General features: G+C 41.4%; 2 protein-coding genes and 2 long non-coding RNA genes across 13 annotated transcripts; 2 read left to right on the top strand and 2 right to left on the bottom strand.

Annotated features, from left to right (window-relative positions):
* Nucleotides 1-16,897: 16,897 nt before the first annotated feature.
* Nucleotides 16,898-19,659, bottom strand: LOC129160153 (uncharacterized). The gene is made up of 9 exons (XM_070554695.1): nt 19,526-19,659; nt 19,362-19,412; nt 19,249-19,293; nt 19,103-19,167; nt 18,801-18,924; nt 18,632-18,661; nt 18,249-18,414; nt 18,035-18,145; nt 16,898-17,878 (listed from the first exon to the last, which is right to left on the bottom strand). The coding sequence occupies exons 1-9, from the start codon at nt 19,607-19,609 to the stop codon at nt 17,778-17,780; spliced, it is 777 nt and encodes a 258-aa protein (XP_070410796.1). The 5' UTR covers nt 19,610-19,659; the 3' UTR covers nt 16,898-17,777.
* A 4,435-nt stretch (nt 19,660-24,094) lies between these two features.
* Nucleotides 24,095-25,633, top strand: LOC139071727 (uncharacterized). Its single transcript, XR_011521544.1, has 3 exons — nt 24,095-24,393; nt 25,298-25,361; nt 25,448-25,633. It is a non-coding gene; the product is annotated as an uncharacterized lncRNA (long non-coding RNA).
* A 1,475-nt stretch (nt 25,634-27,108) lies between these two features.
* Nucleotides 27,109-46,723, bottom strand: LOC129156226 (uncharacterized). 10 transcript variants are annotated; one of them, XM_070554671.1, is made up of 20 exons: nt 46,524-46,717; nt 46,246-46,339; nt 44,712-46,125; nt 42,669-44,247; nt 41,999-42,065; nt 40,981-41,096; nt 38,089-38,175; nt 37,799-37,941; nt 37,476-37,560; nt 35,608-35,755; nt 34,686-34,879; nt 34,459-34,606; nt 32,392-32,516; nt 30,397-30,535; nt 28,969-29,091; nt 28,681-28,898; nt 28,492-28,568; nt 28,303-28,407; nt 28,195-28,227; nt 27,109-28,122 (listed from the first exon to the last, which is right to left on the bottom strand). In XM_070554671.1, the coding sequence occupies exons 4-18, from the start codon at nt 42,756-42,758 to the stop codon at nt 28,401-28,403; spliced, it is 1,767 nt and encodes a 588-aa protein (XP_070410772.1). In that variant the 5' UTR covers nt 42,759-44,247; nt 44,712-46,125; nt 46,246-46,339; nt 46,524-46,717; the 3' UTR covers nt 27,109-28,122; nt 28,195-28,227; nt 28,303-28,400. The 10 variants fall into 10 exon arrangements, with proteins under 10 accessions (XP_070410772.1, XP_070410773.1, XP_070410775.1 ...); XM_070554672.1 differs by having other exon boundaries at nt 27,109-27,262; nt 27,371-28,122; nt 28,492-28,898; nt 46,524-46,716; XM_070554674.1 differs by having other exon boundaries at nt 28,492-28,596; nt 46,524-46,715.
* An 806-nt stretch (nt 46,724-47,529) lies between these two features.
* Nucleotides 47,530-62,596, top strand: LOC139071732 (uncharacterized). The gene is made up of 3 exons (XR_011521552.1): nt 47,530-47,692; nt 61,703-61,850; nt 62,154-62,596. It is a non-coding gene; the product is annotated as an uncharacterized lncRNA (long non-coding RNA).
* The last annotated feature ends 9,493 nt before the right edge of the window (nt 62,597-72,089 follow it).

The following is a 72,089-nucleotide window of genomic DNA, read 5'->3' as shown; positions in this document are numbered from 1 at the left end:
GTTAGTTTTACGGGTATAGGGTGGGTTTGTTGGTTGGTTGGTTGGTTTTATGTGTATGGAGCTGGTTACTTTTATGTGTATAGAGCTGGTTGGTTTGTTGGTAAGTTTTACGTGTATAGAGCTGGTAAGTTTTACGTGTATAGAGCTGGTTAGTTTTACGTGTATAGAGCTGGTTAGTTTTACGTGTATAAAGCTGGTCAGTTTTACGTGTATAGGGCTGGTCAGTTTTACGTGTATAGGGCTGGTCAGTTTTACGTGTATAGGGCTGGTCAGTTTTACGTGTATAGGGCTGGTCAGTTTTACGTGTATAGGGCTGGTCAGTTTTACGTGTATAGGGCTGGTCAGTTTAACGTGTATAGGGCTGGTCAGTTTTACATGTATAGGGCTGGTCAGTTTTACGTGTATAGGGCTGGTCAGTTTTACGTGTATAGGGCTGGTCAGTTTTACGTGTATAGGGCTGGTCAGTTTTACGTGTATAGGGCTGGTCAGTTTTACGTGTATAGGGCTGGTTAGTTTTGCGTGTATAGGGCTGGTTAGTTTTACGGGTATAGGGCTGGTTAGTTTTACGGGTATAGGGTGGGTTTGTTGGTTGGTTGGTTTTATGTGTATGGAGCTGGTTAGTTTTATGTGTATAGAGCTGGTTGGTTGGTTGGTAAGTTTTACGTGTATAGAGCTGGTTAGTTTTACGTGTATAGGGCTGGTCAGTTTTACGTGTATAGGGCTGGTCAGTTTTACGTGTATAGGGCTGGTCAGTTTTACGTGTATAGGGCTGGTCAGGTTTACCTGTATAGGGCTGGTCAGTTTTACGTGTATAGGGCTGGTCAGTTTTACGTGTATAGGGCTGGTTAGTTTTACGTGTATAGGGCTGGTCAGTTTTACGTGTATAGGGCTGGTCAGTTTTACGTGTATAGGGCTGGTCAGTTTTACATGTATAGGGCTGGTCAGTTTTACGTGTACAGGGCTGGTCAGTTTTACGTGTATAGGGCTGGTCAGTTTTACGTGTATAGGGCTGGTTAGTTTTGCGTGTATAGGGCTGGTGAGTTTTACGGGTATAGGGCTGGTTAGTTTTACGGGTATAGGGTGGGTTTGTTGGTTGGTTGGTTGGTTTTATGTGTATGGAGCTGGTTACTTTTATGTGTATAGAGCTGGTTGGTTGGTTGGTCAGTTTTACGTGTATAGGGCTGGTCAGTTTTACGTGTATAGGGCTGGTCAGTTTTACGTGTATAGGGCTGGTCAGTTTTACGTGTGTAGGGCTGGTTACTTTTACGTGTATAGGGCTGGTTAAGTTTGCGTGTATAGGGCTGGTTAGTGTTACGTGTATAGGGTGGGTTTGTTGGTTGGTTGGTTTTACGTGTATAGAGCTGGTTAGTTTTACGTGTATAGAGCTGGTTGATTGGTTGATTAGTTTTATGTGTATAGAGCTGGTTAGTTTTACGTGTATAGGGCTCGTTAGTTTTACGTGTATAGGGCTCGTTAGTTTTCCGTGTATAGGGCTGGTCAGTTTTACGTGTATAGGGCTGGTAACTTTTACGTGTATAGGGCTGGTCACTTTCAGGTGTATAGGGCTGGTCAGTTTCACGTGTATAGGGCTGGTCAGTTTTACGTGTATAGGGCTGATTAGTTTTACGTGTATAGGGCTGGTCAGTTTTACGTGTATAGGGCTGGTCAGTTTTACGTGTATAGGGCTGGTCAGTTTTACGTGTATAGGGCTGGTCAGTTTTACGTGTGTAGGGCTGGTCAGTTTTACGTGTATAGGGCTGGTCAGTTTTACATGTACAGGGCTGGTCAGTTTTACATGTACAGGGCTGGTCAGTTTTACATGTACAGGGCTGGTCAGTTTTACATGTACAGGGCTGGTCAGTTTTACATGTACAGGGCTGGTCAGTTTTACGTGTATAGGGCTGGTCAGTTTTACGTGTATAGGGCTGGTTAGTTTTGCGTGTATAGGGCTGGTGAGTTTTACGGGTATAGGGCTGGTTACTTTTACGTGTATAAGGCTGGTTAGTTTTACCTGTATAGAACTGGTTAGTTTTACGGGTATAGGGCTGGTTAGTTTTACGGGTATAGGGTGGGTTTGTTGGTTGGTTAGTTTTATGTGTATAGAGCTGGTTGGTTGGTTGGTAAGTTTTACGTGTATAGAGCTGGTTAGTTTTACGTGTATAGAGCTGGTTAGTTTTACGTGTATAGAGCTGGTTAGTTTTACGTGTATAGAGCTGGTTAGTTTTACGTGTATAGAGCTGGTTAGTTTTACGTGTATAGAGCTGGTTAGTTTTACGTGTATAGGGCTGGTCAGTTTTACGTGTATAGGGCTGGTCAGTTTTACGTGTATAGGGATGGTCAGTTTTACGTGTATAGGGCTGGTCAGGTTTACGTGTATAGAGCTGGTTAGTTTTACGTGTATAGGGCTGGTCAGTTTTACGTGTATAGGGCTGGTCAGTTTTACGTGTATAGGACTGGTCAGTTTTACGTGTATAGGACTGGTCAGTTTTACGTGTACAGGGCTGGTTAGTTTTACGTGTATAGGGCTGGTTAGTTTTACAGGTATAGGGTGGGTTTGTTGGTTGGTTTTATGTGTATGGAGCTGGTTAGTTTTACGAGTATAGAGCTGGTTAGTTTTACGTGTATAGGGCTGGTCAGTTTTACGTGTATAGGGCTGGTTACTTTTACGTGTATAGGGCTGGTCACTTTCAGGTGTATAGGGCTGGTCAGTTTCACGTGTATAGGGCTTGTCAGTTTTACGTGTATAGGGCTGATAAGTTTTACGTGTATAGGGCTGGTCAGTTTTACGTGTATAGGGCTGGTCAGTTTTACGTGTATAGGGCTGGTCAGTTTTACGTGTATAGGGCTGGTCAGTGTTACGTGTATAGGGCTGGTCAGTTTTACATGTACAGGGCTGGTCAGTTTTACATGTACAGGGCTGGTCAGTTTTACATGTACAGGGCTGGTCAGTTTTACATGTACAGGGCTGGTCAGTTTTACGTGTATAGGGCTGGTCAGTTTTACGTGTATAGGGCTGGTTAGTTTTGCGTGTATAGGGCTGGTGAGTTTTACGGGTATAGGGCTGGTTACTTTTACGTGTATAAGGCTGGTTAGTTTTACCTGTATAGAACTGGTTAGATTTACGGGTATAGGACTGGTTAGTTTTACGGGTATAGGGTGGGTTTGTTGGTTGGTTAGTTTTATGTGTATGGAGCTGGTTGGTTGGTTGGTAAGTTTTACGTGTATTGAGCTGGTTAGTTTAACGTGTATAGAGCTGGTTAGTTTTACGTGTATAGAGCTGGTTAGTTTTACGTGTATAGAGCTGGTTAGTTTTATGTGTATAGAGCTGGTTAGTTTTACGTGTATAGAATTGGTCAGTTTTACGTGTATAGGGATGGTCAGTTTTACGTGTATAGGGATGGTCAGTTTTACGTGTATAGGGCTGGTCAGGTTTACGTGTATAGAGCTGGTCAGTTTTACGTGTATAGGGCTGGTCAGTTTTACGTGTATAGGGATGGACAGTTTTACGTGTATAGGGCTGGTCAGGTTTACGTGTATAGAGCTGGTTAGTTTTACGTGTATAGGGCTGGTTAGTTTTACGTGTATAGGGCTGGTCAGTTTTACGTGTATAGGGCTGGTCAGTTTTACGTGTATAGGGCTGGTCAGTTTTACGTGTATAGGGCTGGTTAGTTTTACGTGTATAGGGCTGGTTAGTTTTACAGGTATAGGGTGGGTTTGTTGGTTGGTTGGTTTTATGTGTATGGAGCTGGTTAGTTTTACGAGTATAGAGCTGGTTACTTTTACGTGTATAGAGCTGGTCAGTTTTACGTGTATAGGGCTGGTCAGTTTTACGTGTATAGGGCTGGTCAGTTTTATGTGTATAGGGCTGATCAGTTTTACGTGTATAGGGCTGGTCAGTTTTACGTGTATAGGGCTGGTCAGTTTTACGTGTATAGGGCTGGTCAGTTTTACGTGTATAGGGCTGGTCAGTTTTACGTGTATAGGGCTGGTCAGTTTTACGTGTATAGGGCTGGTTACTTTTACGTGTATAGGGCTGGTTACTTTTACGTGTATAGGGCTGGTTAGTTTTACGTGTATAGGGCTGGTTAGTTTTACGTGTATAGGGCTGGTTAGTTTTACGTGTATAGGGCTGGTCAGTTTTACGTGTATAGGGCTGGTCAGTTTTACGTGTATAGGGCTGGTCAGTTTTACGTGTATAGGGCTGGTCAGTTTTACGTGTGTAGGCCTGGTTACTTTTACGTGTATAGGGCTGGTTAAGTTTGCGTGTATAGGGCTGGTTAGTGTTCATGTATAGAGCTGGTTGGTTGGTTGGTTGTACATGTATAGAGCTGGTTGGTTGGTTGGTTAGTTTTACGTGTATAGGGCTCGTTAGTTTTGCGTGTATAGGGCTGGTTAGTTTTACGGGTATAGGGTGGGTTTGTTGGCTGGTTTTATGTGTATGGAGCTGGTTAGTTTTACGTGTATAGAGCTGGTTGGTTGGTTGGTTAGTTTTACGTGTATAGGGCTGGTTACTTTTACGTGTATGGGGCTGGTTAGTTTTACGTGTATGGGGCTGGTTAGTTTTACGTGTATGGGGCTGGTTAGTTTTACGTGTATGGGGCTGGTTAGTTTTACGTGTATGGGGCTGGTTAGTTTTACGTGTATGGGGCTGGTTAGTTTTACGTGTATGGGGCTGGTTAGTTTTACGTGTATAGGGCTGGTCAGTTTTACGTGTATAGGGCTGGTCAGTTTTACGTGTATAGGGCTGGTCAGTTTTACGTGTATAGGGCTGGTCAGTTTTACGTGTATAGGGCTGGTGAGTTTTACGTGTATAGAGCTGGTTGGTTGGTTGGTTAGTTTTACGTGTATAGAGCTGGTTAGTTTTACGTGTATAGGGCTGGTTAGTTTTAGTGTATAGGGTGGGTTGGTTGGTTGGTTGGTTTTACGTGTATAGAGCTGGTTGGTTGGTTTTACGTGTATAGAGCTGGTTGGTTGGTTGGTTTTACGTGTATAGAGCTGGTTGGTTGGTTTTACGTGTATAGAGCTGGTTGGTTGGTTGGTTTTACGTGTATCGAGCTGGTTGGTTGGTTGGTTAGTTTCACGTGTATAGAGCTGGTTGGTTGGTTGGTTAGTTTTACGTGTTTAGAGCTGGTTGGTTGGTTGGTTAGTTGTACGTGTATAGAGCTGGTTGGTTGGTTTTACATGTATAGAGCTGGTTGGTTAGTTGTACGTGTATAGAGCCGGTTGGTTGGTTAGTTTTATGTGTATAGAACTGGTTAGTTTTACGTGTATAGAGCTGGTTGGTTGGTTGGTTGGTTGGTTAGTTTGACGTGTATAGAGCTGGTTAGTTTTACGTGTATAGAGCTGGTTAGTTTTGCGTGTATAGAGCTGGTTAGTTTTACGTGTATAGAGCTGGTTGGTTGGTTAGTTTTACGTGTATAGGGTGGGTTGGTTGGTTGGACGTGTATAGAGCTGGTTGGTTGGTTGGTTAGTTTTATGTGTATAGAGCTGGTTAGTTGATTGGTTGGTTAGTTTTACGTGTATAGAGCTGGTTAGTTGTACGTGTATAGAGCTGGTTGGTTGTTTTGTTGGTTGGTTGGTTATTTTTACGTGTATAGAGCTGGTTAGTTTTACGTGTATAGAGCTGGTTAGTTTTACGTGTATAGAGCTGGTTGGTTGTTTGGTTGTTTGGCATGTGAATAGTGCTAATCAGTTCTGAACTCACTCAAAATCAGACGAGGGCTGGCAAACTTAGGCTGGTTTCGACGTCCGCTGCCGTTGCAAACTCCTGTAAAACATGGACAAGTGTACATTAACAAGACAGTATGCATATACATACAAAAATGGACGAAGCTCATAATATTTATGTGCAATAAGCCTACATCAGTAGTCAGAATCAGCCCATCAGGGGACTCCTTGAAGTCATTTATTGTCATTTCTACCACATGTGCAAGACATACAGAGAAACGAAATTCAGAGATCAGACATACATGAGCAAGACACATGACAAGAATTGGTGTCTGCGGTCATTCGCAACATGAGTCGCGCTACCTTAATAGATGAAAAGGAATTACATGAGGATAGGTTGGTGGAGGGGAAAAAAAGCATACCAGAGTTACTCCCGACAGGGTGTAGCTGTAATGTGCAGAAAAAAACACCTCAAACTTATAAGCACTGACAAGGACAAAAAGAGCCTAGGGAAAAAAAGATAAGGGAGCAAAGCAGAAGCGACTATGCTCTGTGAGTGCCAGGAGAAAAAAAAAATAATATACAAAAAAAAGTGAAGTGAGCCATCAAAAGCTGGACAACAAGGAATGTTAGATCATCAGTTTCTTCTTGTGCCAGGATTGTCTGGACATTAGCAGTCTTGACTTTAGTGCGGAAGTACTCCACAATGGCATTACCAAACTCCTCAATTGACAGTTCCAAGGCATGGAGGACGGCAACATCAGTCAGCAACTCAAAGTGAGAAAAAATTCCACGTTGTGTAAACAGGTAAGGCCAGCTGGTTTGCAAATCAGTTAAGGAGGGAGCAGGGATCCTGTTTATATGTTTGCGCTGAAGGCTAAATGTGGTGTTCATCAAATCAGCCGCTTCGGGCCTATCCTCTCCGTTAATGCCATGGTTGCTGTAAGTGCTCTGTAATCTTTGACGTTTCTCTTCCACTGTGTCATCAGTTTCCTCTGGAGGAAGTTCTGGCTGGAATCTTGTACATCCATACATATCAGTTGGTCCCCGTTTGCAAGTGATTCGGACACAATCACGGTGCCATCTTTTTATCAGAGGTGGAAAGATTACTAAAATTTCCTACTTAAGTACGAGTACCAGTACTTTGATAGTTTTTTACTCAAATACATGTAAAAGTACTTGCCTAAATTTTTACTCAAGTAAAAGTAAAAATTATCGTAAATAAAATGTACTCAAAGTAAAAGTTACTTAGTTACATTTTTGTCAGCGTAAAAACGGTTACATCAGTGCAAAACCACAACACCAGTTCACAACACGCTCGTGTGTGCACGCACACACACTGACACACACAAACAGTTTGATGGAAGGATTTCTATCCAATCAGTGAGAACAGGACGTGCACATTGATTGGACGAGGTTTTTCTAGGATTGTACGTTTCAATTGTGATTAAAATTATTCTTTATTTTGAAAATAAAAATGTTAATTTTTAGATGCCATCAGTATGTGAGGTATCTCAATGTTCTCATGACAAAACTCTAACATGAGACTGTGCTCTAACCTGTCACATAACAAGCTAAATGAAAGTCAAACATTTCAAATGGACTGTATGACAGCTGTTAACATTGGCCCTGCCCTACTTTACCTCTACATTACAGTTCCTTTATCCATGTCCATCCTAGAGCTCCCCTCTGACCTTCATGCTTATTTAGAGCAGCTGATTTTTGAAGTTAGCAGAGTTCATCCTTGGTAGTGGGTTCACTCACTCATTTAAAGATATCAGCCAGAGGCAAATTTCGTTTGAACAGCATGTGCAAATGGGTATTAAAATCTCAGATGAAAAAGATTTTTGGATTTTGACGGCTGGAATTGTAAGAAAATCTGATGTTTGTGACCGGCGCGGGAAAAACAAACTAACTTCCAGTCTAAGCCTTGGGCAGCTGGTGACGTTTCACAAGGAGCTCTGCTGAAACCGCTGTAGTAAATGCCTGACTCCGCTGTTTCTGCGTTAGCATTATAGCAGAGAACAATGTGTCATCAATCAGATGTAGCTTCTGAAGCCTCTACTAGTCGGTCAGATATGTTTTTTCTCTGGGATACGGTGACAAGGACGAATATTGGATTACCGGAGTTCAACCGAACTCAGACCCCGCCGGCTGGATATCACTACCAGAGGTGCAGACATGTTTTAGACCGTTTGACTCAGAAGACCTGCGACCCGATTTGGACATAGGAGGATTCTGTTCATCTTCAGAACCAAAATTGGTACAGTTTGCTTACTTTTCTTTAATATGTCATTTCTGTGCTCCACTGGGAGCTCTAAGCTGACAAGTTCTCAGCTGGTCTTAGTTCCATCACGTGTCCCAATATATTTCAGTAATCTACAGTTTTACTGCTGTGTGTATTTATTGATATAACTCTGGAAAATATTTAACCAACAATTTACCAGAATAAATCTTCCTGATGCTGGAGTAACTCCTTAGCTCAATTCGTTGTTTGCACTAATCCAGGATGTCACGGAGGTTCTAATGTTGAAATATAGAGATCATCTTTTAGATTATATCTGTGTGTGTGTGTGTGTGTGTGTGTGTGTGTGTGTGTGTGTGTGTGTGTGTGTGTGTGTGTGTGTGTGTGTGTGTGTGTGTGTGTGTGTGTGTGTGTGTGTGTGTGTGTGTGTCGTAGCTTTCCCAAAGAACTTGTTCTTTCCTTACCAGAGCTAACACGGTTAGCAGTTTTGCTGCAGTCATGCTAACGGGACTCGTCTGGAGTCCAGAAGTAGCGGTGCGGTTCTAGATGGATTTATAGATGTAGTTTATTATTTTAGATCAGACCTGTTATTTAAAATGCATGTAGGACACAGACACATGGCTCAGACCTTTTGCTGCAGCTGTAAACGCAATTTTACGTAATAATTAGGAGCATGAAAGTAAACAAATAACGGTGATTCACAATACTAGCATCAGCAGCTACCTTGTTTTACGTGCTGGAATGACGTATGCGAAACACAGTTCTTCAATGTCTGGAGGAGAGGATTTGGATTTTCTGTCATGATTTATGACAAAAGTCATTAACAAAATAAAAAACTGAACCCAGTACATGTTTATATAGATGGTAAAGTGTAGTTATTTTGCATATCTACAATTTTAATGCCAAGCCAATACCTTTAACCCTTCACCACTGAAATCACTTTGCTCCTTCCAATCCTCCTAAATAATCCTCCAATCATCCAACTGGAATCCTTAAGGGTCCCGTAACGTCCATCCTGTCAGAATAGGCCTTGGGAGCCCAGGTGTTACTAGAACTAATGGTGTCTCCACACCAGCGTGAGCCTCCAAACTGTGAAGGTTGGTCTCCAAACATGAACTTTAAATTCATGCATTTATCTCCTCTTGTAACACTTTAACATTTTTTAAAAGGCTTGCATCATGATATGTTACACCTCCCAGACCAAAGATAGGTCCAATATAAGATAAAACATTATCATAAACACTGCAGAGACATCATTATTTATGAAATATGAGTTATTTTCCTGAGCCATTACTTCAGCCAAGAAATAAGATGCATGGATTTGATGAAACCATGCTGTCTCATACAGTCCTATATGTGTAACTAACTAACACACACACACACACACACACACACACACACACACACACACACACACACACACACCAGCAGCAGCAGCAGCATGTTAGAATCATCTGAATGACTAATTTAACTACATTGAACTGCTTTTGTAATAATGTAATCTCTTATTCTGGAGTAAAACAAGCTAAATCATCACATATCTGTGGCATCAAGGAGCATCTTGAGTTCAAACACAGGGATGGAGCACAATGTTTACACCTGAAAAAGTATCAGGATGTTTTAACTCACAGAGGCCTGCAGGTCTTCTGTTTAATTAGCAAAGTACTGAGAATCCGCTTGTTATGAGCGCTAAACGTTATTTTGCCGATGCCGTGCGGAATGGTAGGGAAACACATCTCAAACACGGAACCGAGTCTGGTTACCGAACCGAGCAGAATTCTGATGACGTCACACCGATGCGCGAAGGTGCGGGATCCAAGCCACAGGAGGAGGGAGAGAGTAGGTAAAAAGCGAGTGGATTACAGGGACTGAACTGATGTTTGAGCAAAACTGCGGTAAAATGGCTGTTTGTCCTCATTATCTAAAGTGTACCCCCCCTGCTAATTCGTTACTTTCCACCTCTGCTTTTTATTATTTTTGCAAAATGCAGGACCAGAGCGAATACGGTTTGGTTAGAAAAATGAGACAGTCCAAATGTTAATAGGGCCACTAATAGCTTACTGCTATTATGGACCAGTCCGAAGTCGGCATAAAAAGCGTCGGTACTGTTGGCCCAAAAAGAATGTCCACCAACCACTGTACGCCTGATAGAGAGCCCAGCGGTGGCACGGATGCACATTAATAGTTATTAATGAAATATCGCAATAAAGAGCCTCCAGTTCAGATGCTAACGCTAGCATGAATGTACAAAGATGAAAAACAAAAACGTGGTCCTACATGACAAATCTATAATTCCAGTCATTAAAAATAAATATTTAACTTTCCACCATAAAACTCCCAAAATTACTATGGTGCAAGTGATGTTTCATTTCGTGTCATGTTTTGTAAGCTAAACTTTGACAAGTGGGTTTCTGGTGATCTATAGATTGACTTAACACTAACCAAAACCACAATTTACATTCTTAAGAGTGATAAACTTACCTTTTAGAAGCTTTCAAGTTGGAGGATGAACAGTGATTGTCTTCTTTTTCTTCTTCAACGTAGCTGACTGCTGACTGTTCAAGAACAGAACTTCAAAAATGTGCTTCAAAAGAAATACTGTATTAGACAGTTTTTTGGCCGTAATTTTCCGGCTGTCATAATTCAACAAAAAAACATCAGATTTAACATTATCCCACCGTAATTTGGAAAAACTGTATGTTACTGTTGGAATTCTGCCGTAAATTTACAGAAATTTCTGAGTGTTGATAAGAGATACCCGAATGCACTCACCCTTCCAGCTAACCTTAGCTCGACTGACTGACGAAGCGGGTTCTAGAGCCCTATTTATAGGCTGGCAAGATGACGTCACAAAGCGACGTAATAACGTCGAAACCTCTCAGACCAAAGATAGGTCCAATATAAGATAAAACATTATCATAAACACTGCAGAGACGTCATTATTCATGAAATATAAGTTATTTTCCTGAGCCATTACTTCAGCCAAGAAATAAGATGCATGGATTTGATGAAACCATGCTGTCTCATGCAGTCCTATATGTGTAACTAACTAACACACACACACACACACACACACACACACACACACACACACACACACACACACACACACACACACACACACACACACACACACACACCAGCAGCAGCAGCAGCATGTTAGAATCATCTGAATGACTAATTTAACTACATTGAACTGCTTTTGTAATAATGTAATCTCTTATTCTGGAGTAAAACAAGCTAAATCATCACATATCTGTGGCATCAAGGAGCATCTTGAGTTCAAACACAGGGATGGAGCACAATGTTTACACCTGAAAAAGTATCAGGATGTTTTAACTCACAGAGGCCTGCAGGTCTTCTGTTTAATTAGCAAAGTACTGAGAATCCGCTTGTTATGAGCGCTAAACGTTATTTTGCCGATGCCGTGCGGAATGGTAGGGAAACACATCTCAAACACGGAACCGAGTCTGGTTACCGAACCGAGCAGAATTCTGATGACGTCACACCGATGCGCGAAGGTGCGGGATCCAAGCCACAGGAGGAGGGAGAGAGTAGGTAAAAAGCGAGTGGATTACAGGGACTGAACTGATGTTTGAGCAAAACTGCGGTAAAATGGCTGTTTGTCCTCATTATCTAAAGTGTACCCCCCCTGCTAATTCGTTACTTTCCACCTCTGCTTTTTATTATTTTTGCAAAATGCAGGACCAGAGCGAATACGGTTTGGTTAGAAAAATGAGACAGTCCAAATGTTAATAGGGCCACTAATAGCTTACTGCTATTATGGACCAGTCCGAAGTCGGCATAAAAAGCGTCGGTACTGTTGGCCCAAAAAGAATGTCCACCAACCACTGTACGCCTGATAGAGAGCCCGGCGGTGGCACGGATGCACATTAATAGTTATTAATGAAATATCGCAATAAAGAGCCTCCAGTTCAGATGCTAACGCTAGCAAGAATGTACAAAGTTGAAAAACAAAAACGTGGTCCTACATGACAAATCTATAATTCCAGTCATTAAAAATAAATATTTAACTTTCCACCATAAAACTCCCAAAATTACTATGGTGCAAGTGATGTTTCATTTCGTGTCATGTTTTGTAAGCTAAACTTTGACAAGTGGGTTTCTGGTGATCTATAGATTGACTTAACACTAACCAAAACCACAATTTACATTCTTAAGAGTGATAAACTTACCTTTTAGAAGCTTTCAAGTTGGAGGATGAACAGTGATTGTCTTCTTTTTCTTCTTCAACGTAGCTGACTGCTGACTGTTCAAGAACAGAACTTCAAAAATGTGCTTCAAAAGAAATACTGTATTAGACAGTTTTTTGGCCGTAATTTTCCGGCTGTCATAATTCAACAAAAAAACATCAGATTTAACATTATCCCACCGTAATTTGGAAAAACTGTATGTTACTGTTGGAATTCTGCCGTAAATTTACAGAAATTTCTGAGTGTTGATAAGAGATACCCGAATGCACTCACCCTTCCAGCTAACCTTAGCTCGACTGACTGACGAAGCGGGTTCTAGAGCCCTATTTATAGGCTGGCAAGATGACGTCACAAAGCGACGTAATAACGTCGAAACCTCTCAGACCAAAGATAGGTCCAATATAAGATAAAACATTATCATAAACACTGCAGAGACGTCATTATTCATGAAATATAAGTTATTTTCCTGAGCCATTACTTCAGCCAAGAAATAAGATGCATGGATTTGATGAAACCATGCTGTCTCATGCAGTCCTATATGTGTAACTAACTAACACACACACACACACACACACACACACACACACACACACACACACACACACACACACACACACACACACACACACACACACACACACCAGCAGCAGCAGCAGCATGTTAGAATCATCTGAATGACTAATTTAACTACATTGAACTGCTTTTGTAATAATGTAATCTCTTATTCTGGAGTAAAACAAGCTAAATCATCACATATCTGTGGCATCAAGGAGCATCTTGAGTTCAAACACAGGGATGGAGCACAATGTTTACACCTGAAAAAGTATCAGGATGTTTTAACTCACAGAGGCCTGCAGGTCTTCTGTTTAATTAGCAAAGTACTGAGAATCCGCTTGTTATGAGCGCTAAACGTTATTTTGCCGATGCCGTGCGGAATGGTAGGGAAACACATCTCAAACACGGAACCGAGTCTGGTTACCGAACCGAGCAGAATTCTGATGACGTCACACCGATGCGCGAAGGTGCGGGATCCAAGCCACAGGAGGAGGGAGAGAGTAGGTAAAAAGCGAGTGGATTACAGGGACTGAACTGATGTTTGAGCAAAACTGCGGTAAAATGGCTGTTTGTCCTCATTATCTAAAGTGTACCCCCCCTGCTAATTCGTTACTTTCCACCTCTGCTTTTTATTATTTTTGCAAAATGCAGGACCAGAGCGAATACGGTTTGGTTAGAAAAATGAGACAGTCCAAATGTTAATAGGGCCACTAATAGCTTACTGCTATTATGGACCAGTCCGAAGTCGGCATAAAAAGCGTCGGTACTGTTGGCCCAAAAAGAATGTCCACCAACCACTGTACGCCTGATAGAGAGCCCGGCGGTGGCACGGATGCACATTAATAGTTATTAATGAAATATCGCAATAAAGAGCCTCCAGTTCAGATGCTAACGCTAGCAAGAATGTACAAAGTTGAAAAACAAAAACGTGGTCCTACATGACAAATCTATAATTCCAGTCATTAAAAATAAATATTTAACTTTCCACCATAAAACTCCCAAAATTACTATGGTGCAAGTGATGTTTCATTTCGTGTCATGTTTTGTAAGCTAAACTTTGACAAGTGGGTTTCTGGTGATCTATAGATTGACTTAACACTAACCAAAACCACAATTTACATTCTTAAGAGTGATAAACTTACCTTTTAGAAGCTTTCAAGTTGGAGGATGAACAGTGATTGTCTTCTTTTTCTTCTTCAACGTAGCTGACTGCTGACTGTTCAAGAACAGAACTTCAAAAATGTGCTTCAAAAGAAATACTGTATTAGACAGTTTTTTGGCCGTAATTTTCCGGCTGTCATAATTCAACAAAAAAACATCAGATTTAACATTATCCCACCGTAATTTGGAAAAACTGTATGTTACTGTTGGAATTCTGCCGTAAATTTACAGAAATTTCTGAGTGTTGATAAGAGATACCCGAATGCACTCACCCTTCCAGCTAACCTTAGCTCGACTGACTGACGAAGCGGGTTCTAGAGCCCTATTTATAGGCTGGCAAGATGACGTCACAAAGCGACGTAATAACGTCGAAACCTCTCAGACCAAAGATAGGTCCAATATAAGATAAAACATTATCATAAACACTGCAGAGACGTCATTATTCATGAAATATAAGTTATTTTCCTGAGCCATTACTTCAGCCAAGAAATAAGATGCATGGATTTGATGAAACCATGCTGTCTCATGCAGTCCTATATGTGTAACTAACTAACACACACACACACACACACACACACACACACACACACACACACACACACACACACACACACACACACACACACACACACACACACCAGCAGCAGCAGCAGCATGTTAGAATCATCTGAATGACTAATTTAACTACATTGAACTGCTTTTGTAATAATGTAATCTCTTATTCTGGAGTAAAACAAGCTAAATCATCACATATCTGTGGCATCAAGGAGCATCTTGAGTTCAAACACAGGGATGGAGCACAATGTTTACACCTGAAAAAGTATCAGGATGTTTTAACTCACAGAGGCCTGCAGGTCTTCTGTTTAATTAGCAAAGTACTGAGAATCCGCTTGTTATGAGCGCTAAACGTTATTTTGCCGATGCCGTGCGGAATGGTAGGGAAACACATCTCAAACACGGAACCGAGTCTGGTTACCGAACCGAGCAGAATTCTGATGACGTCACACCGATGCGCGAAGGTGCGGGATCCAAGCCACAGGAGGAGGGAGAGAGTAGGTAAAAAGCGAGTGGATTACAGGGACTGAACTGATGTTTGAGCAAAACTGCGGTAAAATGGCTGTTTGTCCTCATTATCTAAAGTGTACCCCCCCTGCTAATTCGTTACTTTCCACCTCTGCTTTTTATTATTTTTGCAAAATGCAGGACCAGAGCGAATACGGTTTGGTTAGAAAAATGAGACAGTCCAAATGTTAATAGGGCCACTAATAGCTTACTGCTATTATGGACCAGTCCGAAGTCGGCATAAAAAGCGTCGGTACTGTTGGCCCAAAAAGAATGTCCACCAACCACTGTACGCCTGATAGAGAGCCCGGCGGTGGCACGGATGCACATTAATAGTTATTAATGAAATATCGCAATAAAGAGCCTCCAGTTCAGATGCTAACGCTAGCAAGAATGTACAAAGTTGAAAAACAAAAACGTGGTCCTACATGACAAATCTATAATTCCAGTCATTAAAAATAAATATTTAACTTTCCACCATAAAACTCCCAAAATTACTATGGTGCAAGTGATGTTTCATTTCGTGTCATGTTTTGTAAGCTAAACTTTGACAAGTGGGTTTCTGGTGATCTATAGATTGACTTAACACTAACCAAAACCACAATTTACATTCTTAAGAGTGATAAACTTACCTTTTAGAAGCTTTCAAGTTGGAGGATGAACAGTGATTGTCTTCTTTTTCTTCTTCTTCAACGTAGCTGACTGTTCAAGAACTGAACTTCAAAAATGTGCTTCAAAAGAAATACTGTATTAGACGTTTTTTGGCCGTAATTTTCCGGCTGTCATAATTCAACAAAAAAAAACATCGGATTTAACATTATCCCACCATAATTTGGAAAATCGGTATGTTACTGTTGGAATTCTGCCGTAAATTTACAGAAATTTCTGAGTGTTGATAAGAGATACCCGAATGCACTCACCCTTCCAGCTAACCTTAGCTCGACTGACTGACTAAGCCGGTTCTAGAGCCCTATTTATAGGCTGGCAGTATGACGTCACAAAGCGACGTAATAACGTCGAAACGTAGAGTGAGAGGAGGACGCAAACGCAGACAACGGCTGGACAAACGGATTCCATTGGCTTTGTCGCTACCCGATCCGTACCGGAAACCCGATCGGTACCACGCATGCGCGAAAGGCGTCTACTTCCGCTCGAAGCATTTTACGGTAGTTACGGGTCAGAGTATCTGTTAAGATGTTAAAAAATAATAAGTATCTATTAAAATGTTTGCAATAGTGAAACCTTTCAATATAATGTAGATAAAAAAGAAAAAAAAAAAAGAAAACGTCGGACCATGGACCATACAGATCGGGTCTACCCGATCCGTACCGCGCATGTGCAGATGTTCTATTCTTCTTGTGATCCATTCAATTGCAGTTTAATCCGCAGTGTACGAGGATACTGCCATTTGCTGACCGAGCGAATTAGCCCGATTGTAAACTAAATTTGCGTTGTTACAAATCGTGTTTTAAATGCGTGTTAAATTTGATTTAGTGTGTTTATGCTTGTATGTGTGGAGACGATTGATTTGAACTATCTTGATGTTCTGTTGATAATGTCCACTGTAAATTGTCAGTAAACACTGGCTGATTAATCTTCAGGTAACCTATTACATGTTTGTTTTTTCTCCACACAATAGGTTATATTTTCATTTAAAAGCTGAAAATGTGTCACTGTGATACAGCAGATATTCTTAATTTGCACTACATGTCCTATGAATGTTTTCCAATATGAAATGTAATATATTCTTGCACAAAAGCCAATTTGGCTCATCACCTAAAATTTGTTTACTTTCTACTTTTGTGTTAGATTTCTTAGTTTTCCACTTTGTCTTGAAATAACTTAATTCTTTGTAATACCATAGTGATCATTTTCACAATGTTGCAAAATTAATGTTTGAAAATAGTTTCTCAAGGTATTCATAGGTTAAACATCTTAAATACAGATTTAACTACACTCATGTTTATATCCATATAAAATAACACAGGACCACTTTATAATTTCCACACGTTTACTGTAATAATGCGGAACACAAACAACAGATTACAAGAGCATGAACAACAGAAAAAGGATTGAGAGGATGGTTACAACTCAGATTATTTGAATAAGGAGACACATATTGATGGAAATAAAGCTTTTTATTTTCAGCCTGTCCTTTCTGGCAGTGTGGTACTCTGAGTACCAGGTACAAGCCCAACAGATTCACTTTCTCAAACAGAGTGTGACAGTGTGTGTCCTGTCACAGTGTCCCGATTGATCATGCGCCCTGGCTACTTGGCCAAGGGGATGTCCCTTTGGCTGACTGGTTAGAGCGTATGACTCTCACCCGGGAGTCTGGGGGTCGAATACCGCCCGGGCCCTCGTTTATCCACCTTGCCACAAGAGCATTACAGTTTTTGCTCTAGAACTCCAAGAAGAATGATCAAAAACTCTCACAAAGAAAAACAGGCATCAAAACACAATCCAAGATGTGGGAGAACCACTGATGGGGAACCTGGTCACTACAACCAGGTTGGTGTGTGTGTGTTCTTGTACATACTACATACTGAGGACCATTTTGACCACTTTCCCTACAAAGTGAGGACATTTTTTGGTCCTCGCTTTTTTTAGAAGCATACCAGAAGCTTACTATACCAGTTAGAGGCATAGTGTGAATTAAGTTTTAGTTAAGGTTAGGAAAAGATCAGCGTTGGTTATGGTTAGGGTTGGGGTATGGGTTAGGCATGGTGAAATCACAAAAATGAATGGAAGTCAATGAAGGGTCCTCACTATGATAGAAAGACAGATGTGTGTGTGCATGTGTGCGTATGTGTGCGTGAGTGTGTGTGTGTGTGGTTGTGTGTGGAGACGGGGGCGGCGACAGAGCAGACACATTAACTGTTCATTTGGCTGCAAAAGTGGCTGCAGTAGCCTGGGAGCATCTCCTCCGAGTAAAGTGCCCTTAGTTCTCCTCTTTTTCCTCTGCCAACGTATCCTGTAATAAAAAAAAAATATATATATATATATATATATATATACATCAACCAGAGAAGAATAGGCTCCAAGTGGTATGGTTTTCATGATGTCATGCATCATTGAGATTTTTATTGTATGTAATGACAACAATATAAGATTATAGAGTGTTGCATACCTCCGGGGCAGTGTTTGTACTGGTCTCCACATTGAAGGCAGATCTCAATAGAATACATATTAAAGTACTGTTCTCTGTACTTTTCTGAGAACCTGCTCCATGTGCAAACACCTGTGGAAAGCAGAAGTATAAAAACAAAATTACATTTACATACTGTCAGTGAAAAACATGTGACAACAGCAACAATAACTGTGTATATAATTTCATTATTTACTGAAGTCCTCACTGTGAAGCCACTTGAAGTGTGCTCGTCTTCTGAAATATTCAGTAGACACAAGGTCTCTGAACATGGAGCACACCAGAGCCAGTTTGAAGATCGCTGTATCCCCTTCATGAAGAGCAACCTCTTCCAATATGTCCATTAGGACACGTTCTGGTAACTGTAACATTTATGTCAGGTGACAATAGTGAAAATACAAAATTTGTCCATAAAGTTTCCGAAATATGAGGACTGGAAACACATTCCATTGAGTAGTGTTTTCATAACTATTACTTCATTCTACTACTGGATAATGTCTCTGAAGGAGCTGCCTGTGACCATAACTACTAATTCAGTTATATAAATAAATTAAAGAAACAGGAAAATCAATAGATTACCTCCAGTATAAGACACCTGTCAGCCTCAGCCTTTAACAGAAAACATGATTATCACATTAGACTGAAATGAAGACTACCACCATGTATGTAAACCTGCATTGTGATGAATAGTCTCAACATTGTGTGGTTCTGTCCTACAAATAGTTATCTGATTGTTGTCCTCTCTCACCGGTCTGATTAGACTTGGTGAAGGCTTGGAGGAAGTTGCCTTTGGTACCCTGAAGACAGGCTGGAGAGTCCCCTGGAGGAGAAGGGATGCTTCTTCTGTCCAGAAGGCAAATCTTTGTCCATGCCTTTAGAAAACAACGCCAGTCTGAATGGACTCTAGTTGTGGACTGCTGCTTTCTTCAGTATGTTCAGTCACAGGGTTTACAGTAAGCCACTTTCACAAACATCTGTTTGACCTGATGTCTTGCCTGAACCAAAGCTGCAAATATGATGGTGCCAGTTTGTCTAAAGTGCCTGCCATACCCCTCAATGCCGAATCTCTCCAGCAGCTGAATACACCACCACAGGCGAATTGCTGGCATTTCGTCCTGAAGACAAATATAATATAAGGTTTATGAAGACTGGACACTGGCACAGATACTTTGGTGGTACTGTCTGAAAAAGCTTACCTCTGTGAAAGATGGTGGAGATGAGGTGCAGATGCAGAGAGCATACTGCAAAGTAAAATCAATCTTTAACATGTTAAAATGTTATATTCAAGTAATGGCAAGACAATTCTCACCATCAGCATAAAGATGCCGCAGCAATTTCCCATGAACTGCTGGGGAAAGAACTGTAAAAAGAAACATGTTTCAATAAATGAGGAGAGCCGACATGCACCAGCTAGTTTTTAACTGCATTATTATGCACCTGATGAGCTTTCAAACTTTTGCACTGAAAACATACCTCAAGGTCTCTTCCTGTTTTCTCCACCCAGAATCCAGAGTCAATGAAGCCTGCAACTCTCCTGGCATTGTAGAGAACACACATAACACACCAATCAAATGTTTGCCATAAAACAAAAATACATTCATGTTGTAGGGATGCAACAATACTTTTTCAAACTGATACGATACAGCTAATTGGATCCGAGTACTTGTTGATACCAAGTACTCGTGCTAATAATTCTACCACACAATGGAATGGAATGAATCGGAAGGCAGTTTTATTTTCTGCAGTGCTTGTTACAAATAATGGTGAATTAGATTAAAAAAAAACATGAATTAAAATGACCACAAAATTCAAAGTTCAAGTGAAAAATAAACATTTTCTGTGAAAGTTTTGCAGTTTCCACATTTAAAGTATCGGTTCATAGTATCAGTTAACTAAACTATGCAGATACAAGTTAATTAGAACAGTATTGGCCTGGATATCAGTATTGGTGCATCCCTATCATGAAGTAGCCTTAGAACGAGGCTGCCTCCCAAACCTTTAAGCCTAAGAACGAGGCTGCTTTTAGACGATCTTTCCAAAGAACACAAGAGGCCATTGAACAAGGCCAGAACAAATTTTCATTTTAGTGTCAACCTAAATGTGGTTCGGTAGAGATCATCTCCAAAACCATCAGGGCGAAGTGAGTCCAGAAACAGTATCTGTCTCTCAGCTACCAATATAGCCTGAAATAGACATGTTAGCATCATCCATGAAAACACGACATGTCAACCTCTGTTATTTTCTATCAGATGAAAAAACACAGAGCAAGAAAGATCAAGGGCACTCACACAGAGCAGATAATGGTCAGCTTCACCTGCCTGCCGACTCCAAGCAGGAAAAAGCAGGATGTCCTTGGACCTAAAGTTTTCCTACATGTATTGGTACAAATTAGTAAACATGCACATGCAGGAGTAAAACCAACAAAAACATACCGGCAAGCAACGCAGCAGGTTGACTTGTGGATCCTTCCAGGTGGCCACGACATAGAGGTCAGCAATGTGAACATCTTTTCCCTAAAGGAAACACACACAAAACAGCAAAATCAATACACAACAACCATTCATGGCTATAACCAAAGAAAAGGTGTACCAGTACGACAGATTACATGTCTTTGTGCAGCTTCCCCCACAATCTTCAGACAAGCGTTCCCGATCTGAAAAAAATAGCAAAAAGCAGTAGAATCAGTTTCATTCACTATTCTTAAAATCTTACATTTCATTATCTTTTCTCTGCAGTGCACTAGACTAAGTAACAAGATGTACTTACAGTAGATTCCATGGACTGTTCCAAACCCAGGCTCCAAAAGTCTTCCCGAGTTAGGCAGATTTTGTCTTCCTTCACAAGGAGTTCTCCTGGAGGTCGGTTTTGGTCCAAGACATATTCCACCTAAATGAAGAGCATTTCATGTGATTTTGCTTCAGTACAATATAGAAAATAATAAAGATTAAAAGGGCAACTACAAAATAAGGCTGGCGTTGTTTCTCATGCTTCAGCAATTCTAAAACTATCATCGACTTTGACTTATTGAGGTCTAACGTGACTGCATAGAAATGTGCCGTACCAGACTGGACTGAAGAGGGTCCAAGTCTTTCTGCCACTTTGCTCCTGGGCTGGCATACTGATGATCAATCTGCCAGTCAGGAGTCCCATATAAGTGGTCCAGGAGAAACTTCCCATCAGTTGGTGGATCTGATAATATACAAATATGTGGCATGACAGACCACCTTAAATCCATTTTTAACATTAAATCAATATTGAACTGTGACTTCTTATTACTTCTCATACTGTATGCTTACTTTTTGATCTGTGGTAGTTCCTCAGCCTGGACACGTTTACCTTCTGGCAAGTTGCTCCCTTCACAATAGTGGCCACCCCCTTTGGTGTGATGCTGGCCACAGTGTACGGTCCCTGGTGATGGCTGGAGAATGCATCTCCCGTGCGTCTCCTTTTTGGATCTCCAGACAAAAGCATGTCATCGCCTGCTTGAACAACACACTGCCTTACTAGCTTCCTTTTCCGTGTTCCAAAGGTCTTCCTCTGGGTGTCCTGTGCCCTCTCAATATTGCGAAGAACCTACAAAAACATTACATGAAAAGCAGAGAGAGAAATATAAATATTTATTATTCACCAGGCCGCCATGGCAACGCTCATTCTGGAAATATAGAAATACAGAAAAGTTAGCTACTAAAGCAGAAAAAATGTTGAATACACAATAAAAAATGAGAACTGTATTAACCACATTTCCCCTTTTTTCCCCTTGACAAGTCTCCTTTCCCTGTCAGTCAGCCCTCTTCAAATGTACAGACCGTTTCATTCAGAACCGTCATCTCCTCAACTCTTGTGTCGATGTCCTCTTCTGGGTCTGCAACCTCAAAGTCATCGTCCATGGGACAGGCGTTCATCACAGCGGGAAGACGTGGATGTCGGTGGAAGAGCAGGAAATAGGGACTGTGGCGGGTGGAGTGCTGATCACACAAAATCTCTCCATTAATTCATTTTCTCTTGCACTTGTCAATAACTTATTTTTTTATAAGCTTAAGTTTAAACACATTCTTAAGACGACACTACACTGTGAAGCAGCGTAAAAGTCATACAAAATGTCAAAATAGGAATACCTGCTTTGCAGTGTTGATGCCGTACACCACAGCAGCAAGGTGAACGTCCCAGTCATCGTGGTTCTGGTTCACGTACTTTCTGAGAGCACGCTTAATGTTCTGGTTGGTCCTCTCATCCTTTGAGTTGTATTGCAGAATAGATAAAGAAGCATGACTGATTTCACATGAGTTACTCAAGGTTAGATATCCAAATGCTAACCTGCCCGTTGGTCTGGGGGTGGTACGCACTGGAAACAGCATGTTTAATATTCAGCATGCTGAAAATGCTGTCGTTGAGCTGCAGTGGCATGAGCAGACTTGGTCTAAATACATCATCTCAAATGTCAAGGTACGACTAACACTTTCACAAATTTTACCTGGTTCACAAACTCCTTTCCTTGGTCAGTGATGATCTTCCTCACCATGCCAAACATGTATAACTTAGATGTCATGACTGCAGAGACCTCAGCAGCAGTCTTAGACTTAAGAGGTTCTGCAATCACCCACTTCGTATACAGATCGGTCATGGTCAGGACATATCGGTTCCCTAGACGTGTTTCTGGGAGTGGTCCAATTAAATCCATGCCCAGCACCTCCCAAGGTTCTTTTACCTGCAGGTCACAGAACTTATCAAGTGAAAATTTAAAGCTAACATGCAGCAGACAAGCTTATTAACTTGAAAATTAAATGTAAATAGCTTTAAGATGTACCTTGATGGGATGTAATGTTGGTGCCACGGTCTTGATTGGGTCATTCATCTGGCAGCGATGACAACATCTGACCTGAAAGGCGTATTCCAAACAATATGTCTAGGAAACCCTAAAGCAGTTGATGTAAATTGATAATAAAAAAAGACATAAACTAATGTTGAAATTAAGTGTGCAAGTAAACACATTCAATTATATAGCCTACAGATGTTTTAGAAAAAATTATGACGACCTGATTTAGCTTCTTCACTCAAATAAGGCCATTACCCATTCAGCGATGTCCTGGTTCAATGTTGGCCAGTAATAGCCAGCAACAACCCTGTTTCGGGTACCTCTGACACCATTGTGGTTCCCGGTACCAGGGTTATTGTGGCACTCCATCAAAACAGACTTCTTCTCCTCCTCTGACATGACTACCAGGCGCATGCTCTGCATACTGGGGCCAGTGTAGAAGAGTCTGTTGTCTGGGACAAGATAAAAATGAAAAAAAGAAAAAGAAAAAAAAGATAAGAGTTGCTGACTAAAGTAAATTGAAATGTCTGACAGATATTAAAGTTTGAGATCCGCACCAATGTGGTACATTTACCTCCAATTGCAATTATCTTTAAAACAAAACAAAAAAAAATATATATATATATATATATATATATATATATATGATATTGTATTTACGATTTTTTTTAATCTAAAATAAGACCACACACCAAGATGTAGACCTATATATAGAGTTTCGATATTACAGACGATGCTACACTGTACACTGATATTACTCGTTACACCATCCTGAATCAACGCAGGCGTCATGCAACTTTAGAACAATAACGGAGTCTCTACCCTCAAGCAGCAAGGGCAGCTGTAGACCACGATAAAAGATCATCTTTAATTTTCGTACTTACCTTTAAGTCTGTAATTAGGCGCCATTCTTCTTATTTTACGGCGCTTTTGTTCAATCGCCGGAAGCTCTCCGTTGAGGAGAAAATCATGAATTTCGTTGTAAATGGAGGTATCCATTGTTTAAACGTCCCGCAGTCGGTAACTGTCGCAAAGTTGGCAAAGAGAGGAAGTGACGTAAAATTCGCGCATGCGTGGTACCGATCGGGTTTCCGGTACGGATCGGGTAGCGACAGGCTTCAATAACACGTTTGTTGTCTATAATGGCAGGTGGCCACCACCGCCATTTTGACCGTGTCACAGGTTCCGTCCAGCCCAGACAATTCCATAAAAGGGAAGAGAGGAGGTGCTGAGGGTGTGGCTGTAAGGCTGGGCTCGAGTGACGACACCCAGGCGAACTAGCTACGAGCTAACCTGAAGCTAACCCAAAAAAAAAAATAATAATAAAATAAAATAAAACCTGAAGCTAACCCTGGCTAACCCAAAGCTAAAGCGGAGGTGGGAGCCGAGCTAACGGATGTAGCCACCTAGCTTCAACCCAACCGGAGCTAACTGGAACACCCATCGACCTGAACCTCACACGGAGTTGAGGTGGAGGTTTTCTGCGCCTGTTCGTGAGAAGTACCTGTATTAAAAAAGATTTAAATCGGTAAGTTTATAATTTATTTCCGTAATGAATACATTTTGCTTTGAGCAAGTTTTCAGTACAGTTTTTTTCGGCGCTATCACTCCTGAGTCGCACCAGCCATTAAATGTATCATGAAGAAGAGAAAATATATTTAAGTCGTATTTTGGGGGACATTTTATTATCTTTCTTACAAAATCTGAGACCAAGCGTTTCACATTGCAACACAAGCACCGGTAACCATAACAGAATGAACAACAGCCAGCAGAGGAGAGGATGGCGGTGTTTCAAACCCTCCCGGCCGGCGAGGAGAGCTCATTCCTGGGCTGGAGCCGGCCCTCAGCACCCCGCCACAGGCTCTAACAGATGCTGGCGGTGTTTGAAACCCTCCCAGCGGGACAGGGGAACTCATTCTTGTGTGGGTCGGAGTCGGCCCGCAGCAGCGCGGTGTAGCCTACATATTTTGTTATATAAGTCGCTCTGGAGTATAAGTAGCAGGACCAGCCAGAATATGTAAAAAAGTGCGAGTTATAGTCCGGAAAATATGGCAGTTATTAGTATTCGAGCTAAATTAGCAGCGTAAATACATTTCATATATTTCCAAAATGTAATACTTGTTTGTATCTTGTACAGCCAACTAGTCTTTATTCTGGACTCAGTACAATTTACCAAAAGTAAAGAGACATTCTACAGATGAAGTAAGCACAAGATAACTTACTGGAAGACACGGGATTATCATGAGAACCAGAACAAGAGAGCCTGTTAACAGTCATGTGAAAATAACAGTTAAAAAGTATGTATGTATAATAGAAATAAAAATATATTAGAATTAGTGTAACTCACTGTGATCCAAACAATAAATCAGCCATAGCTGATTAGTAAATATGACATGAGGTCTTGGAGTTTTTAATTTTCATTTTTTTCTTAGATCTGTTTAAATGTCACCATGGCAGCCTGTGTGTCTCCAACATCAGCTACACAAAGCAGCTAGTGTAAGTTCCTCATACCTGTCTCACCACTTCATGTATGGTTTTGTACTTTGAACAATTATGACAAACCTGTTATTTTTTCTCCATAGCCATTTGGATCATTGGAGACAGCTATGTGAGGCGTGGTGCCCAGAGAGCTGCAGAGACAACCTTGGCCTCCCTGACGTCTGTGTCTCCTGGTTCGGTTGGGGCGGACCATCGACATACATACATGTGCCGACACTTTGCGCCCTGTTTTATAAAATTTAGTGTTAAAAATAAATGTTTTTGCTCAATTACTGGAATTTCTTTGGTTAAGACAAAAGTGAGGAATAATCATTTACAAGTTATTTGTACAACAGGCCCATTTTAAATCCCAACAGTTTCTTAGCAGACAATAGAAATGTGTTCTTTACTAACTTTACTTGGTTTAAAAATCTTACTAAAATAGTGCCGTATTGCAAAACCCAATCATACTTGTTATGTAAACATTAGCTTTGTAGATATTTTTTACAGATATATGTGTGCAACAAATCCAAACTTAAATAATTTGTCATTCTTTATTGAAAAACAACAAAATACAGTTATACAGAAGTGTGGGAAAATGATAATGTGAAAGTATTGCTATTTAAATGTAATCCTATTTATCTTTAAAAAGAAAAACTCTTAAAAATGTCCTGTACAGCATCATGACAGAAGAATGGTGGTCTGTCTGTCAGAATGTGCTGAACAGATTTGCTCTTTGAAGAGGAGTGTCATGTTTGGAGGAAGGTACTTAACCCAAGACATGCAGAATACAACACTGACCAAAAACTGATGAAAAAAATGATTTATTTATAAGGAGGAACTTAAGGTGCACAGATAAGTCTGTGGTTGGAACTGCAACAACAGCTCAGCGTCTGGAGGAGGGAGAACACAGGTGAGCATAGGTTCTGGTTTCAAAATCCATTGTAGGCAGGCAGAGGTGTTCAGCAGACTTACTGTGGTGGGTGTATGTGTTGGCTGGAGGAGAGAGAGGTAGAGAGGAAGCGCAGGAGAGGGAGCAGAGGTGGAGAGAAGCGGGGTGTCCTGGTGGATGGGGCACTGGGTGAGATGAGAGGTGGGTTATGGAGGCTGGTGATAAGGTCCGTGTGTTGAATATCCAAATCCTGGAGTAGAGTTCAGTATCCAATGAGGTCGACAGGAATCCTGAAGAATGGTAAATCCAATATAAGAGCAAAAACACTACGAAATAACATTAATCCTAGGAACACTAGAGGTAACACGAGTGGCTGGTTACTACCAAAACTGAGGCAATCTTCTGGCGTCAAATTGTGTCCTCCATCCACCTTAAATAGGAAAGCACCCCGCTGATTGCTGATCAGGAACGGCTGGGGTGGAGTCACCAGAACCATGAAGAACGTGTCTCCAGAGACAACCCGGGTCCTGGTACCAATCAGGAAGCGGACCTTATCACCCAGAGCTGCCAGGTCACGCTCAAAGCCTTCCTGTTCACACTGCAGAGCCTGAACGCTGGCCAGGTGGTGGCCGTAGTTGTCTGTGTTCAGGGCCTGGTTCTTCTCCTCGATCCACTCTTTGGTCTCATCAGCGTCTCTGAGAAGACATCAGAACTCCATCTGAGTGTGGGTCCAAACTCTACTGACCCGTAAGCGGCGCATAAGTGTGCGGGGTACCTGTGGAAGCGCTGCACCTCATGGGCGCTGCCCAGCATGTTGCTCCGGTCTTCAGCCAGCTGTTGCAGCGAGCGCCAGCTGTTGTTCAGCTCCTGGAGAGAAACCAAACCCAGTGAGATGAAGGTGGACGCCAGCGGGCTGGACGCCGGACAAGGAAACCTGGAGACGGATCGCTCAGACAGGAAGGGAAGAGCTTCCTCTTACCTTGATGGAATTAAAGTTAGCCGTCGTCTGAACGCCCAACCGTACGGTCTGAGGTCAAAGGTCACAGGAAACACACACCAGTCAGCAGTCATACAGATGCATAAAGATAACTGTAGCCATGGCAACCAGCTGACATGTCCCCACTTTCACCAGCACCTGGTGCCTGCCGGGTCACCTGAATTCCTGTGTGATGTCAGCACGGTCGGCCGTGACTGCGGCCATCAGAGGTGACCTCTGATCAGCTGAATGAACTCACCTTCTAGGGTGACGCCGTGTTACCCCGGGTTTCCACGGGAGCCGTCAGCAGCACGTTACTGCAGCAGCACGTCTTGCTCGCGTAAGCTGCTGCTTGGCCCTTCCCACGAGACGCGAAGCAGCAGGGGAGCAGCTGTCACCGACCGAGCACGAAGTCACACGAGTGACTTCGTCAGTAAACACAACAACAAGCAGGAGAAAACTACAACATGGTTTGTGTTTTATGTTCTGTCCATTTTATAATCGCCAATACGGACCTGAAAAACAAAGGAGACCGCTAGCTAGGTGATAACTTCTCACGGGGCCGCACAGTTAGTAACTGTTTTTAAAAGTAAAGCAACCGGAAGGCAGTACGTTCTTTATTCTGAAAATCTCGGTAGCTTCTCTCAATTTCCGCGTCCGATTTCCTGTCTTTCCTTCCCCAAAAATGTTGAACTTGACCCGTTTCAGAGGCGTCGCGCGTAGAAAATAGAACCGGCGCGTAAGGGCCGCAACTTGCTGCTCCTGAGACGCGGCCGACTCTCGCTGCCGACGGCTCCAGTGGAAAAGGTTCTGTTGACCACAGCGGTTCCTATCAGCAGCTATGACGTGCTGCTGCAGTAACGTGCTGCTGACAACTCCTGTGGAAAGCCGGGGTTAGAGTCGGCTTCATCCTGTAAACAAACAAATGAGTGGTAACAAAAACACCACGTCTGGTTCTGGTGGAGGCGGAGGACAACACGCACCTTTCCAGGAGCAGAACCCAGATGTTCTTGTTGCTACAAACAGAGACGAGCAGAGTTAACAAACCAGGAAGTGAGAGGGACCAGCTGCTGCAGACAGGTGACGCTCACCTGAGCCTGAACCATAGGAGCCTCCTCAGCCATCAGACCTTCTGACTCCAGTTCAGATGCCACCTTGTTGATGTCCCTCAGGCGGGACTCGTTGGCCTTCAGGTCCTGCAGGACAAAAGCACCTGCTGATTATCACCTGAGCTGATCTGACAGCTGCTGCTGGAAGACGGAGAGGAGGAAAAGTCCGACCTTCTGGAAGTCGTCAAACTTCTTCTGCAAGACCTCGACCTGCTCCAGGTCCGACCCGTCTCTCCATCCTCATTCAGCTAAAGACGCGAGTTCAAGTAAAACAACCTAAAGTCTCACAAACACAAAGCAGGTGTGGAGATGTTCGCTCTGAGCTGGAGGTCGTTCCTCGGCTGTGAAGGGCACACGAACCTTGTTGGTGCTGTTGAGCAGCGTGAGGATGTCGCCCTTCTTCATGGTGACCTCTCCAGGACTCTTCTCCTGGTAGTCGTACAGAGCCAGAACCAGCTCCTTCCCGGTCTCATCGTCAGTTGGAGCCACTTGTTGCTGTCGGGTTAACAGGTCTGGTGTTAGAACGTGGTGGATAAGAATGTTCTGACGGGCCGAGGGTTCTGAACCAGCGAAGTGACCTGGACCCAAACAAAGTGAGCCAGAACCTGCAGACACCTCAGAAACATGTCAGGACCAGACCTGCTCTACCTTCCTCCATTATGGTCTCTCCTTTCTGGGTGACAGCCTTGATGCGAGGTTCATGACCTGTGATCTCAGCCTGCAGAGCCTGGTGCTTCTTCAGCAGGTTCTGGACACCAATCAGGTCCTTCCCTGAGGACACATGTTAGAGTTCAGCATTATGCAGTAGACAGACCAGTTTAACCCAGGGGTTTCTTTCTTCTACAATCTGCTCTTTAACTGTATTATTTCCTGCTATTTCAGCTGTTAACTTCATTTTTTTCTCTAAGTGTTTTTCTCCCCAGAAGAAGCTACAACGATGTTCTGCTGAGCTGTGGTGGCCTCATGGAGGGGGCCATCATCTAGCACACTGCTGCTAACCACTTAATCATTCTCCCTCTCCTGATAATAACATTTTACTTTCTTTGATGTTGGATGTACTACTGCTAGTTTACCCGTTTAATTATAGATTCACTAGGATAAATACAATAAAGTTTATCTCTCACCAAATAGAATATTTACTAAGAAATCACAATGTAACGTGTGTGTGTGTGTGTATGTGTGTGTGTGTGTGTGTGTGTGTGTGTAAAAGCCATGTGTAGTGTTTATTTATAAAGCATATGTTGTTGGATTTTATCCAGAATCGAGATTTTGAAAATATATACACACTTAAAACTGCTGGGTTAAAAATAACCCAACTTGGGTTATTTTGTAACCCAGGCGCTGGGTCAAAAAGGGACCGACCCAACGCTGGGTTGTATTAACCAAGCAGGGTTGGGTTATGTGTTTGACCCAGCATATTGGGTTATGTTTTCTACCCAACTAATGGGTTAAAATGACCCAACTGTATAATTAGGGTAACCCAAAACTGGGTTAAAAAGAAAACCCAACTTCTGGGTTATTTAATAACTAAAGATTGGGTTAAAATGACCCAATTCTATAATATAGGGTTATAGGAAAAAAATAAATAAAATGCTTAATGAATAACTTACTACACAAAATGAACATGTCTCAGTCAATTCTTTACTGACCAAATAAGTTTTTTTTTTTTTCATTTTTAAAATGCATAACAATACTAATACAACTAGAGAGTATTTAAAAACATTTATAGTCCCGCTCATTTTTTTTTGTAAAACTCTGCTTATTGCATTTGTGTAAATGTGTTTTAATGACAAATATTAAAATATTAGACACCTGAAGATCATGAACATTTTCAACCCAATGCTAATGGAAGAACTGTACTTACGTAAATGTCCAAAAACATGTAACTCATCTCCATGCTAGCAAAACATCAACTTTAAATCATAGCCAACTGAGCCCTCATTAGCTTTACAGCATTTGATTCATGCCCAGGCATTTCAAAGATGACCGTTTGAATGAACTCCCAAATTTGGGCACATGGTTTTGGGTAATTCACATCTAACACAAAAAATGTTTTAAAACAGCCATCAACTGCACCCAAAAGTGATGGATATTCCATGGCAGTCCCATTGAGGATAACGAATGCTTGGGAACATCGATGGTCTTCACCAAGCATAAGAACATGTGGGTCGTCTGTTGTGGCCCCGGTCAGGTACTCCACCATGTTGGTTCCAGTCTAAAAGTAAGGGGAATTGAAGAAAAAAAAAGAGAAAGAAAGGGAAAAAAATTAAGGCATGAAAAAGAAATGGTTTCATACAAGTTGTGGAAGCATATTTGGAGTTGGCTGTCAATAATAGTGGTGCAACTGTACAGATAGCCCACAGTACGGTCTGTAGTACGGTTTTTAGACCACGGTCTCAGTATGGTTTTGGCATACGTTTTGTGCAGAAAGGCTGCTGTTTGTTATCCCAAAAAGTGTATTTAATTTTTTTGTGAGCAAAAACATTTGCATTATTTCAATTATTACTTGTATCAAATACAAAATCTAAAAAGATATGTAAAATGTAAACAAACAAAATGCAAAACACAAAATGCATGTAAACACTCCAAAAAACTGGAATACAAAAATTCACATACCGGTAATATAAAGATGACTATTTTAAATGAGTGAGCTATGTTAATGAAACACAAAGTTTAAAATAGTTTAAACAAATGTTATATTTTGCACTGCAGCAATGCATACAATTGAGTCCTCAATGGTCCATTGCTCACTAAACACAAAAGCTGCATTAATGTCTAGCTCGCAAACTGGGAGCTGACTGCTCAGAGAAAGACAGGGAGAGGTCAGCAGCTCCTGTGCTGCACACAGAACAGCTGACAGGCCAGAGCAACTTGGGATTTCCGCAAAATAAATCAGAAAACCATCATTCAAAGACATTTATTTAATTCTGACCACTTCAATTGGAGACATGTTTCCTGACTTCCAAACTTTGGCTGACAACCCAGCGAGCGTTTGGCGTCAGGTGCAGGTGGAGTGGCGCTCTGTGCCAGACAAGATGCAGAGCCATGCGCTCTCACATAAGTGTAATGAATTCATGTAGCCTGTAACTCTGCTCCATGTGTGGCATGGTTTAGAGTAGGAATGGGCGATATAAACTTAATCCACAATAGAGATTTTCCCTCTACTGCAATAGAATGGATTTTTCCAGCTGTACCATGATGGGACGCAGCAGCATAAATGATGTTCAGCGTTTATAGTCCCTGTAGATCAGAAATCGCACTGCCATTTTAATTAATACTGAACCAAACCAGCCTGAACAGAGATTCAAACCGTGCCACCACACATGGACCAGAGTAACAGGCTACAGGAATTAATTATAAACACACCTGTTACCAGAGTGCGTATGGCGCTGCGTCCTGCCTCGCACAGAACGGCGCTCCCCCTGCACGAACGAGAGCTAACAATGCTAACAGTAAATTAGAAAGAGTCAACTCTAAAAATATCTCAAGTTGCTTTTTTCAATTACCACAGATGCTATTGGAGTGAAATGTATTTATCTACTAACAATATCAACTACTGTGTCTGACTCGTCTTGTTATGATTCTAGTCCGAACGAGGAACCAGGGAGGGAATTTTTCTGCAGCACTCCGATTTGACCACAAGATGTCAGTGTTACGTATCCCTCATTAAATTTACAGTCTTTCTCCTGGCATTCAGTTTTAAGTCTGTAAATCTTTCATTTATTCATTTTACCAATTTTGAATTTATTATAATTTAATGTGCACATAAATGGAAGCAAGTGAAAAATTTAAAATTTCAATTAAAAATTTCCACTGTTATGTCAGTGCTAAATAAATATTTCAGTTTTGTTTTATTGCAATGCCTTGATTATAGTGAAGTTGGAATACATTGTAGCCATAAATGCTATGGTTGACTTTTAGCTTATTGACATGCTAATTGACCATTTTTCTTTCAGTGCTGCAGTTTTCAGCCTTGGTTTTCTCATTTTAGGTTTTTGGTTTCAGCCAAGAATTTTCATGTTGGTGCATCCCTAGAAAATAATACCTAATGTCAAAATTAATAGAACTTACTGGCTGGATGTCAATGAAGGCCTTGCGAACCACGCTGCTGGGTCGGAGGAGTCTCCTTCCAACTTTGTATGGTGCAGTAGGGAGAATCAGTGGGAGCAACAACAAAGCGGCATCTTCCTGTTTGTCTGTAAAATGGAAATGTTTCACATTTCTCAAGGTTACCAAACTTAGAAAATGACAACCATAAAATATGAACTGCAATGATTTTGAGGTCAGAACACACTGGCTGATATCTTTCAAAAACAAAGTTGGAACTATTCAAAAACAGAAAAATGGATGGGTGAAAATCTTATATCGCCCACATCAAGTCAGACAGAAAAAACTGCCTCAGATGTTACCATAAAACCTACTGAATACAACAAGTGATATGTTTGTTAAAACAAGGTGAAGTACTCCCATTGGCAACACAAGATGTTTACCATATATTCAGCTCATCTCCAAAGCTCCAGCAGATAATAAAAATTTGTAAGAAATTGTATACAGCGCATTTACTGTCCTCTAATGCCTGCACACCTAATAGGCTACGTATTGACAATGAGATCAAAATAAAAAATTTAAATGTCTCATTGTACTTATAGAGCCTTTATTTAAGCTAATTTTTCAAAGATTGTTTCATAGTTGTTTTTTTTACCGTAAATGACAAGTTGATTGATCTGAAAGAGAAGCAATACACACTGCTTTTTAAGGACTTTCCATTTTTGTCTGAGTTGATGCTAACCTTGCCCTGCAAGATGTTTTCTCGCAAGATTTGGAGTTTTCCAAACTCGTGAGAATCCATCTTGGCCTCCTCCAATCCTGACGGTTCAGCATCAGCTCAATGGTAAACGGACTAATCATGTGTCAGCATTGTGCTTTTTGGCAGGCGCATGAGCAGCTGTTTGGGCATGCCGACAAACATGGCAGTGCCGGTGGATGTCAGAGCAGTTACTGGTTTCAGAATGGATATAACCTCCAGCAAAAGGTAGGCCTAGGTAGTCTCATTTATAGCTCCAATACGGCGCTATATTGAATATCTGTTTTAGAAAAACTAGAGACTTAGCTGTGATTGGCTAAAGACAAACCATGGTAGCCAGTGTTCGGACACTTGCTGGTGCTTCCTCCAATCAGCTCAAAGTATTCCAGCAGATGGCCCACCCTCCTTCCTAGGCTTTCTAATGCAGCCTGCGGCGGAGATTCCAGATCGAAATATGGAGACTCGACAGGTGGCGGGGCTACATAGAGAGAGCTGACTGCTGCCAGCTTAAGCTGATGCAACTAGAACAGCAAACCTATAGTCCATGACCTCATCTACTTTCAGTCACTCAGAATTATGAGGTAACTGGAATGCACCATCAGAGCTTCAGCACCTGGATTTTCAAGTTGTGTGCTGCTACTTTCTGGAGAAAAGCTGGCTGGCTATGGCTAACCTTACAATTTCTTTTATATTTCCATCCCATCTTCAAGATGTAGCCCATTATAAGGCGTGTAAAGGCTTTTAAATTGAGGACAAAGTGTGGCTTGTATAATTATTATTTAGCTGCTGAGCTACTTTATATTGGTACTGGAAACAGTTGACCTTGTTCTAACAGATATGTCTTGTTTTATTTGTTCAGTGGGGTTTATGTGAACACCTGAAGCTATTTTAACGAGTCTGTTCTGTCTGAGGCGGTTTAGTAAGAAGAATAAAAAGTGTGTTCTTGAGAAATGTCTTTTTATCTAATGTCTGACATCTGAGGTGTTCTTTCTGAGGTCTTACACATGTATTCTTGAGACCCGAGGATGTCCTAAAATGCACACTGTATAACCGTCCAGAAGGACAATGATCTTGGCAATCCACCAATCAGGCCTGGATGGTAGCATGGTCAGACAGAAGCCACTTCACAGTAAAAGGCTCGTATCAGCGATCCACTTTGAGTTGCTTGAGATAATGGGCTGCACCGCAATGCATGCTACTGGTGCAAATGGCTGAATTAAAAAAATGCACTAGTGTGTTCTGTCCCATATCAGCCTAGCCAAAAATGTTATAGTAAACTCTTGACTCAAAATAAAAATTAAATAAAGTTGACAATGATTGTGAAATGCAAATACCTGCTGGAAGCGAATCTATGTCGATGAGACGGTTAGCTGCGTCTTCTTTTCTGGCCATGCGGATGATCTTTCGGGAGAACACGTGGCTCCACCTTGCAGTTAATTTCTCTGAGGAGTCTGGGTGTAGCACAGAGAAGTCCTGAGAAATCTTACAATGGGGGGGGGTAAGAGACATATTGTTAAACACAAAAACTGATTTGTGAAATTTACTGTATAAGAAAGCTCACCATGCCTGGAGTGTCAACCAAACGTGGAAACTCGGCCATTATTTCTCTGATTGACATTGTCCCATTGCTTCTAATCCACTGGGCTCGTTGGATAGCGGTCTCCAGCATATACTGGGAAACTTGTGATGGTGGCCAGATATTGTTTTTCAGCCATTCTGTCATCTGGATGGCTCGCTCTGGAGATACAGTAGGTTCTGTTGTAGATTAAAAAAGAAAAAAACATTCTGAATAGTGATGACTGATCATGACCTTTACAATTTAAAAATATGTCAGAATTGTTTCATTTCAGCAAATGCCCTAGAGAAAGAGTGCAACCATTAAGTAGACTGTAATGGCGCTTTTACACTTGGGCCAGCTTGTCCCGCTCCACTCCAGCCGGGTTGTGTTCACATGTTGCCGGTGAGGAATTGGGCCATGAGCGGAGCCAGCAGGTGGCGGGAAAGAATGCAGGTAAACAAAGGCAGGAGCAGCATTGGGGAGAGCGGGGGATATCTCGGAAGGAAACAACGCAGAGGAGGTCGCAATTTATTTGTACGTTGTGCGTGGACTGGCTCTTTTTAAAGAAAAAATCTCCTTGTTTGACATGTGAGGAGACGTCGTTCTGGTAGAGAATCACTGGAAGCCGCTCAGCAGAGCTGGGAGAAGGCAGACAGCACATCGGGTGAGCGCCGGTTACAGTTTCCAGCTGCAATGTGTTTAAATCAGTTAGAAAGAGCGAGAGTGACATCACTATGCAGGGCTTATCAGTTCATAGGTGGGCGTGTTGGCCAGAGTGGAACCAAGGTTTCCTCGGTCCGAAAATGGTGTCCGTTCCGCGCAGCTCTACTCGAGAAAAAGAGTGTGAACGCTCTGAGCGGGGCCGTATCATGCGGAGCCGACGCCAGTGTAAAAGCGCTATAAGATTAAGGCAAGTTGGCTTTACCAGGCAAAACAATCTGGCATTTTTGTGGCGCTTGAGGTGTTGACTTATTCTGGGTGTCGCAGCGTGACCTCTTTCGCACATTGCGGAGACATTCCTCTAGGAATCCTGTTGCAGGTCTATGTTTCCTTCCTGGGGTGAACCACGCATCCTAAAGTAAAAACAAAAACACATACACAACAGGAAAGAATACAAAAATAGCAAATTAGAAAATAAGAAAACCAGCACAAGCCTTTGAATGAGGTAGTGGATTCACTTGAAATTTACAATTTATTTATTGGGAGTATCCACTCTGAGGTTTGTGTTTTAATTATGTTGGTCACACAGTGATAGGCAAGTCAAATTCGTCTGTAAAGCACACTTTCAGTGATAAGGCAATTCAAGCTGCTTTTGAAGACCTGCGATATTCTATAACAGTGCTTAATATTGCGATATTGATATTACTCACGATAAATGAACAAATACTAAAATATGCAGTGTTGATGTCGTCTGGCGTGTGACGTCTTCTCTGGGTTCAAAGCAAACAAAAACTAATGCATGAATTCCATTACAACATAACATTTTTATAGCAAAAACATGCAGCTGCACCTGCTACTGTATTAGTAGCAAAACAACAAACTGCATGCATGCAGTTTCTCAGTGACTTTAAAACATCACCTCCACCATAAAACTTTTTCTGATTCTCCAAATACAGAAAAACATCCCTTACCAGGGTTTTTAGAATAAATACTTTAAATGTTAAATAATAGTTAACATCACTTAAATGCAACAGCAAATTCTCTCATTGCTACTGAACATTTTCTCCACTTATGTGGTTAAGATATAAGGATGTTGCTGTAATTGGAAAGTGAACTGTGCTGGGCCAAACTAGGAGAATATTAAGATTTTCTGAGGGAAAGAGAAAAACAATCGTCTACCTTTCAGAAGAGGAACTGGCAAAAAAACTACATGGAAAATATGTGAAAACGTTTGTTTTTAACCCCAAATTGAACAAGTTTACCTAGATCTTAAAAAGCAGCTCAGATGATGAAACTGCAACTATGATTCTGATAACAAGCTAACTAATTGAACTAGCTCCTCTAAGATAACTGGCTAGCAGAGCTTCTGACTGACAGTTTATGTGCAGCAGCAAATCAACTATCCTGATTAACAAGGTTATAAAAGCTCATAAATGAAAAATCACTTTGATGTGTGGGGGAACTTTTCCAGGCCCTCTTTAGCAGGGTGGGACTGGGAGGAGAGTGCTGTAGCCTTTTAGCTGGAAGCTAACCGGAGCCACCACCCGGTGGAACACTAGCGACATGAAGGTGGGTTGGTTCACCGGCACGTGTCGGAGTCAGCCCGGTAAAAATGATTACGACACCGAGCGGACTCACGTTCACGTTTGAAAGCAGCGCTGATTCCAGAAACCTCAGCACAAAGTGTGTTCGGTGCTCTGAGCCAGAATGACGAACAAGGGAACGGCGCTGCAAACTATGTTCAGCTGTTGCTTTCCAAAAGAGTCTATGTAGGGGGCGGGCGTATTACGTGAACGGACCCATCTGATTGGTCGCATATCAGAAGGACTACATTTGATTGGTCAAATAATATTTCTGCGTAAAAAACAGAGCTGGTTTACAAAAAGCTGATGTATGACACGGATGGAAATGTTTGAACCAAACATTTATCGCTGTTTTTGCCGTGTTTTGCGATGGGCCTATCACACGTCCTGTTATCGCGATGACGATAATTTTTCGATATATTGTGCAGCCCTAATAGATATTAATATAGATGATGGTAGGACAGTTTGCTGACTTTTATGAGAGTTTTAAATGTCCTTTATTTTTGATAACATAATAATGTCATATAATGTCATATGAAACGTTACTTACATAGCCTGTGCCAAGACTGTCCTTTAGACATGGAAACTGCTCCACTACTGATGATGCCAGCAATGCCTTTGATTCCGAGGGTGGACTTCAAAAGAAAATTGACATGTTACTTTATTATACACCCAAAACAAAAGATACTTTTGTACACTTATTATGAAACAGCTTTTTTATTGTTTTCAATCATATTTTGAAAACCATAATTTGTGATTCAACACTCCAAATCCTTTGGAAGAGATGGCCATGGTTTAAAAATCTACATTTGTTCACCAACTTTAAACAACATAAAAAAGAGAAGTCTATTATAAGTTTGAAAAGATGCTCACTTCTCTCCAAAGCACTCAATCAGGTGGGACACAAGTATCCTGACCATGGATCTTCTCTCACTTATAGAAATGTGATGGCTTTCTTCAAGGCTGTGAACTATTGCTCTTCCATCAGGTGTTTTGTTGAGTATCTCACGGATATTCTAATAATATGTGAACAGAGAAAAAGGGTCTAATTAAATCTGCAAAGAAACCTAAACCTTCAATACATCACTGGGAAAGGTTAGAGGGATTTTCTGGAGGGAATGATAAGAATCCATTATTACTTCTGCATGGATAGTAAGACTTACAAATGATGTTCCACCCTGGACAGGAGCCACGTGCTGCAATTTGTCAGCTGGTGCACAAACAGACTCCGTTTGTTTAGGGCTTGAATCCTGGTTAAAAAAAAGCAGGGGAAGACCCTACATAACTACAAAAAAATTGATAAAGCATCTATAATTCTGATTGTAGTTTTAGTTACATGGTTCAAATCATAAAAACAATTATGGTATATTTGTCAAAAACACTCAGGTATATACTTACAAAAGTGATGATGATAAAGCTGATATGCAGCTCCACAGTTATATTGATTTTAATCAAATATTTTAATGATTTGAATGTATTTACATTTATTTGTCACAAAAATGAGGTAGTACCAGGTCAAAGCTCAAGACAGTACTTAAAACCCTTTGGGTTTAAAATAGCCTGTACCTCAGTGAAATGTAGAAGTCACTGCAATTCTCCTTGTAGGATTTCACAGCATGGAGAGGGTGATAGTCAGCAATGGAATCAATGTCCACTGCTTCAATCGCTGAGGTAGGGGAAACATTGAAGGCAAAAAAAATGCCTTTCAAAGCCGATTGTTTCCCACTTTTTTAAAATGAGCTTAGTATTCGAACGAAGTACCACAATGCTCTGAATAGTTCCAAACTGAGGCTTGCAGTCATCTGTATGAGACATAAATAATGTCATTCCTGTCCTGTAGCTAGTGCCCTTGTACTTAATCCAAGAAGGCAGATAAACGTCTGTAATAACAGCAACTCCTTCAAACCCAGATTTGACCTTCTCTAAATCCTCTATTGTACCAAGGAGTTTGGTATATCCTGGCCCAACTTCAAACTCATGGCAAAACATCTGGCCTGACAGGAGAGTGTAACACATCATTATTTGATGTCTGTAGGCTTGGGTTTTACAGATATTTCGAAAGTTGCAGGTAACATGACTCACTCTTTTGAAAAACCCATGTTTTGCCTCAAAGCGCATTGACCAGAAGTGAACAACAGGCCCAAGTTTCCGTATGGCTCTGGGATAGTGAAGCATGAAGTGGTGTTTGGGTTTTAGATGTCTGTCTGGGAAGAGCTCTAAATAAAGACAATGGTGCTTCTCAATGATGTGCCCCAAAAAGACTACTGCTCCTTCTGTTAATGAAGGAGAAAAAATAAACTCCATGCAGCTCAACAATAAAAGAAGCAACTCCCAATATTTGTTGTCCTCTGGAATCAAATCCCCTATCATGAGGGGAAGCAGTCTTAGCAGACACCATGTTTGTGAAGCAGATTGCCTAAGTCCAGTATCAGGATTTTTCAAGTCCTGAGGTTTGATGGTTGATGGCTTGTTGTGGACATCACAAAATCCATAGTCAAAGCTTGTCAACCTGTAGTTCAGCTGATCAAGAGTGACAATTTTTTGTTCAATCAATGCATTGAGCACAAGCTTAATTTCATAACCACCAATCCCTTCGAGGATATCATGCATGACATCAGGAGCAACATTGTCAGTCACATGGTAGAACTGCAACTTGTTAAGAGAGCACTCTCTCTTGATGCCAGTTTCAGCTGGTTTGTGTAGAAGCAAGTCTGAGTGGTAGTTAACCTTGTCACGTATTGATGAAGGAGCTTCAACTGTCTGTACCCTCAACACTTCCTTGTGAACTCGACACCACCGACACACGCTATTGCCTGCAAAGCTTTCTGTGTAACCAAGTATTCCATTAAGTCCAAGGTTATCACCACAGACCTGTGCCACTCCAGCCTTAACAATGCCTGAAAAACGTGTGGTTTCAACATGAAAGCCATTCAGTTCCATGTCTTTAATGTCATTCACAATTGGCTCTAAAATTGTGTTCATTCCATATGTTTTTACATCATCAGCTTTGTACACTGCCAACAAGAAGTGAGACTTTAAACTAGACATGTATTCCTGTGGCAAGCATTTCATTGTGAAATAGATAAAACCAAGTTTGTGGACTGATGTTTTTGCGCCAAGTGGATTCACCATCTCACACTCATCACTGTAAAGAACCAATGGAATAGAGAAATCTTTAGAGAAAAGTGGATTAGTTTCAAATATTGTGCCATCTCTGAAATCCTCTAAGGCAGCATTTTCAAGATTTTGCCATTCAAAGATCTTATCTATTGTTCCTGGACTTTCCAGAACAAGCTTCAACATGGGTTTCAAGGGAACATACTGGAAAGTGTCCCGAACTGCAACTTGTTTCACATTTCCTGACTCTCGATCAATTTCTTGTGTAAAGGAAAAGCCAGGGAGTGGTACTGCCTCTGGCTGTATGAAGAACCCAGACTGAGTAAAATATTTCATTTGCTTGTACTCTGATTCAAATCCTTGAAATGGTTCAGCTGCTTTGGTGAACTGCTCCATGAGGTCCTCTGCTTGTGGAGTCTCAGAGTGACCGATCTCTCTTAAAAAAGAGAGTGTTTTTCTCTTTAAGCAACCAACTACATCTCTGATAAGACCTGATGTGTTTTCAACTACATCTCTAATCCCACTGAATGTCTGAGAGGATGTTGCCTTTAACCTAGCTAAGAAGAGTGCAACCCTGTCCTTTATGTTGTCTTCCTCTAGCTCATCCCAATGTTCTGCTGTAGTCTCACAGCATTCCACCTCATTTAGCACACTTAAATGAGGATCTACTGAACTGTCAGGAAGTTCACCTGTGCTACTTTCTTCTGTTTCAATGTCAAACTCAATAGCATGCCCAATTATGTGTTGTCTGAATGATCTTATTTGATCAAAAGTGCGATGGCACCCAACTTGAGCACACTGGAAATAAGTCGAAGTAGAAAGTATATGATGCACCACTCTGAGATGGTTAAAAAAAGCTCTTATGTTATGACCTAAAGACCTATGACATTTAAAGCACACGTACCCCATTCTGTTTTGACCTCTGACACTGGTCATACCTCAAGTAATCTTTTTAAATTATTCTGAATTTTCAGGCGTGGACCCAGGAGAGGTATCAAAGTCGTCAAGCTGTTCGCATCCAAGAGGAAAAGGCTGTCTTTGTCAATCTTTTCAGCTGAAAAAAAGAAGGAAATTTGGATCACTGATCAATAAAACAACAAGCCACACACAGATGTAGGCCTGGGCAATAAAACAGTAACCATATGTACCGCAATGTAACTTTTTCTCAGTAGTAAAATGAGACTCGCAATATAGTTTGTCCATCTTTTTTTTTCATAGCCAACTGAATTACACTATTAAAATAAACTATACCAGGACAGATTGGGAGAATTTGCTTTTAGTTTTTAGCTTATTCATTTGATATTGACAAAACGTTCGACAATTTATTCTCCTGTAAAACTTATTGTATCCTGAGATTTATTTTTAGTCAATATTTTGTTTCTAAGTGGAATTGACCAAGCAGTTAGGTCATTTTTTGTTCTCTTTTGAAACTTGAAAGCTTTAGTCCTGACTTTAGTTTATAATATTATGAACCTTTATTATTTTAGTCACCTGAAACAGATGTTATGTTCTCTCAGTACGACTGTCATGTTGAACCTTTGACAGGAAACTAATATTTAAATATAAAAGCAGCTTCTGATGATTTCACATTTAACTTTTAAGTAACAGCCCATTTAAATTTTTACACAGAGTTTTTTGACTTATATTCCAATCTAATCCAATCCAATTTTATTTATAAAGCGCATTCAACATGGCATTACAACCAAATAAGGCGCTGTACACCAAAAATATATATTGTAATATATATATTGTAATATATATATATATATATATATATATATATATATATATATATATATATATATATATATATATCTCTCGACATTGACAGAAAGGAAAAAGATGTATCGTGATATGAAAAATCTTATATCGCCCAGCTTTACACAGATGTAAATATGAGTACTGGTAGTTACAGTTTTTTACTTTAATTACAGAAATACATTTACTTTATCATACCTTCAAAAGCAGGGATGTATTCAGAGAGGTTCCATTCCAGAAGTTTGTCCTTCACAAATTCATCCATCTTTTAGAAAAAACAGAAATCACATTTGGTTGCTGTATTTTTTTAACAGTTAATCACCAATATTACTTGCAGTTAATTAACAATTGAAGTTTACAAAGGATTATACAACAAAGCAGAAGCAGTATTTATCAACAATTAACACTTGAACTGTGCATTTAACGTCATCTGTTTGGTAAGATGCTGCTAAATCAGTAGCCAGTGAGCTCACCTGTCCGTTCCCTGTTTCAATCTGTTGTGTCCTACAAGCTTATTATTTTATAATGTCCCAAACACTTGCTGAAATTAATTGTTTTCATCTGGTAATATTGCCCACAACACTGGAGAGGAAATCTTCCGCGCTGTTCACAGCCATGCTGCTACTGTTAAACGCTAACAAAATAAAACGTATGCAAGTAGGGAGTAGCATAGATCATCTTTGGGCAGATTATCAAAAATAGAGCGCGTCCAGATCGTTTCAAAAGCTAACACATTATCTCAAGGATTCTGAGGATTGGATGACAATCCTCAGAACTTCCTGACAGTTTTGTGGGAATATCTACAGTTATAAATTAACATCCAACTTTGTTTTGGTACACATCTACATATATTCAAGCTTTAACATACCTTGAGTGAAATAAACCGGGCATTATCATGAAACTCTGGCTCCCATGATTCGGATGGATTATCAAGCAGTTTACCTTTGGCGTGCTTCATCAGCTGGAACCTATTAACTTTCACGTTAATGTCCGCCCGTTTATTTGTGCGCTGCTGCACACGACTCTGACTGACACTGATTATATTTTATTTCACCGCTATGTAGCGCGAGCTGTTGTCAACTGAAAGCAGTAGCAGTTTGCGCGTTGCGCCGCCATTTGTTTGCTCCCCACCCCAGGGACAGGGGTTGTGGAGTTGGCGCGCGTGCCGTTATGTAACATGCATATGAACCTGTGAACGTAATCTGCCCGGCAACAGTTACAGTAGCGGGAAAGCTGCGCGCAACCACTTAGATAAGCTATTATTCTCCTGTAGCACTATGCCTATTGGTCTCCTGTCTCATTTCCCCACAGAAATGTATAGTAGAATTGGTACTACCAAAGAAGTAGTGCTGAGCTACACAAGTAGCGGGAGGTATTGCACAGACCGCAGCATAAAGAGCCCCTGCTGCTAGTGGGGATGCTATGCATAGTAAGCCTAACTTCCTGAGCCTCATCATGTCTAACAAACAAAGGGAGGGTGGACAAATGGTAAAACACTGTCTGGAGCAGATAGTTGTGTCACAGATTTTCTGTTCCATTATATCTAATGAAGTAGATTGATGCTAGGAAGCTATAGCTAGCTAGCTACTCGAAGCTATATTCGGTTGAAAATCTCTTGTAGGCTTAAAATCTCTTTGTTTACTGCATTACCTGCCTTCAACTGCTTTACCAGAACACATTTTCAAACTCCATCATCAACATCTTACCTTATTTTTAAACATTGCTGGTGTGAAGGTCCGTGGAAATGAGGCAAGTCCTTGTCATCCTCCACTTTAAAATGGTGAAGCTGGCACAGACGAGGGGGAGGATCTTTCTTTTTACCGCCCCTTTTAACCCAACATGCTGGGTCAAAATATTTGACCCAATGTTGTATTAAATTGACCCAACTGCTTAAAAATCAGCCTTAACCCAGCAGTTGGGTTAGCAAAATAACCCAGCATTTTTAAGAGTGTAGTTTAATTACAGTTTGATTTATTTGACATCTGTATAATGTTTATTATTTTGTTTTTTCCCCCTAAATACCTAACGTTTGAGTTTAACATGAATATCAGTCATTCATCCCAATACATGAAGTTACACATTTTAAATTTTAATAGGGGAAGACTGCAGGAGGGAGCGGTAAAATCATAGACTGTACATACTTGCTACCCGCCGGCTGTGATCACAAGCGACAACATATTAGTTCCCGCTGCTTCTTCGGTAAACAGCGCAAACAAAAACAAAGAAACTTGGGATCTTGTCGGCGTGGCGGTGGGATTTAAGGGAAACGCTGTATGCCCTATAGACTTCTCACCGAGCTGCAGTATTTCTCCGGTCAGATCTGTCTCTGAGAGCTCCAAGAGCGGTCAGCCCGCGCAGAAACTAGCCGCCGCACAGGTCAGGCTGCCTGGCCTGACCGCTGGGGATTACCGGATGGAAGAATGGACACAGGTGTCACTCCAAGCCTGCTGGAGATTTTAAGGGTTCAGATGAAAACACCCTACCACTCAGGCTGCTTACACATCGATATTAAGTTGTCGCTGTTGCGCTCACGCCGTAATACAGTATTAGATGCGGTTAAAGTCAGACATGAAAAACTCCACGAGCGGTCAGACCGCGCAGCAGCTAGGCGCAGCAAGTAGGCGCCGGATCGTCCAGGCTGCCCGGCCTGACCGCTGGGGATTACCGGGTGGAAGAATGGACACAGAAGTCTCCCTCTTTGCGCTCCGTCATATTTCAACCCATTTTGATCTTTTACCATATTACCCATCTAAATATGCCCTATTAATTATTTTACCGTATTTTACATTTAAATTTCATGGTTAAACAGTACATGCTACATGTTAAACTGATAGTTAGCTAGCTACTTCGGTAAACTCAGCTAGTTTAAAGGTGGCAGTGACATAAAATACGAATATAGATTTTAACTTACCGAAAAAAATGAAGTGGAGACTCCTTGGACGCTCTATTAGTGCAATTAATACCACAGCAAGTCATTTTGTCCAACAATTGCACCAATAATATCCAAAACAGAATTCACAAGCACAGAGACTCAAAATCCCGAAACAGCTTCCAGGAGGGGCCGAGACTGTACTGAGGCCTTTCCACGGAGCTAGCTCTGTGGTCACGTGGGTCTGAGGCGGCGGTCACGTGTGTCGGATGCTCATTAATTATACAGAATTTTAGGCTTTCAATACACTTAAACAGAAGAGTGAGAAAAAAATTCACCCCCCTCAGAGTTGTCATGAGTATAAACTAGCTAATTTAGACAAAAAACATGTTTTGGCACCAGGCTGTAAACATGTTTATTTCTGCTGTGAAATCGGCATTTTTAACATGGGAGTCAAAGAGGATTTGCTCGCTTCTGGCACCAGCCCCTAGCGGATGAGGGTGGAACTGCAATTTTTCTTACTTCCGGGATGGGACCATTTTTAGAGCGGCATTGTGGGGGCTCTCAATTCAGGGTCTGCATCCTTCGAAGGACGCAGCCCACTCGGCCGACGTGGGCTGCGTCCTCCGTCGGCCGGGTAGACCGGATGTTAACGGCTGTGAATTTGGACAGGCCTAGCCTTCATGAACTCCCTCCGCGAACGTTCCGTCGCCTAGCAACCGTGGAACCGCTGGGCAGAAGGGAGAAGGAACTTTAAACGATGGAGCTCGACGTTTTATTTAGCTTTTTAACCCCCAGAGACCCAAATTTAGAAAACAACTGCAAAATCTTTATTTAACCTTTCACATGTTGTTCTAGGCCAGATAAACGGGCCTATTTACACATTTTAACAGTCAATAGTGTTGCAGAACTGAACAATAGGACCTATTAGCAATGTAAATGTAGTTTTAAAAAGAAAAAATGGGGAAGGTTTATTCTTGTAGACTTAAATCTGATGTTGTAATGTTACAACCGTGGGTCTCTGGGGGTTAATCATTTCCTTGACTGTTGGAGAACTAATTCAGAGAAAATACTTTAGACAAGCTGAGCCTGAGCAAAGATGTGATAATAGTTTTTAATACTTTCTAAGGGTCTTAATTTGACTAAAACCCATTTATCACCTTTTAAGACTTTAAGACCCAGCGGATACCCTGTAATATTGAACAATTCTCATTTGTAAACAAAAATAAAATTCAAGAGTTTAATGCAGAACTGATTTTATTTAGATATTTCTTTTATATGTACATGTTTAATCTTTATTAACCATTTTTTTCTAGCAAAGTAAAAAGCTGTCAAAGTTATTCCTTCTCTCCTGGGCCCTCTGCCTCCCTCTGCAGCCTCATGTTCTCCCTGATCAGATCCAGAAGCTGGTCATCGCTGGCACCTTCCCCTGGATGCCCATTTTCTCCAGAATAGTCTTAACAAACATGTAAGAAAAGAAACAGGAAGAGAAAAGAGGACAACGGGTTATTCCTTTCATGTTTTCGCAGAAAAAATAAACTCAAACGAGTTTTTAAAATATGAGATGTTATTGTACCTCCATGCCACAGCCGCCGAATACTTTGCTCCGGTGATCATGTGGTCCATCTCCGCCCTAAGCTTAATAAATTCCCTGGTTTTCTCTTTTGTTCCTAAAATACAAACTTCTATTAAAATCAGGGGGAAAACGTAGCGGGAGAAATACGACACCGAGCGCGGCCGAACATACGAGCCGAGACCGCAATACAAGCACTTTTACTGTAACATTTCTAACTAAAATAACGTTCATGTATCACAAAAAGTCATTAACCTAACAGTTTTCAAGTTTATACTGACATTTATATGCGCAATCCTCTCCGACAGCTCCCGCTTCACTGTCCGCCATTGTTTTTAAGTTTTTCTGCTGGCCGGCCCGCAAGGCATCTTGGGAAATGCTACCTGTTGAAGGATACACCGGACCCATCCTTCATTCAGGCGAAAAGAAGGCCGCATTCGTCGACCGCATTTGAAGGAGTCTTCGAATTGGGACAGGCCTAGTCGCGGCGCTGTGACGTAACCGGCCGACGAATCCGGCCGACGTAGGATGCAGACCCTGAATTGAGACACAGCCACTAAGCTAATCAGGCAGCATCACGTGGGTCTTCAGCGTTTGTGAGATCATACAGGTGACTCCAATTCCTTTACAAACCTTAAGGAATCACGTGGTAATCTCAGATTGTTTCATGGATTTTTTTACCTTAAACAACGGAATGACTGCTGGTTCCATGTACACGTTACTATAGAGCATTATTACCTTGTAGATTATTAGAATAAACAAAATTAATTTTGCTTTTTTAATTAGATCTTATAACTTCCTCGTGAGCATAAAGTGGGTGTAAAAATTAAAGTGGGTTGTTTAGGCTAATAAAATGTGCATTTGTTTATTCAACATAAGCCTGACAAAGCAGGTATGAAAATGTCAGTTATTGTTATTTTAATTATTCTGATTTTGTTAACAAGTCCCTTGGTCAGACATTTATTTACTGTAGAGTTTACTACTGATAACCTCAAATAGGCCCGGAGTGGCTAATCGGGGTCTGGACCGCAAGGCGCGGTGTTGTTTTTGTTTGTTTGTGTGTTTGTTTGTTTGTTTGTTTTGGACCGGTGCTCAGTCGTCATGCCACTGGGCTGATCCCTAAGACTGCCTACCTGCTGAAAGGGCCTCTCATGTCAGGTACAAAAACAAAAACATATTTTTTATAACTCGTCAGTTCTTGTCTTCTTCTCTTTTTCTGTTGGGGTTAGGGTTCAGTCATGGCTTTGATCAGACCGCGCTGTCCCCGGGCCGCCTCTGCCTTTTTTCTGCAGGCGCTTCCAGACGGAACACTTCAGGTGACTCTGGGTGGGAGAAGCAGGACTCAGGAGGAAAACTCTAGAAACAGACGCCACTAAATGTGCAAAATGGGCATTTTTCACTAAAACGTGCTATTTCCGGAGTCAGCAGCAAGACCCAGCAGCATCAGCAGGTAGGATCACTCACTCACTGAGGGAATATTATGAGAATGAATAATGGAAAGGATTACAAAGACCTGCTCTATTAAAGAGGTCCAGATGTTGGCTCTGTCCGGTTCGGTCCGGACCTCACGGTAAAGCCAGGGGGGCAGACTCTCCCACCAGATCCACGGTGCAATTCAACCTGACAACAGTTATCTTTATTTTCATTTACATGAATGATCATGAGGAATCATCTGGACAAATGTGAAAGAAAAAAATCTGTAGAGAAGGAAAATGGAAAGTGTAGGAGAAAACGAGGATGTACTTCTTTAGTAAATGTTCACTGATGAGTTTTCGTGTTTGGGAAATTACAAGTGAGGTCAATCACAAGTTGTGTTTTCATAAAATAGTGTTTCCATCTGAAAATAAGTCAGGGTTTTATTTTAACTTTATTTCTCAGTGTTGCAGCTGGATGCTCTTCTGCGCACCTCTAACAGGTTACCAGACATTTGAGATTATTTTCTAGTTATTCAATTAAATTATAATTGTATAATGAATATTTTTCTAAAGCAAAGTTTTAATAAGTTATTAAATCAGACACATCAATGCCATAGACACAATCTCTGTCACACCGCTGCATCTTTCGGATCATTACTTCATCCATTTCAGCACGACTCTGCAAGGGAGGTCCACTGCTTCCTCCCCAATGGTCTCATTCCGCCGCAACCTCTGCAATCTGGCACCCAACTACTTCTCCTCTCTTGTTGCCTCCACTCTTCCATCTCCCAGCACATTCTCTGCTTATGAAGTGAATGAAGCCACCTAGTCACTCTGCTCCACACTCTGCTCCACACTCTGCTCTTGTCTTAACAACTTGTGCCCTTTAGCCACTAGACCTGCTAGATCCTCTCAGTCGCACTCTTGGCTAAATGATACCCTCCGGTCTCTACGCACCAATCTTAGAGCTGCGGAACGGAAATGGCGCAAAACAAAAGATCCTGGTCATCAATTGAAATTTCAGGAATTACTGTCCTCATTCTCTGCCAGCATCACTGATGCAAAGAAAGCTTTCTACACTGACAAAATTCTCAGCTCTACTGACTCTCAGAAACTTTTTTCAACATTCAAAACTCTGCTCAACCCTCCATCTCCACCTCCTACCAACATTCTATCAGCTGATACCTTTGCCTCATTTTTCACTGACAAAGTGGCAGCTATAAGCAAACAGTTTACTCAACTGGACACTCCTGAACATTCGCAACCACAAACTCCTTCTAGCCCAACCATCTCAGGCCCTACTGCTTCATTTTCCTCTTTTTCCCCTCTCACTGAGAATTGTGTGTCCAAGCTTCTCACGTGCAGCCGCCCTACTACATGCCCACTTGACCCCATTCCAACTAAGCTGCTCCAAGCTATTGCTCCTACAGTAGCCGCAGCAGTCAAACGTGATCAACACTTCACTGACATCCGGTACATTTCCCACCTCTCTCAAGCATGCTCAGGTTAAACCGCTGCCAAAAAAAACATCTCTTCCTCCAAATCACGTGGAGAACTACCGACCTATCTCTCTCCTCCCTTTTCTGTCCAAAATCATTGAAAGGGTGGCTTTCAAGCAGATCACAGAATACCTCTCACAAAACTGTCTGCTTGACCCTTACCAGTCTGGGTTCAAACAGGGCCACTCCACTGAAACCGCTCTGTTAGCAGTGACTGAATCCTTAAAAGAAGCTAGAGCGACAGGCAAATCCTCAGTGCTTATCCTGCTCGACTTATCGGCTGCATTTGACACTGTCAACCATGGCTTCCTTTTGTTCACACTCTCTAGCATGGGCATCACAGAGTAAGCACACGCCTGGTTTGAATCGTACCTCACAGGACGATCATTCAGTGTATCTTGGCTTGGACAATCCTCTACCATGCACCATCTTGCCAAAGGGGCCCCCCAGGGCTCTGTACTAGGACCTCTTCTCTTTGCCACATACACCACCTCACTGGGTGAGATCATTCGATCACATGGCTTCTCCTACCACTGCTATGCAGACGACACCCAGGTCTATGTGTCATTTCCACCGGACGACCACACTGTCTCTGCATGAGTGTCAAACCGTCTCTCTGACATAACAAAATGGATGAAATCCCACCATCTCCAACTCAACCTCTCTAAAACTGAACTACTTGTCATCCCAGCAAAACCATCCATACAGCATAATATCGCAACCAAAATTACTTCCTATTAGAGCCCTGCACGGGCCTAAAATCTGAGCCCGTGTCCGGCCCGGCCCGAGGGGGTGGAGCCCCAGCCCGACCTGGCCCAAAAAGGTTTTCAGGATTCTCTAGCCCGACCCGAGCCCGAGCCCGTCTTTTTTTTAACCAACTAAATGAAAACAAAGTGTGTCAATCCTGACCAATGTGTTAAAAGACGTGCAGGATCCGATCAATTTGTTTTTCCCTCATTTACCGTCACGGAGATGATGGCGCACTGGCTCTGGTGGTAATCAAGTTAAATTTTATCTCTTTCCAACAATTTTCACAAGAAAACAAAACAGTTAAAAGCAGGGCTTGTGTTGTGTTGACCAGATAGTTCCCGTATTTGATCGTTTATTTTGACGGAGAAAGAATAGGAAGAATTACCCCGACGCATGCAGACGAACTGACATTTCATTCCACGCACATCGCAGATGTTGCTAAATCACCCAAGAAAAGATTCCCATCTGAACATCTGAGCTGCACACTGCTCAGCGCAGCTCGCTGTCAGCGCATATGTGCACAGCGAGCTGAAGTTGTGGAGATTGGCTTGGAGCGCGTTGCAGAACCAGAGCGCATGCGGGAAGGTTCCTCCCACTGAAGCGAGTATTTTCCAAACCCTGTCTCTCAGAGAGACTTGTCACTTAGAAAATGTTCCCTGATTATGAAACTTTGGCTGAATAGTGCTTGTTCTTGTCTCCGATATGGTGACGCATCCAGGAGCCGTCTGAGGAGAATCCCAGAATCTCACATCCTCTTCAGCTCAGGAAGCGCCTCTGATTTTGCACAAGCGTGACCCATCAACCTGGTCTCACAGTAAGACTGGGTTGGGCCTGTTCAGGTTTACGCAGACAATCTTTACATAGAACTGACATACAGATATAAAATTAATTCAGTAAAATATAAAGCATTTTATTTAAATATCCATTCATTATTTTACTAGCACAGAGAGCCGCATCAGATTCAGATCAGCGGGAAGATTCCTCCGACTGAATTCAGTCGGAGGAATCTTCCTGCATGCGCTCTGGTTCTGCGACATGCTCCAAGCCCCTCTCCACATCTTCAGCTCGCTGTATACCTTATGTAGTACACGCTGATAGTGAGCTGCGCTGAGCAGTGTCCAGCTCAGATGTTCAGATGGGAATCTTTTCTTGAGCGATTTAGCTACATCTGCGATGTGCGTAGAATAAAATGTCAGTTCATCTGCATGCGTCGGGGTAATTCTTTCTATTCTTTCTCCGTCAAAATAAACGGTCAAATATGGGAACTGTCCGGTCAACACAAGCCCTGCTTTTACCTGTTCTGTTTTCTTGTGAAAATAGATAAAATTAAACTTGATTAACACCAGAGCCAGGCGCACTGCGCCGTTATCTCCGTCACTGTAAATGAGGGAAAAACAAAATGATCGGATCCTTTTCTGACCTTCCCCACCTACAAAGTTTAATTACAACAATCAAACGTGACAGAGCCTGGATTTGTATTCTGAACAGTCTAAACATGTTTTAAAAAGAAACGTATGGCAAACGTGGCACCTGCTCAGTAAAACCACCAACAGGGTGAAAAATATCAAAATATTGTCGGCAGAGACGGGCTACAGCTTCTGGATCCATTTTATATAAATCGTTTTATTATCGTCTTATGAAAGATAACTTTGACGAACACGAGCGACCGGTACTGGCTGCTGTCACCTGTTGTGAGCAGCGCTCTGCTGTCTGAGGGTAGGCCCCGCCCACAACGCCGCGGCTGCTGTGGCTCCCAGTGTTTTCTTTACTGTGGGAAATGGGTAATAATGGCTCTTTGATAGGAACAGGTTGCCGACCCCTGGTTTAAGTGTTTCAATTTTTTTTTTCAATTTTTTAAATGAATTCGATTAAAAATAAAGGCACCCGGCCCGGCCCGTGTCCGAGGTAATCACACAGTCGTTGGCCCGAAGCCCGGCCGTCGGGCCGGGCCGACCCGAGGGCCTAGGGCTTCAGTGCAGGGCTCTACTTCCTATCTCTGGCTCCTTCAAAGGCAGTTCGAAATCTGGGTGTTGTGATTGATGAACACCTGACCTTTAAAGATCATGTTGCCTCTGTTGCTCGTTCATGCCGCTTTGTGCTGTATAACATAAGAAAGATCAGACCATACCTAACACAACATGCCACCCAGCTCCTGGTGCAATCTACTGTCATCTCCCGCCTCGATTACTGCAATGCCCTTCTAACTGGTCTTCCAGCCTGTACTGTGAGACCTCTTCAAATGGTCCAGAATGCAGCGGTGCGTCTGGTCTTCAATCAGCCAAAAAGAGCACACGTCACCCCTCTGTTCATTAAGCTCCACTGGCTGCCGCTAGCAGCACGCATCAAATTCAAATTGCTAACACTAGCATACAAAGTCCGAGACGGTACGGCTCCCATCTACCTGAATCCTCTTGCAAAGGCTTACGTCTTGGCCCGGCCGCTCCGGTCATCACAGGATCGTCGGCTAGCAGTGCCTACACCACGCTCAGGACAATCCAGACTCTTCTCATCCATCGTTCCACAAATGTGGAATGACCTTCCAAGCTCTACCAGAACAGGGGCTTCCTTTTCAATTTTCAAGAAACTCCCGAAGACCCTGCTCTTCAGAGAGTATCTAACTAGCACCTTGCCTGCACCCGTCCCCCCTCTCTACCATCCACTCCTTTGTTCCCTCCTCTCCATGACTGATGTCAATGTTGTTGTTGTTATTGTTGTTGTTAGCCTCAAGGGCAATATGCTGATTATCACTTGTAAGTCGCTTTGGACCAAAGCATCTGCTTAATACATAAACATAAACAAACATAAACATCAACAGGTGGTCATATAATAATCAGACTGTTACCAGTCAGTCATTTTTACCTAAAGCTTTTCTGTTTTATTTATAAACAAATCCCAATTCTTCTGTTAAAATTAGTATTTTCTTTATTTTTGGAGTAAAATATTCATTTCATTTCTCAAAAATTAACATTTAGAGGTAAAAACTGGTCTTATGGTTTAAGATTACCCCACATGGCTTCCAGTATCAAATTTAATGCAATGGGGTTTAAGGTCCACAGGATGGTGTTAAATCACTTTCAACTGAACCATGATCAAATCCTAAATAATCTTTTTTACCTGGCCTCCATAAATAACATTTGCAGATCTTCTGACTGAACACATTTGCTCTAATGTCATTTGAAAATGACTTACTGGCTAACAGATGAAGCTAAACAATGAAAAAGAGAAGATCTGAACAGGCTTGAGTTTCAGGTGAGTTCCCCCTGGCAGCCATAGCTAAGAGACGATTCAGATCATCTTAAAGCTGACTCTTACTGCTGAAAATGATGTGTCAGCTCGAGTCCACATGTTGGATTTAGTTCAGGGTTAATGTATTAAAATGATATTACCTGCAAACATGATGCCTCAACTTCAGTTTTAATCCACAGAGTTTCAGCCTTGCAAACACATAATTAGTGAATCGTGTGTTTTATAATAGATTATATTCATGGGACGTCTTTGAGAACCAGAGAAGTCCTTGAAAGGCCTCTGACATTTTTGAAAAGACTCTGATTCAAGGCCACAGTTTCATTCAGCCTCCAGCTGGGTATTGTGTGGCTTTTAGGCATAATTGCTCCACAATTTGAGCTCGTTTTTGGTCCTTTAACAATTGTTTCTGTGTGATTTTGATCATTTTTCAGCTTATTTTGAACTAAGTTGGGTTCATTTAGTGACAACTTTTTTGATTTATGCATGTCTGCGTGCATCTGTGTCCCATATTTAGTCTGTTTTGTCATTTTTCATCTGTTTTAAAAAAGATAATCACAATTTATTGTTTCCCTACGATTCTGCATGCAGCATTTGCTAATTTAGGCTATGCATCATAATTGTCTTATATTTTCAGACATTTTAATTTATTTTATGTCTCATCATGAATAATTGTTGTACCTCTTTGGATGCAGACTTCTTTTTTTCTTGAGGCCTTTGTCTCAAATTTATGGATTGTATTTCTTCAGAATTGTCTCATTTTGGTCGTCTACACTCTCCAGATAAATCACACTGGGTTGTTTTATTACTGTTGATGATTTCTGGAATTGTGGTTTTTTTGCAAGGATAAATTTGTTTTAGGAGTCAAATATAAGGTTAGTTTCTAAACAAAAAACACAAAAAAACATGCATTAAGACTTATAAAGTAGGTAAACAGTCAATAAAAAATTTCTTACATCTTAATTGTTTAGATTTTGCAAGTAAACTGCAAAATAAAGCAACAAATAATTATAAAATAACCGCAATGTCATTATTTGTCCACATGATGGCGCCAAACCACCATAAACTGAACCACGACCTTGACTAGAGTGTATTTCAAAACAAATCTTTATCTATCTAACAATAAACATTTAGTTAACAACAGAGATAAATTTGTGAAGCTAGCAGTAATGTGTATCAGAAAACAACAATAATGAACCTTTAGCTATCTTTCTGTTTTTTCTTCCTTTCTTTACTACCCTTCATCCTTTCTTCCCCTTCTCCATTCCCTCTTTTTTTGCATACGTATATTTTACTTCTTTATTTTTTGTCTGTAAATCTTGTAGGAAAACAAAGAATACCATCTGGGGTTTGAGAAGACTTGAGATTCTTGGTGTGATTTAAAGTTTATATGTGAATTTCGGCTCCGTTCACGAAATCTCGACTGTCAACAAAGTAGGCAGACTTTCCTTCTTCACGTCAGGGGTGGAGCTTCAGGGCAGTGAGCCCCCGGCCAGGGCTTGGGAGGGGCCCGCCCCTGCAATCAGGCAGCCGAGAGGGAACGGCGCCTCTAACACAAACGATGGACAAGCACTTCCATAACTTGTGTTCAGAGGAAAATGAGCTTCGTTCTTCAGAAATCCTCTCATGCATTTATTTAGGGTTTATGTAGGTTGCCCCAGTCCAGATCAAGTCATGGTTCCTAAAAACTTGCAATCGACTGACTTTAGTGATGTAGTAGGTAGGGTTAGGGTAGGCTAGGTTTGGATGGTGTTATTGGTAGTGGAAGAAAGTCCTCTGCCATCTGCTGTTTGTCCGTTTTTGTTTTCAGATAGTTTGGTTGCTAGCTAGCACGCTAGCCACTAGTTGTTAGCTCGAGGTGCGTAACCTCTCCTGAACAGATTTTGACATGTTCTTGTTCCTTATAGTGCCTTGAACACAAACCACACTAATCTTCAAAGAAGCTTGGAAGCAGGATAAACGTCAAAAAGGCACTGAAGATATGACTTATTATCATCTAGTGTTGAGAGCTCGTAAGAATCCGCCTCGTCACGCTGCCATCTTGGCCCTCCTCTCAGACGGAGAACACCGGTCTGAACCCTGAAACTCCAGAGCTGAAAATAAGTCCCACTCCAGCCCTGACCTCAAACACGACTCCAGCATGACTCCAGTAGCCGAACAGGTTTCTAAGAACGGAACACTGAATGTCTCCACGGTGCCGGAGGGCGTTTTGCTCTGAATCTGGGTCGTGGTCGCTGTGACTTTGGTGGTTTCTGTGGTTCTGATTGGGTTCTACGTAGTTAAACGTCAGAAATGGACACAGCCCCCTGCTGCTCCTGCAGAGGACACGACCTGATGTTAAAACAGGACCAGAAACACAGAGGAACCGGTGATCAGGAAGTCAACTGGATCAAAGATTCCGATCAGAACCTCAGAACCCAAGATGAGAAACCCAGTTTTACACGAGGAAACGGTACCATACTGGTGGCTGGTTTATGTTCAGAGCGGCTCGATGCCAACAAAAACAAGTCGAACTGTCTCTCAAAACATCTGTTACTGTCATTATTATACTGACAGAATAAGAAAAAATTATATGTTATTGCTGCTTATTTAACAAATACATCTGATTAATGTCAGATTGGCTGGAATTGCTGCTTCTCTTTTATCTGTTAAATGAAAAATACAAATATTTATTTTGTAAACTTTGTTTTATTCAGTACAAGCCAAAGGTTTGGACATGCCTTCTTATTCAATGTGCTGTCTTTATTATCTTGACCGTTTACATTGGGAGATTCTCACTGAAGGCATCAAACCTATGATGTGGAGTTTGTTAGGTAATTTGATTTTATCCCATATTACCTTAAAGGACGACACACCCTTTGATAGAGAGAGTAAATTGATTATTTGTAATGTCCATGTGTGTGTGTGGCTCAACCAGGCCCCACTCTGCTTCAGCCTTCAAAGCTTTCTCCTCACCTGCTCTGTATACCTGCATTCTGCAATTATCTGGTAGATAATACTTAACCTCCATAACCCTGGAACCTGAAATAAACACACATGACAACCAGGAAGACATTTTACACTGAATTAGCCAAATGGGGGGAGATCACCATGACACATAACTCTCTCCAGAGCTATCTGCCAGGCGACTCTCCCTTCCTCAAGAGTCTTCAGTGGTTTTATTCACCAAATGGATGGGGGGAGAAGGCGGACCTTCTCAAGTTACAGAGTTACAGAGTTCTCTCAATTAACATCTTTGCTCAACCTTTTTATGAACATACCAACACAGAGATTCATGATGTGTAATGGGCATCTTTTAGGTCTCAAAAAGGTACATTTTTATAAAAATACCCAACATTCCCTCCTGATGTGACTTTTTGAGCAATAAAAGATTAAACCAATAAAACATTAACATGAAATTAGGACACACCTAACCTGGAATTTGAAATGACCAATTAATCAATCGGATTTTAGTTCAACATTAAACCAGACATCAAACCCAATTTTGTCCTGCATTTCTAGCTTTATTAATTTATCCCCCTGAATGCTACCTTTGAGCAATGATTATCCTGTCAACAAAACCCAGAGCAAGAGTTAAAACCTGGAATTAGGAATGAATAAACTAGACACCAAAACCCACATAATAATCTTGAGCTCCTAGCTTTATTAAAGTAACCCATATCATTTGTCATCAAACACTTGTGGATCTTCTGCTCCACATCCGTCGTTACCTCCTGTGCTGCAATCGATCGCTTGTAGGACTGAACAGGTGTCACAGGTTTTGAGTTTTCTGTGGCTGGCTCACCTGTTCTGGTTCCCTCCTGAAGTTGGTGTTTGACCTCTACACCTCATCTCCAGTTCAGGTGTGATATCTCGGTCACACTGTGCTCTCAGCTTTGCGTCGTCCCGCTGACGTGTCGACGCAGGTCACTTCCTGAGAGAGCTGACTGGCCCACAGCGGGTTTTGTGGTTTTACATCAGCTTACAGGTTGGTACCGGTTTGGGCTAACTGATCCACTTGGTTTGTGGTTTAACATTAGCTCAGCCGGTGACGGTGGTTTGTGTCACTTCCGTCTTGGACTGCAAGTCAGCAGTTTAGCCATGTCTTTCGTGCTTCCTCCATCTTGGATTGTGGGCTCCACCTCCTTTTCAACACACCTACAAGTCACAAACGTTTCAAAGACCCACAGCAGGATGCCACAGGCACAGACCAATTTGCATTCTGTTAGACATGCGTTCAACTTCCACAGCTGCTTGCTCAAAGGAACTCAGATCCTCTGAAGTCTTTTCATCGACACTCTTCTCCTGAGTCTGAGCCATTCCTGCATTCGGAGAGTATCAGGACAGGACATAGCAAACCATCTTGTGTTGCAATCACAATACCTTCCTGGTTGTTGAGGGTCAATGGGGCACAAAGCGTCTTGTGTCCGATCTGTGTCCTTTGATGTTTTCTGCAGGAACCAATGCAGCCAGCCACTGATCTTTATCACCTGTTAATCGAGTTGCCATCATCACATCACAGCAGGACACAAATCAAGGAGTCTCCCAGCCTGTCTTTGCATAGGGAACAATTCACATTTAGGAAAACAGTGTACCCAAAAGTTGTGCTGCCTAATTGTTTAAATTAGTAAACATTGATGTCTGGTTTAGCATGAAACTAGTCAGATATGGTCTGTCCTAAATTATCACAAACAAAATAAAACACATCCAAATTCTTTAAAACTAGCTTGTCTCAAAAGGAGTTTATCAGAGATTCTATCACACTAAGGCGGAGTTAACACACTCACGTCACAGAGGCTTCAAAGGGTTTTTCACAAAAGGGTGCCACAAGAGACTTCCAGTCTAGCTTGATTTAGCTGCTTAGGCTCACACATTTGCATTCAGGCAAGAGGCATTCTAATTTAAATGAACTAGCCCGTCTCCACCTTGTAAGGTAATCAAAAGGGTTAAAACACCACTTTATCAGTTACACCACCCCCTCCTGTGGAGGTAGGCGTCTCACACATTTACAGGATCTAAGTTAATCAAAAGGAAGTCACTCAGATTTATTAAACCTTATAACCCAAACAGAAAAGAAATGATGGTAATAGCTCAAATGTTGAAATAGTTACAAAACAGCCTTACTGTTGAGTAAAATAAAATAGCATTTATGGTCTGCAGGGGCTGAGTTGATGTTTACATTTCAAACAAGATTTGCATAGAAATAGCATACAGGAAAAATCTAGCACCGTGTTGATTCAATCATGTTATTAAATTAACACCAGTTACTTAATCTATCGAGGGTCGACAACACACATTTAACGGGAAGTTTTTAAGGTTCATAAAAAATCTAAACACCCTCCTGTAAAACCAGTCTTATGGCAGGAACACCAAGTTTAACATGATTTAGTCATATGATAAAATGCTGAGATAAAAAACTGTTACTGCATAGTGTAGAATTCTATTTACCTAAGAACATAACCCACTAAAGTAAAACTGCATAATCTAAACAATAATACAGAACATGGTAACACTAGCTTACATCTATCAGATTAGAAAATTTAAACAATAGGTCTCATAAAATCAGAATGATCAAATTAAACCACGTACACCAGGCTGAATATTTAGTTTGGGGCTGTTTAAACTATCTATATAGAACTGTCTAAAGTTTGCATTCCAGTAAAGGAACAGCCTATCACGTGTGAAATAGAGACCATCTTGAGTCAAAGTTGTATTTTTAATCTTAGTTCATGAGCAAAAGGTATCTTCGGATCCAGAGTAGCTGCTGCACAGCTAATCTACCAGAGCTATAAGCAAAGAGTCTGTCATTTTAAAATGGCATAAGCTAGTTATAAGGTTATGTGCCTCTTAAAACACAAAATCATGAATTTTCCCTTCTAATTCTGTAATTTGGGGTCAAATTCCTCAATAAATGATTAGGGGAACTACTTAAGTCTAACTACATGATCTTTTAGAAAGAGTATTTATTTATTTTAATAAAATAATAAAAGGCCTGTAGACCAGAATATCTAATTTAACTTGAGGCAATCGCGTGAATCATCTCCAGCTTATTTGGGCAACCATTCAGCCTGTGAAGCTGAAGGAGTTAGAGGATGGATGTCTTTATCCCTGCTTAACTGTATTTCCTTAACATTCTATCTATGTAAGTCATTTTGTTTACTAGTTCAGTACGAGTTATCATGCAGATAAAAGCAATGACTTTTTCAGATAGTATTTAGTTAATCATCACACCTCAAACATTTCTTTAAAACTTCCTTTTTGCCTTCTCTCTTTTCCTCAACCATTTCTTTAATTCTGTCTTTTCTCCATCTGTCTGCTTTTTTCCTTAACCTTCTCTGCTAACCTCTCATTTCTTCCTAACCAAACCATCAAACAGTTAGTGGCCTGCAGCCTTATCAAAACCATCCCCCATAACACTTCGTTGTCTCTTCATACACCCCCTCAAACCTTCACCCCTCCTTTTCCTTTCTTCTATTTCTCCAGCTTCTCTTAGGAACCACATACACACACACACCTGAGCCTTCTGACCCACACTTACACATCACAGGATGTTAGTGTTATTCATACATGTACAGAATAAAGAACAAGACAACACAGAACAAAACAGAAACATAGAACATAGACCATCTAGAATCTGCAGGTTTCACACAGAACAAACTAGGCTCAAAGCCTCAGTCACACACATTGTCATGTAATGGGACCTTTCATTCATTCAGAGATCTTGGCCGAGATACACACATTCAGGCTTCAGAACTTCGGCCCAAAACTTCTCTCACACTCACACACACACAGAAACTGACCTGCAGGCTTTCACTCACACACATTCAGAACTTGGACACAACCCCCCCAGATCAGACCAGATCCGGTTAGGCCCAAAACCTTTACTCATACACAGATGGAGCAAAACTCTGTCAGAAATTAACATGCCAGTCCTCAGCGTCACCTTTCAACAATACACAACACGGAAACCGGCAAGTCCACCCACAAAAATGGAACGCAGCCCCATGGCACCAGAAAAATCACAACACAAATAACACAGACCGGGAATTTTAGACCGATTTAAGATCTTTTAAGCCAATCAAATTTTGTGTACCTTGTTGCACCATAAAATATTTAAACAATTCCCTGCGGCAGTGTGATTTCAGCATCAAACCACTCCAATCGACACCAGCACTTACATGCTGCGTGTATTAACCATCCGCGGCTGCTTTAATGCAGCGCTGGTTTAGCAACAGTTTTAGGTGCACCTGAACATTCACCTGTAATTACTACCCACAGCTCTGCGGGACGCCCTGTGCACGCAGACACAAGACTTATTAAAACCTCCTCTTCAAGGCAGGAATACAGCCCGGTTCACGTTTCAATGCAACCCCACGGTTTACATGTGCAACCCCTAGCTGGACACAAAAACGTCTTTTTGTGCGTGAATGTCAGTCACCACCATCAATCTTAAATCACACTGCCAACGGTTAAAAACAAAAAGTGCAATTAATTTTTACTCACCCAGTGTGCTATTCAGCTGCCAGACTGCGAAGCGAACTCCCACCGGAACTCTGCTCTCCAGAGCTCACCAGAGCTGATCCACAGTCTCCCCTTACCAGAAACAGACTCAAACCAATTTTAGCCAAAACAATCTCACACGTCTTTTTCCGGTCATCAACTTTCTCATACACTCAAGAGGTTCACACACACACACACACGGCCGCAACTGGCCCTCCTCAATCAACTCAAACCACACTGCCAGTGGTTAAAGAAACAGACACAAATTACTGAATTAGCTTAATGAATTAATGAATTAACCTACTCTCCGTGGTAATTTCGTCCTGAGTTCGGGAAGGCGAGAGCTTGAATGGGAATCTGCCTGCAAGGCTAAAAAGCCGGCCGGTGAAACAATTTTAGTTCCCCGGGCTTTGATGAGGTAAGTGGCGCCTGTACGGCTCCCCGAAGCCAGCTTCCCATCGACGGCTCTGCCTTGCCCGCATTCTCCACCACTTGTTAGGTAATTTGATTTTATCCCATATTACCTTAAAGGACGACACACCCTTTGATAGAGAGAGTAAATTGATTATTTGTAATGTCCATGTGTGTGTGTGGCTCAACCAGGCCCCACTCTGCTTCAGCCTTCAAAGCTTTCTCCTCACCTGCTCTGTATACCTGCATTCTGCAATTATCTGGTAGATAATACTTAACCTCCATAACCCTGGAACCTGAAATAAACACACATGACAACCAGGAAGACATTTTACACTGAATTAGCCAAATGGGGGGAGATCACCATGACACATAACTCTCTCCAGAGCTATCTGCCAGGCGACTCTCCCTTCCTCAAGAGTCTTCAGTGGTTTTATTCACCAAATGGATGGGGGGAGAAGGCGGACCTTCTCAAGTTACAGAGTTACAGAGTTCTCTCAATTAACATCTTTGCTCAACCTTTTTATGAACATACCAACACAGAGATTCATGATGTGTAATGGGCATCTTTTAGGTCTCAAAAAGGTACATTTTTATAAAAATACCCAACAGAGTTTAAAGGTGAAATAACTGAAAATGTGTTTTATTTTCCATTTTCTTCAGAAAAGTCACCCTTTGCTCTGATTACTGCTTTGCACGCTCTTGGCATTCTCTTGATGAGTTTCTAGAGGCAGTCACCTGAAATGGGTTTCCAACAGTCTTGAAGGACCCTCCTCCCAACCCCAGAGATGCAGGTGTCTGGTTTGAACAGGTGAGCCTCACAGTAAATCAGAGTGGAGCAAACTGAGCTTGAAATATTGTGGGTTTTATGCACTTTTTCTGCTCCAAAGCATGAAAGTTAATAGGTGAGATTTTATATTTTCATTTAAGAGAATTACTGTTTTTTATTTTTGTTGTTGGCCTCTGAAGAAAGATTTAACCCGCTTTAAAATAGGAACTGGAAAGATTACAGTGTGTGTGTGTGTGTGTGTGTGTGTGTTCTGACCATACGTGTGTGTGTGTGTGTGTGTGTTCTGACCATGTGTGTGTGTTCTGACCGTTTGTGTTCACTAAGTCTGGAGACTGAACAGTGATGCAAAGGGGCTAGTCTCTCTAGAGAAGACCACAGCCACCTCCCTGAGCAGAACCCAGTATCCATCACTGTGGCAGACATCCAACAAAGAGCCTCAGGTCTGAAGAACTGGACAGCTCCAGGACCTAACATGATCCACGCCTACTGGCTTAAGAAGCTCACTGCACTCCATGAGTGCCTGGCAGCACAAATGAAGCAGCTGCTAAAGGATGGGACTCACTCTGAATGGCTAACTGACTTGGCTAATACCAAGGAGACGCCCTGTCCCCACTGCTGTTCTGCAGAGGTCAGATCCCCGTCCACCAGATAATCAACAAGACTGGCCATGGATAGCACCTCCTCTACATGGAAGACCTCGATCTCACCATCCACATAGAGGAGGTCTAATCTTCAGGTGTTTGAATCGTGCTTAGTCCGACCGCCTACCCGAGACCATGTTGCCATGGAGACCCTAACAGGGGCTAATGAACCAGACTACACAGCTTCCAGGACGATGGAGGTCCTCAAACCCTCCCACCACGATAAGGTGGCGATTCTGCGGGAGGGATGGGTTTTTGTTTGTTTTTTTGGCTTTTTTTGTGCCATTTTATTTATTTATTTTATTTTATTTTATTTTTTGTGTGTATATTATATATATATATATATTTGTATTCTATTTCATTTTATTTGATAGAAAAACATAAACTTTACAAAAATATTTTGTTGTTGTTGTTCTTGCTTCTATTTTTTCTACTTGCTTGTGAAATCTAAGCAGCTTCTCGATTCTAAGTCACCAAGTGGGCCTAAACTTATAGACATATAGAGTATGTGTACATCTACTTTCTACTAGAGATTTTATTGTTTTTACTTCCTAAGTGAAAAAAAGTTCATTTTCTTCTAAAACACCCCCCCCTCTTGTTCATTCCCTTCAGGTATTTTCCAGATGTGACTGACGACGCTTCAGAGTTAGTTGCTTGTGAGGATTCTGTATCTCTGCCAGAAACCAGAGAACTCCGAGTTTTGGCTCCTGTGACCGAGCTTCCACTTTTATTTACTCCTGAATTATTTTCTGCAGTCACTGATAATTTATCTTTAATCCCTTATTTTTCCACTGATGATGCAAGGGTGGGTCGTACGAGACCCTAGAGGGCGTGCTTGGAAGAGCTTCATCCACACTTGACTTCTCATATGAAGATTTTCCATCTTCGTACTCACCTGAACTTACCTTTGAAACCAGAGATGATTCAATGTTACTGTAGGGTTACTGACCTAAACATAGGAATTAAAGGCTGTTGCTATCAGCTTATATTTTAATTCCTAAGAAGATCAAACGAATTGACGAATGATATTATATATGGATATATGAATATAATAGATATAAATTCATACACCAACTTGCTTGGTCTATGTTTAATCAAAAGATTATGTAGCATTCAGTCAATATTGAGAAGGCCGGATCTGATCGTGAATGATGATTTATTGAGCCGTCCGTATCATCAACCAACCAACGTAAGAGCTAGGCATAAACAAAAAATAAATAAATCATAAAATAAACCATAATGCATAACTGATTACATTGGTAGCCTTTTTCACAACTAATACAATCATATAGGTACCCATACACGTTCCTTTTTCATAACAACATCATGAATTATAGTTACAAACCTTGTTCCCCTTATCAACTGAAGCTAGACAGAAGTATTCTTCAAAATTTCTTTGTCTTCTTCTCCGTGAACCGTTAATAGCCTATCCTTTGCTCCGTCTTTACTTCTAATAGATTTACGTTTGCTTCTTCTGTGTTGCGCCCGTTGCGCCTCCCTACTTGGCTACGGTTGCCATGATGCTGTCAAAATAAAAGCCTGTATACCTTTGCCGTTGTTAAACATAAAGAAATAGTTCACCTTTACATTCACCTTTACAGATTATAATATTTATTTTTAAAGATTTAATTTAATAGCAAAGATTATTTGTTAATTCAGAAGATCTAAAGATCTTTGCCTCTTCAGTGATCAATGTACACCCACTCTGTGTTTATTTCAAGAAAGAGTCAAGTTTAAGAAGGTTAAGAAATTTATTACTAAACAATTATAAAACATCACAATTTATAAAAGACTTTGGTATTAAAAAAGCAACCCTGTGTTTGGATGAATCTAATATGAAGTGTTTGTTTGCGGGTGAATGCAATGTCTCAGAACGTGTCTGGTGCAGGTGTGCGCTCTGGAGGGCCCTCGGTCGACGCGCAGGTGCAGTCAGAGAGATCAGGGTCAACCAGTAGTGGTACAGGGCGACATTCAACCTTCCCCCTGTGGTAGGCGAGTCACCAACCTCAGGTCTAGAGGTCACTAGCACCAGCTGTAGGAGTAGGGTCAGTGATGTTGTCAGCCCCCCCCTTCGGCAGGTGGCGTCCCCACCGCAAGGTAATGGGCTTCAGCTGGAGGCTCAGCGCCACCATCAACTCCCCCTTTGGCAGGTGGTGTTCCCACTCCAGGGTGCGGAGTCTCATGTGCAGTGCCACTGCAACCTCCCCTAGGTTAAGGTCGGTTTATGCTTGACGCGTCCGCGAGGTTGCGTCATTTTAACAACCACGCCCCTCCACCGCGCCTCTGCACGGCCCAAAATTTCCGCACCGCGCACCTAGGAAATTTCCTAACCACGCGGACGGTCGGACGCGGAAAAACATGGCAGACTGGCAAGAACTAGTATGGCAGAGGTTCGTAAATACAGACATTTGTATGATTCAGCTCTCAAAGATAACCGTGATCAACATGTTGTTAATAATTCTTGGAGAGAAATAGCTCGCACTGTCGGAAAAGATGAGGACGCTGTTAAAAAATGCTGGAATGCCATGTTGTAAACAAAAGTAATTTTTACTTCTACTATGGTGTAGTGTTGGATTCATGCCGTAGAGCTCCATGCTGCCCCCTACAGTTTGGGAGAATATTGGCTCACCGCAGAGACAAGCCGCATGAACCTATAAACGCTGCAAGTTTGAAGCGCGTTCCATCCGCGAGCCGCATCACCAAGCGGAAAGTGAATACGCCAAGCATAAACCAAGCTTTAGGTGGTTTTCCCACCCCCGAGTGAAGCAATCTTGCTGCAGAGACGACACAGACTCTGTGGGTGTCACTGACCTTGGAGGCAGTGGATCGACTGGTCACTCTGACAGCGCCGTTGTAGTTAACAACACCTAGAGAGGGAATGACACGAACACGAAAGAGAGCCCATAGCTCAGGTACGGAGTCAAGCTTGACAGGAAAAGGCAGATGAGCTGTCGGATCAGAAAGGTACAGGATCATCCTGCTGGTATCAGAGTCCTGGGACTGAAGACTGACAAGGTTGTTTTCAGAAAAGACAGGATGAACAGACTCAAAACCATCGGATGGTCGAGAGGTGGATGCGTTAGCGGCCTGAGCTCAAGTCACGACACACACACGGGGTGGGTTTGACCGAGAAGACACACTGTCAGGGAGCCACAAGGGGTTAAAGGACCAACAGCTGCACCTTGTTTGGCAAGAGAGTCTGCAATCAGATCCTTATCAGTTCCGGGTGCACGAGAAATACCTTTGACTTCACGCCAATAGATCTGCATGTCATGTGATGTCGCTAGGGTTATCACAAGCCATGAAGAGGTCTTGATGTTTAACGGGCTTCCGGTTAGATGTTAAGAACCCGTTAATTTTCCAAGAAGGTAAGAGAGGTGGTGGAGGACCTAAACTTGGAGACGGCCATAGAAAAGGAACGCTCAGAAAGATAGGAGGAGAACCACTCCAGAGCAGTTCCTGATAGAACTGCCCAGTCTCTCAGCCTCTCCAGTAGCAGGTGATGGTCAACAGTGTCAAAAGCTGCAGTCAGGTCCAGCAGGACCAGAACAGAACAGTCCCCTGCATCACTGAGTCAGAAGGTCATTAGAGACCCTAAGAAGAGCTGTTTCAGTAGAATGAGCTCTACGAAAACCTGACTGGAAGCTATCATAGATGTTGTGTGTTCATCAAGAGCAGCTGTGAGTTGTTTAGCCACAACCTTTTCCAAGATCTTGGAGATGAACGGAAGTTTAGAGATGGGTCTGAAGCTGCTATGGAGAGAGGGGTCAAGACTCGTTTTTTTAAGAAGCGGGTGGATTACAGCGTTCTTAAAGTAAGCAGGGACCTGACCAGAAACCAGAGAAGCATTAATAATGGAGAGCACGCTGGGACCAATGGACTGAAAAGCATTTTTAAACAAAGATGAGGGTAAGATGTCGAGGGGGAATGCAGAGGTCTTCATAGAGTTAACTAGTTTGGTTAACTCGGGCAAAGAAACAGGAGCAAAGCTATCTAGGATGATGGGCCTGGTTGGAGTTGGGAGAGGCAGCGATAAGGCTGAAGGAGAGATGCTAGATCTAACCTTATTGACTTTGTCCACAAAGAAAGACAGAAAGTTCTCACAGTCTGTAACAGAGTGGATGGAGGCTGTAGGAGAGGCAGGAGAGACTATGCTGCTGATGGTGTTAAACAGCACCTTGGGGTTAGGGTTAGCACACCTGTGCTGAGCCTCAGCACACCTGTGCTGAGGCTCCCATTGATAATCTGACCAAGTGAAGGGTCAAGGCACGGAAAGGCAGCCTTCCAGAGACGAGACGGCAGAACGTCAAGTGGAGAGCCAGATGGCTTCTGCCTCGCAACAAGCTTATTCAGCTCAGAGTATGAAACAGTATTGAGGGAGCTCAGGGTGGGTGGTGATGGAGGAACTGGAGCAGGGTCAACAGAGTTACCAGAAATGGCTGCTCTAATGCCTGACACTTTATCAACAAAGAACCTGTGAAAAGCTTCAGAGTTTCCAGCAGCTGTAGCAGACATTGAGCTAGGCTCCTGATACACCAGAACAGTTTAGTGTTTTGTAGAGGATCTTGGGATTATTGGAGTTTGTTTCAATGATGTCTGCAAAATAGGCCGTTCTGGCAGCCCTCACAGCATCCTGATAAGCAACCAGAGATGCTCTGAACAACTCACGCAAGACCTGTAGGCCATCCTTTTTCCACTTTCTCTCAGAGGATCTACACGCCGGCCTTCAAGCCCGTGTGACATCAGAGAGCCAAGGCTCCCTTCTCGGCTGAGACTTGCAAAGTTTGAGAGGGACAACCACGTCCAGGACCTGATTACAAAGCACATCAAAGTGTTGTGAATAGTGTTCAGTGTTAGATGGATCAGGGTTAAAGGTCTCTAACCTTACAGACATACAGTCCACAAACTTTGAAATAGTTTCAGACTTTATTACTTTTAGACTTTTATATTAACAGACTTAAGAGCCTTGGTGTTTTTTGATGAGGAGATCGTCCTTATATATTGTTCAAGTTCCATTTTTAATACAAGAAGTTCAGGTTTTCTGCCAAGGACTTTGCTTTTGTGTATGTGAAATATAGCCAAAAATAAAAACCTATTTACGAAGAAGAAAGCATCATTGTCTTTCTTATTAAAATTATGAAGACCAAAAATAACATCTTTGTAGTATAGTTGAAAGTTAGGGAGAACAGAGTCATTAATAAACTTGTGGAAGTCCTTCCAGAATTTACTTGTAAATTTACATGACCAGAACAAATGAGAAGCTGTTTCAGGTTGCTCTTGACAAAAGGTACAATTTACATTTATATCAGCTATAAATTTTTTACAAATATTGTTTGGTAGGGTAAAACTTGTGAATGAATTTAAATGTAAACTCTTTAACTTTGTTCGTTAAAAGAAATTTTTGTGGTAAGGTCCAAACTTTTTTCCATTCAATATCTGTTACAAAATTAGCCCAATAAGATATGGTTGATGGAACAGAAATCATTGTATCCTGAAAGAGAGTTCTTATTTTGTTATTCACCGACTTATGCGAGGAAAAACAAACATTGCCAAGAGAAGAATGTAACACATCCGGGCGACTGACTGATGGTGGAGCGCTGTGTGAGCATCTGAACAACATGGACAGACCGGATGGGATGGCATCAAACACTATTGAGAATTCTCTAGACGTTATTGGTATATTGTATTTCCTAAGGAATTCAGAGTAATTGTATAAAAGCCCCTTTTCATCAAATAACTGGCCAACCAAGATGATTCCATTATTAAACCAGATATTTAAAAAAATAGTTTTATTTTTATAAATAATATTGCAGTTATTCCAAATAAAACAGTTTTGCGGGGAGAAGTTGTGTTTGTAAATCAGTGCCCATGCCAAAAGAATTTGTTGATGGAAGTGAGAAAGTTTTAGTGGTATTTTGGGAATACTGTAATTGCAGAGCAGTAGGAAGTTAAGGCCACCTAAATTAGAAAATATATGATGTGAGATAAAATTCCAGAGAGAAGTGGGATTTTTTAAATACTTTTAAATCCAGTTTATTTTAAAGGTGTTGTTAAGAGCACCGAAATCAATAAAGTTAAAACCTCCTTTATCATATGGATTTAAAGCTACTGATTTACGTAAGTAGTGGGTTTTATTTTTTCATAAGAAATTGTATAACAATTTGTTGATTAATTTACAAGTTGTATTGTCAACGTGTAGTGACTGTGCAGCATAGGTTAGACGGGAGATACCCTCAGCTTTTGAAAGCAGAACCCTTCCTTTTAACGATAGGTCCCGTTGAAGCCAACAGTTAAAGATTTTTTAGGTTTTGTCTATAATAGGAGTAAAGTTCTTGGAGCATCTGGATTGCTCATTTTTTATTATTTGAATTCCAAGGTATCTTACAGAGTTTTTTACAGGTATTCCATGGATTGAAGTTGCAGAACAATTTTTGACTGGTAGCAGTTCACATTTATGTAAGTTGAGTGAAAGTCCGGAGGCTTTAGAGAATGACTGTATAATGTCGATGACCACTGAAACTTGCGAGACATCTCTTAGAAAGAGAGCTGTATCATCTGCTAACTGACTTATTAGTATTTCTTTATTAGCTATGATCAGACCTTTTAAAGAACTGAGTTTAATGTGTGAATTAAGGAGTTGCACAGAAAGAAGGAATAAATACACAGAGAGGGGGCAGCCCTGCCTCACTCCACGCTTTAGAGAGAATCTTGGGGAAGTACCGGTGGGAAGCTTTATGGAGCTGTTACTATTAGAATACAGTGTACGAACAGCATTACAGAAGGATTGGCCAAACCCAAATTTGCTCAGGGCAGTAAAAATAAACTCGTGCTCTAAGGAATCGAACGCCTTGTAAAAATCTAAAAAAAGAATAAGACTATCATCCTGTACAAGTTCTGGGTAATCCATAATGTCTAAAATTAACCTTATGTTGTTGGAGATATGACGATTCTGCATGAATCCAGACTTACTCTCGTCGATAACTTTATTTAACACAGGCTTTACTCTATTAGCCAGAACTTGTGCTAGTATCTTATAATCGTTATTTAGTAAAGAGATTGGTCGCCAGTTGTCTAAGAACAAAGGATCCTTCCTCGGTTTGGGAATAAGCGTGATCAATCTTTGACAAAGTGGGAGGGAGTGCACCTCTGTCCATGCTTTCCTTAAAGACTCCTAAAAGAAACGGGGTTAAACTGTCAGAGAACTGTTTGTAAAACTCTGCAGTAAGACCATCAGTTCCCGGTGATTTGTTCACCTTTAGATGTTTTATAGCCTCTGCAACCTCCATCAAAGAAATTGATCTGTCACAAAACTGACTTTCCTCCTTACTCAGCTGAGTAGTAATACCGATGGAATTTAAAAAAGTAAGAGTAGCTTGAGGGCAATAACTAGAGGAATAAAGTTTGCAATAAAAATTTGAACAATATTTTGCTATTGCATCCTTATCATTTGAAATTGTTCCATTAATGTTCAGTTGTAGGACAGAGTTGGTGTTGGACTGATGTTTTTCAAGTCGGAAAAAGTAGGCCGAATTCTGCTCTCCTTCTTCGAGCCACTTTCTGCGAGACCGAATAAATGCTCCATTAGCTTTGCATTTGTAAATCTCGTCCAATCTATGCTGCAGGTCAACCAGTTCTATCTTATCAGATTCATTCAGGGCGTCTGTTGGTTTGGAAGTAAGGCATGTAATCTTCTGTATTACTTGCCTCATCAAATCTTCTTTTTTTTTGCCAACTCACTGCTGTATTTTCTAAAGAATTTTCCAATTTCATATTTCAAAAGTTCCCAGTTGCTACAAAATGTATTATCTGTGAGAGCTTTATCCCAATAAAGTTAAATTAATCTATGAACTTCGTAAATTACTTCTTTATGCTCCAGGATAGTACTGTTTAGCTTCCAGTATGAAGTATCAGTGGCAAGGGAGGATGACAATGGGATTGATAAACTAACAATTTTGTGGTCTGAGAGTGGTGTAGGATAAATATCAGTTTTAACTTTTTCTAAATGTTTTGTAACAAGCCAATAATCAATGCGTGAGCTCCTGGTTTGAGTCTTGTTACATCATGTATAAGCTATTTGAGATGGATGTGAATTCCTCCAAGAATCAACTAAGTTAAATCTTTGTGCAAACAATCTTATAAATGAGTCAGAGTCTGAACTTCTAGGGGGCCACCGATCCAAACTATTGCTAAACACTGTATTAAAGTCTCCACCAAGAATTATAAAAGAATTGGGATATTTAGATAACCAGCATAGTAAGTGCTTCTCCAGCCTGTCAAAATATAGTTTGTTCTCCCTCTGACAGTTAAAACCATACACATTGATTAAAATATAGATAGAATTTGCAGCCTTAATTATTAGAAAAATGTAGTGACCATTTTTATCAATATCAGAATTCAGAATTTTACCTTTAAGTATACAAACACCAGCAGCCCGTTCTGTACCATGGGACATCCACAGATCATCTCCCCATTGCGATCTCCAAAATGTTTTTTCTTGTTCTGTTGAATGAGACTCTTGTATAAAACAGAAATCTAAGTTGAACTGCTTGCAAAACAAAAAGATAGCCTTACGTTTAACACTGTTTCTTAGACCTCTTGCATTTAAAGAAATAACAGACAAAGACATAAGGACAATAACAAAAAATAAGAGTGACAAATAAGATAAGGCTTAGACCAAGTAAGTGAAGAAAAGTTGAACTGGAAACCTGGTCACTTAAGAGAGTCCTATATAAGATGAGAACTGTAACCTTTGAATAAGTAAATTGTGAACTTGAGTAATAACAATGGGAATACAATAGCCTAAGAAAACAGAACCAATGTAGTAGACAGAGAATGCTTCACATATGAGCACTTAAGGAGGAATCATATTAGTGATTATCTTGCTCCATTCAAAAAACTAATTATTTGAAAACGGATAAAATAAAAAAGAATCTTGTTCAGCTTGCTCATAACAGTTACCGTAGAAATGTTGCAGCAAAACTCAATACCAATAAATCTAAAACATATGAAATGTGTCAGTTTAACCCTGATTGTTTTATAAATTCTATAAGAAAAGAGAATAGCAAAGAAACCAAGTTAACCTGTTTTTTTTTCTTTTTGTTTGTTTTTTATCTCAAATACCTTAGGTCAAATTATAGGGGTGGAAAGATCTCTTTTCCCTCCACAAACGCACGTCCTCCAACGAAGAACGCCAGCTTGTTTGCTTTGCGCGTGGCTTCAACAGCTGGCCAAAGTTTGTTTCTCTGAGCGCGGTCGTCAGAAGACAGATCTTCAGCTAGCTTCAGGTTATTATTTTTCAGGAAGGCAGACTTCTTGGCAGCGCGCCAGACAGCATCGCAGTAGATCCTGGATGTAAACTGGATGATGACTCCTCTGGGTTGGTTGTTATTGTTGGATTTCTTGGGGCCGATGCGGTGGACGGTATCAACGACGTCGGGGAATTTCACTTGCTCCTCCGGCAGGACTGTTCTGCAGACTTTGATGACCTCCTGTCCGACGTCCTGCTTCTCTCTCTCGGGCAGACCGTAGAGCTTCAAATCCCAGCGGCGTGAGTAGTTCTCCAGGTGGGAGATGCACTTTTCCTGTGTTTCCGCATTTGCTTTATATTGTTCAAGCTGTG

Source organism: Nothobranchius furzeri, chromosome 9 (genome assembly GCF_043380555.1).
Source record: "Nothobranchius furzeri strain GRZ-AD chromosome 9, NfurGRZ-RIMD1, whole genome shotgun sequence".
NCBI classification, from domain to species: domain Eukaryota; kingdom Metazoa; phylum Chordata; class Actinopteri; order Cyprinodontiformes; family Nothobranchiidae; genus Nothobranchius; species Nothobranchius furzeri.
Note: the sequence above shows the minus strand (reverse complement) of the source record. Positions and strands in the feature narration are given on the sequence as shown.

Bases quoted from the DNA above. Each gene is read 5' to 3' on its own strand.
- LOC129160153 (XM_070554695.1), bottom strand. From the start codon at position 19,609: ATGTGTGTTCTCTACAATGCCAGGAGAGTTGCAGGCTTCATTGACTCT. The intron at 18,662-18,800 runs GTGAGAGAGGAC...TTTCTGTTAAAG, and splicing joins CACCAAGTCTAATCAGACCG to GCTGAGGCTGACAGGTGTCT. The intron at 17,879-18,034 runs GTATGCAACACT...TTTTTATTACAG, and splicing joins GTACAAACACTGCCCCGGAG to GATACGTTGGCAGAGGAAAA.
- LOC129156226 (XM_070554670.1), bottom strand. From the start codon at position 40,951: ATGGGGTACGTGTGCTTTAAATGTCATAGGTCTTTAGGTCATAACATA.